Genomic DNA, 72,089 nt, shown 5'->3' with positions numbered 1-72,089 from the left:
CTTGACTGCCCATTCGTATTCGTATTCATTTGCATTCGAATGGGAAACCCGACGAATGTGAATATGTCAATGTATGTATGTATGTATGTATGTATGTATGTATGTACTCTCTGTGTGCTTCCTCGACCTCCAATTTCGCACACACTTGGGTAGAAAGGCAAGGCGGATCTAGGGTTATTGGCGAGTTCAAGAAATTTTACAGGTATTTTGCGTTGACATTTGCACAAATGCACCACTGAATCATGTTTTATTATATTATGTATAACATTTTCTTTTCTAATTTACTTCATGGAGGGAAGCGAAATTTTTGGGTTTCTGAGTTATGTGATTGTTGCAACTAGAAGATGAACGTGTGTGGTACATGCTCTGCCCCAAATAGATCACATCGTTTCTTAGTTTTTTTTTTATCTTTTGCAATGTTTCGATTATCACCAGATGGTGTACCATGGAGTTAACAATAAACAAATCCATGACGAGTTTCTATATGAGGAACTCGCATAAACCATTTACTTCTCTTAAGCTAGAGAAGAAAAGTCATTCGCGATAATGACCTAAAATGAATAAAATGTTGGCTTTGTTATAACGTTGGTTGTAGCTTCGGCTCACATACATATATCCATGTCGAAGTTTTGAAGACTCCCAATGAAACAGATTCAATCCATAGCTATAGTTGCTATATATAGGTCATAATTGCAACTTTTGGTATAGCCATAACCATATCTAATATTTATGCTGTGGGAGAACGATGGATGGTTCACAATAAGAAGTAACGATGGAGTATCTATCATTAATATTTATGCTTCTAAAGTTAGAATTCTTGCTACATAGATTTAATGCTTCAACATATCTGTTCAGGTGAAGGTGTCATTTAGTTTTGCCAGGTTTCATTCTCATTCCTAAATCCTTATTTTTTACTCATTCCTATATTCATATTTTTACATTGTTGAATGGTAACCTTGTTTGGTGCCTTTTGTAGGGTCCATGGACATGAGAAGAGGCTGATGCCAATTTTGCAACTGATGTGGTCGAGATTCTTCTTATCTAATTTTTGTCTAAAGCTATGTAAGATGGTTCACAATAATAAATAGTGTTGGGAACAATGTACTATCTTCACTTTTCAACATCTGTAAAAACTTGAGTTCCATTTGAATATATGAAACTTGAGTTCCATTTGATTATGTGTGTCTCTTGTTGATTATGGTGTTATTTCATAAAGTGTAATATATACTACCTTTTTCATTACGTGTGTTTCAGGTTTTGTTCTAGTAAAACCTTGTCTCTTTGTATCATGCCATATGTACTACCTTGATTGTTATAATTGGATTATGTATGCCATTCGTATTCTAACTTAAAGGCGAAGAGGAAAGGTACTCGCAAGTGATGTTGTGGCCAAAGAACAATAGCCTAAATATGTGAGTTTTTATGGTTAAATATTTACTTCATGGGTTTGCTAGAGCAAGAGGATGGACTCATAAAGAGACCAAGGTACATGTTCAAGACACTAGACCTAGGCACCTTTCATATTAAGGTATGAATTTACTTTCCTTTTGATGAATCGAACAACATTTCCAAAACATGGCATGGTTGCAAGAACTTAGAATCAATCTGAGGGAGTTTTTTTGAGGAATATTTACTCCTCAAGTGTTATATGATATACTCATGATTTGGAAATATGTCAATGTATACAGTATATCCATTTTGGGCATACGATGTCCACAAGAGAGGAGGAAGAACGCAAGATAGAGCAGCGGGAGACAAAGGGAAATAAGAGAGAGAGAGAGAAAGAGAGAGAGAGAGCCCAAATGGATGTAGCTCAGTTGGTAAGGTTGCCCAATGGAGATTAGGTGGTCATGGGTTCAATCCCTACATTCCACAATGGCATCTAGTGAAATAGAGATATGTATGAAGTATATAATAGAGAGGTGAGGAAATTGGGTTTTGAACCCAAGACATAATGCTTGTAGTGTTATCAACTTACCACTAGGGTAAGTTACTTACAATAAAAAAGAGAGAGACATTTAAATTTTCCCCCAAAATTTTCCCCCAAAAAAGGGATTGCTCTTTTGAGTCTCTTCTTCTTTTCCTTTATTTTAGTTTTTCTTTTTTCATTTTTCTCTATTTACTTTTCGATTTATTAGTACATACATATATCTAAATAAATATAATTATGTGGACGACCCTGATCGTCTGTCTGAGATTCCCCAAAAGCCCTACTTCATCAGAGTCGTCCAAAAGCCCTACATTCACGGAAGGGGACGAGCTCTCACTACATATTTAATGTTTATGTTTTTGTATGTATCAAATATGTACATACATATGTATATATGTATATGTACGTAGTGAGGAGCGAGTGATAATGGCTCAGGTTGCCTTGGTATACTTCGTTGGGCCAAAAAAAAGAGCCCGTCTGTCTGCTTGTCTCCCTTCTCTACCAACACAGATCTCTGTCTCCCTTTTTCTCAGATATTTATATTTTCGATGGTTAACAATGACAGCTCTTGAACACAGCCTGGTAGTGGTGCCTTTAGGAGTACATACATACATACATACATACGCCAAGGGCATGCATTATTGCATATACTGTATACATACTAAAATAAGGGAAAACATTATATATACATATATGTATTAAGTCACTTGAAATATGTACATGTACTTTGGCATGCATGTAATACATATATGATATATGTATTGCGTAAGTGGTTGATTGGTTAGATCTTGATGAACATTGTACACAAACTTTTCTATGGGTAATCGTGCGCATGTGTGCTTAAACATTAGCCCAATGCTCGTCACTATTTCTCAATGAGAGTGAATCTAGGGCTTGGATGGCCCTGAACTTGTTTTGAGAATCCCAAACGATCAGGGCCATCCACATTATTATACCTACATATAATAAAAAACCAAAATGTAAACATAGAGAAGAAGAAGAGAGAGAAAAGCTTATTTTTCTATAGGCAATTTGTAATCTCTTTTGTGCCTCTTTGTTGAAATCTCATTCTCTCTCTCTCCATTCCCCTCTCTCCATGGTTTTGTATTTTTGTTTTCTCTCTCTCTCTCTCTCTCTCACACACACACACACACACACACACACACACACACATGTATCACGTGAAATATAATATTTTTGGTCTCATAGGTCATATTTGACAGCTGAAGACGATACTAGAATCTATCTCTCTATGTGCGTGCTTCTTGTTGTAGAAATTGGCAACTATACAAATAAAGAATGATTGCTAGAGAGAGATGACACATACACAAAATTGTTCTATATTGATTGTAATGTGTTACATTAGCGGAATGGCTTGTTTGTAGAGACAATGCTCTAAGAGTTATAACTCTTCAATGAAGAACTTTTACAAAAAGACTTTCCTAATAAAAATAACTCTTCGTAAATGAATAGTTGTTTTTAATCTAATAAATTAATTTAATATTTAGGTTAAATATTTCCACACTCCCCCTTATGCTAAATATTATTTTATTCCAAAGTATTGTCATTTGAAGAATAGTTTGGCATTGTTAGACCAATCTTTCGGCAACAAGCTATATGCTTTGTTTCAAGTACTAGCTTTTGTTAGAAAATCGGCCCACATTAGTGTTGTGGTTGCGGCAACAAGCGATATTCTTTGTTTCAGGTACTAGCTTTTGTTAGAAAATTGGCCCACATTAGTATTGTGGTTGCATACTTCAAATCTAGCTTCTTCTCTTCGATTAAGTCTCGTAGAAAGTGATGCTTGAAAGAGACATGTCAAATATTATCACTCATTTTCGGATTACAAGCTAACTTTATACATGATTGATTATCGCTTTGAAGTTTTAAACAAGCTAAGTTCTTCAAGTATGAAATGAATCCATATTCTTTCTTTAGGAGCGAGTGCAGCATATTGGGTTGAATCCATATTCTTTCTTTAGGAACGAGTGCAACATATTGGGCTACCGTTGTTTGCTTCTTAAACCTCCATGCTACTCCAACAAGACATTATACAAAGCCACTTGTTGACTTATGACAATCAACATCTCCCCCCCAATTTGAGTCCGTCCATCTATCAAATATAGTATGATATGGCTCCAAAGGGATTCGAACCCATGACCTTGTGTTACATGGGCTGAACCCTTGCCATTAAACCATGAATTGTAATACGAAAGATATTAGTTTCATTTATTATTTCTATAGGAAATTCATGTATATTCTAGATTACTCTACTAAGAACATTCAAGAAACTTCAAGAGTAATCTTGACAACACTATAAATAGAGGCATAAAGCATTATTTTTAACCAATTCGGTTCAACACCAGTCTTAAGCCTTCTAGCTATTCTTGTATATTCTCTTCATATAATATAATATATCGTTTGTTATCATCATTCTCTCTCTCACATTCTACACCCTCTTTCCTCTTAGTACTAATCGTCATCTTTAGTACTAATTCCCTCTTTGTCTTAGCATTATTCCTGATAGTTTGAACTGAATTGCTTCATTCTCATCTTCATATCCCTCATTCCCTTCATACAAATCTTTTTATCCTTCCTTCCTCCAATACTATGGCAATTGTTAGCGCTCAAGAATACCAATTTGTCCTCTCGGAGCTGAAGTGCTTGAAAAAAAAATTCATAGCTCTAGAACATGAAAATCAACGGTTGTTGGGGGATCTTCAACAAATCTCTTTAGAGAGAGCAACAAACGCAACAACAACACGGAGAGTTGGCGTTACGTGTACAACAGCTTGAAGCAACCATTGTGTCCTTGCAACAACAGGGACCAAGTATTCAAGGAATTCATAAAGAACCCAAGATCGTTCTTCCTACAAAATTCGACGGAACACGATCACAATTTAGAGGATTCCTTAATTAGGTACGTCTTGTGGTTCAAATGCATCCTTCCCGATATCCCACCGATGCATCATGAGTGGGATTAGTAGGCATGTTGCTTAATTGCTCAGCTTTGGCATGGTTCACACCTGTATTAGAACAAAGATCTCCATTGTTAAATAAATTTGAGGAATTTATTAATGAGTTTAACAATGGAGATCGCGCTCCTCGACCTGTTCGATTCTACATGCCTCGACCCTTACGGTCGCCTTGTCTACTCGTGTGGCCTTTTCTAGCTCCCTTGTTGTCACGGTGTTGGCGCCTCTTCTGCTGCCCTTTATTCCGCTTGGCCTTCAGTTGATTCGGCCGATCCGTTGAAACATACTGAAGTTCAACTTTGTAAAGGATTACTTGCGGAAGAGTTAGAAAATAGAGAAAGTAGGGAATACACAGAGTACATAGGAGAGACAAAGAGAGCAGAACGTAAAATCTATATTCAAAACGATATATTCACTCTGCATTTACAATTGTGCTCAGTAGCACTATTTATACAAGTCCTCGTGGGACTGATAGAAGTATCGCGTACTTCAATTATTATCACTTCTATGTGCTTCGTGTGAGCGTGGAACACATGGTTCTTGGCGAGCTGCATGCTGCTGATGTTATCACAATAAATCGGGATCGGGGTTGGTACCTCGATCTGCAAGTCTTGCAGCAGTCGCCGAAGCCAAATGGCTTCACAGGTGGCAAGGGTAGCGCCACGATACTCAACCTCAGTGCTCGACAGAGCAACTGTTGGCTGCTTTTTGCTGCTCCACGCAACAGCCGCACTACCTAGGGAAAACATGTAACCGGAGGTTGATCGGCGATCTGATGCATCGCCGGCCCAGTCGGCATCCGTGTAATCGACGAGCTCTTCAGGTATACCTCGCTGGTATAACAGTCCCCGGTCCTTCGTGCCGCTGACATACCGCAATATCCTTTGTGCGCACTAAAGGTGCTCCACGGTTGGCTGCTGCATGAACTAACTTATCATTCCGACCGGATAGCTGATGTCGGGTCGCGTGATAGTCAAGTAAATAAGGCTTTTGACAATTTGTTGGAACCGTTGCTCGTTGCAAGCCAGTCCGGAGTTGGGACAAAGCTTCTGGTTCCGGTCCAAGGGTGTGGATACAGGTCGGCATTCTGTCATGCCAAACTTGTACAACATATTCAAGAAGTAATGTCATTGTGAGAGAAATATGCCGTCCGGGGTTCGGATCACCTCGATCCCTAGAAAATAATGAAGGTCCCCCAGATCCTTCATCTCAAATGCGTCCGACAACTGGGACTTGACGCGGTTGATTTCTGGAACACCCGGTCCGGTGATGACTAGATCATCAACATACAACAGTATACATACCAGACCAGCTGAGCCTTGCCGGATGAACAATGAAGAGTCTGATTTGGAGGCCACAAACCCCATCTTATGCAACCAGTGCGTGATCTTCGCATTCCAAGCTCGAGGGGCTTGCTTCAGGCCGTACAACGACTTCTTCAGCCGACGTACCACCGACTTGTTCATCTCCGATTGAAAATCGAGAGACTGAGTCATAAAGACTTCTTCTTCAAGATCACCTTGAAGAAATGCATTCTTCACATCCATCTGATGAAGATGCCACCCCCTTGCCGCAACAACCGCCAACACCACTCGAACCGTCGTCATCTTCGCTACAGGAGCGAATGTCTCATCGTAGTCGATTCCGTGGGTCTGCGCGTACCCCTTTGCGACTAACCGGGCTTTATACTGGTTAACAGAACCGTCGGCGTTGTACTTTACCTTGTATATCCACTTGCATCTGATCGGTTTACAGTGACGAGGAGGGTCAACCAGGTCCCATGTCTTGTTGACATCAAGTGCCCGCATTTCTTCCTCCATAATGGCACGCCAATTTGCGTCCTTGGCCGCTTTTGCGTAGCTCTCCAGCTCACACACTTCCACCACCTTAGTCATGTACACATAGTGATGCGCCATGTACTCATTGTCCCCGTACCGCTTGACGGGATCCTTCTGGCGGGTGGACCGACGTAACTCACCGTTATCCGGTTTGAGGCCCTTCTTGGCCGGTTTGGTCTTCGTTGCCAAAGATTCGGCTTTCTCCTTGTCGGAGTTGGATGCACACCGATCCGACTCATCGTTGCCGGTTTCGAATTCCGGCATCTTCTTCTTCCCCTTCTCTTTGCGTGTGAACAGTCGCCTCGGTTCCTTGCGCGGGGAGTGCACGACAGAGTCTCCACTACTCACCGGTTCCTCATCGGAATGGTAAGATTGACTCAGTCTCTCATTCGGCCCGCTCAACCGGAACGATTCCGGACTCTCATCCTGAGTCCACGCTTCATCATCCTCTACCTGGGCCGGTTTAGGCTCACTAGCCTCATCCTCCGACATCGGGTCAGATTCGGAAGTCGGAGTCGGTAAGGAGTACCACGATGCCGATTCATCAAACTCGACATCTCGACTAACTCGGACTTGCCTTGTCCGGGGGTTATAACACTTATAACCCTTTTGTTCTTGAGCATAGCCGACTAGGATGCATTTTTTTGATTTTGCATCCAGCTTCCTTCGCTTCTCATCCGGTACATGCACATATGCAATGCTACCGAAGATCTTAAGGTGTCTCAAATTCGGCTTCTGCCCGAAATATAGCTTGTGAGCTGACACCTTGTCACCGATCCGGTTCTGGATGTAGACAATTGTTTGGACTGCCTCCACCCAATAGAATTTGGGCATGCTCTTCTCCTCCAGCATTGCCCTTGCCGCATCGATAAGCGACCGGTTCTTCCTCTCGGCAACATCATTCTGTTGCGGTGTGTATCTGTAGTTGAACTCTCGCCGAATTCCCGTTTGCTACAGATAACTATTGAATTGGTTGGAAAAGTATTCTTTCCCGCCATCCGACTGTAGGCATTTGATCTTCCACTCCGATTCCCTTTCCACCATGCTTTGGAGACTCCGGAAACACTCAAAGACTTCACTCTTCCGCTCAATGAGGTAGATCCATGTGTGCCGCGTATAGTCGTCGATGAAGTAGACGAAATATTGACTCCTGCCAAGACTAACATTTTGTGCCGGTCCCTGTTGGGATTACGGTCCCTCCGGATGGGATGGTCAGATGTCCGGGAATCGGGAATGAAGACCCGAATGAGGAGTACCCGGTATCGGAACCGGATGATGAAGACCCGGTTACGGAGCCGGATGACGAATGTAACCGGAGAGAGATCCGGATGCGGGGACATATTTGTGAATATGTTTGCCAAGGGCCCTCGAGGCTATACTTGTAAATAGCCCGAAAGTCATATGTGTATAAATATGACTTAGGGCAATTAGTTTTGTTGGTTGTTGCTCAATTTTTCTGTTTTCCACTTAGAGGGAGCGAAGTGAGAGCAGCCGAGAGAGAGAGTGAGAGAGAGAGAAAGGAAGAGGTCGACGCCTCTGTGTAATACCACCGCATGTGGCGAGGACAGCGAGCTCAAGGTCGTCGCCTTGCAGCTCGCCATTGTACATTCCCTGCGTATAGTGATAGTTGGAGTCTTGCACTCCCGTGGTTTTTCCCGTCTAGGGTTTTCCACGCTAAACCCTGTGCATTCGAGTCTCTCTCTGTGTTTTCGATTTACTGCTGCAGAGGTGAAGGTTTTGAAAGCGTCAATTTCTATCAATCTGGTATCAGAGCGACTGCAATGCAGAAAATGGAAGGCGGCAGCAGCGGGCAGCCGGGGATGATGGTGCTGAATGCGCAGAACTACGCCGACTGGAAGATAAAGATGGAGGATCTGCTCATTGTTCGGGACCTGTATGAACCGATCGACAGGTCGGAAATACCCAAGGGGGTACTTGAGACAGAATGGAGGCTTCTGAACCGGAAAGCCGTTGCAACCATTCGGCAATACGTCGACGTGAGCGTTCTACAACATGTGGCGAACGACACCAACGCATATGAGATGTGGCAGAAGCTGTCGGGCCTCTACGAGAGGAAGAATGCGTTGAACCGGACCTCCCTGATGAGGAAGATAATGAACCTCAAGTACCGGGACGACGAGAGTATGGTGGAACACGTAAGCACGTTCATGGGATTTGTGAACCAGCTTGCAGCAATCAAGTTCCCGTTGGAGGATGCAATGCAAGCCATCATGCTGATGTGTACATTGCCGGAAAGCTGGGAGAACTTGGTGGTGACTCTCAGCACCTCCTGCACCGAAGATAACTTGTCCCTACAAACGGTAAAGACAAGCATTTTGAACGAAGAAGCGCGTCGGAGAGATAAAGAACTGGCCTCCGATCCAAAGATGCTGCTTACCGAATCGGATCGGGGAAGACAACGGAACCGGAGTCCGCAAAGACGGGAGAAGTCGGGGACCCGATCGCAGTCAAGAGGAAGGCCCACATGCTTCCACTGTGGGAAGCCGGGGCACTTCCGAAAGAATTGTCGGCATTACCGAAAAGACAACAGAGCCGACGACACCGATTCGAAGAAGTCTTCGGAACGGAACGATGCTTACCGGGGAGCCACGGACCGGAATGGTTCGGATCGGCGAGGGCAGGACCGGAAAGGAACGACGGCACTCGCGGCAAGTGAAGAGGAGATCATGCTCATCACCGAAGAAGGTGAACTAAACATTGCCGGCGATGAGACTACCTGGGTGGTCGATTCCGGAGCGTCGTTCCACCTGACCCCGGAAAGAAGATACTTCTCATCCTACACAACCGGTGAGCATGGCTGTGTTTGGATGGGAAATGAAGGTACGTGCCGGATTGCCGGCATAGGAGACGTGTGGTTGACAACCTCGACCGGATGCAAAATGTTGCTGAAGGATGTCCGACACGTTCCGGAGGTTCGATTGAACCTGATTTCGGCCGGGAGGCTAGACGATGAAGGCTACACAGGTAGCATCCGGAACTGCGTAATGAAGTTCAGCAAGGGGAGCCTGATAGTGGCTCGGGCCCGGAAAGTCAACACACTGTACCTTATGAATGCCTGGTTGTGTCCGGAGGAGTTGAACGTGGCAGCCGACACTGCCGGTGAGCTGTGGCACAAGAGACTGTGCCACATGAGTGAGAAGGGGATGAAGAGGCTTGCAGAAGACAACCTTATTCCAGTGAAGCATGTGCACCTGGAGAAGTGCACCGATTGCCTGGCCGGTAAGCAGAACCGAACCTCCTTCCACTCAAGGCCACCGACGAGACGTAGCGCACCATTGGAGTTGGTGCACACTGACGTGTGTCAAGCAGAAACGAAGTCACATGGCGGAGCCCAGTACTTCGTGACATTCATTGATGACCACAGCCGGAAGCTGTGGACGGCACCGTTGAAGAAAAAGGACCAAGTGTTGTGTGTCTTCAAAGAACTCCACGCGAGAGTGGAAAGTGAATCCGGCAAGAAGCTGAAAGCGATACGAGCGGATAACGGAGGGGAATACCAGGGGCAGTTCGAGGAGTACTGTCGCTCGAAGGGAATCCGGCTCGAGTTTACTGTGCCGAAGACGCCGGAACTGAACGGGCTGGCCGAGAGGATGAACCGGACCATAATGGAGAGGGTCTGGAGTATGTTGGCGCATGCGAAATTACCCAAGGGGTTTTGGGCTGAGGCAATGTCGACAGCGACATACGTGATAAACAGATCACCCTCAGTACCTTTGGACGGAGACACGCCGCAGAGAGTGTGGACCGGTAGGGAAGTATCCTACCGGCATCTGAAGGTGTTCGGGTGTCTCGCATATGTGCATGTGGCAAAGGACCGGAGAGGAAAGCTAGATCCAAAGACCCGGCCATGCATATTCCTCGGTTACGGCGATGACGAGTTCGGCTACCGAGTATGGGACCCGGTCGACAAAAAGATATTCCGGAGTCGTGATATCATCTTCATGGAGGACAAGACACTCGCCGACTGGGAGTCGGAGAAGAAGATGAAGAGCTCCAAGTCGACCGGTGAGGATCAACTCTACGAGGAGCAGTCCCGACCGGCAAGGGACCGGTTAGCACTCGAGGATCAGGCCGAAGACGGTGAAGAAACAGAACCGGCCGAGGAAGATGACACTGATACCGGAACCGGCCCCGATCCCGAAATGGATTCGGATGAAGAGGAAACGGAGGAGCCGGTTACCGAAGCTCCGGAACGAAGATATCCTCTAAGAGAGAGAAGGGCCCCCCGGAGATTTCCGGAACCAGAGCACGTGCTGCTAACCGACGAGGGGGAGCCGGAGAGTTTTGAAGAAGCAAAGCTTGACACCCATAGCCGCAGGTGGTTAAGTGCCATGCAGGAGGAGATTGATTCCCTGCATGAGAACCACACATATGAACTTGTGGAGTTGCCGAAAGGAAAGCGGGCACTTCGAAACAAGTGGGTGTTCAAGCTGAAACCGGGAGATGCCGGAAACCCCCCGAGATACAAAGCCAGGATCGTGGTGAAGGGGTTCCAGCAGAAGAAGGGCGTCGACTTCGACGAGATATTTGCCCCGGTAGTGAAGATGACCTCCATCCGGACAGTGCTGAGCATAGCGGCAAGCATGGACCTCGAGGTAGAACAAATGGACGTGAAGACGGCATTCCTTCACGGTGACCTCGAAGAAGAGATCTACATGAAGCAACCGGAAGGATTCGAGAAGAAAGGGAAGGAGCACCTGGTATGCCGGTTGAAGAAGAGCCTTTACGGACTGAAGCAGGCTCCCCGGCAATGGTACCGGAAGTTCGACTCTTTCATGACCGACGAAGGGTACCACAAAACGCAGTCCGATCACTGCGTGTTTGTGAAGAAGTTCGAAGGAGGAGACTTTCTAATACTCCTCCTGTACGTGGACGACATGTTGATCGTCGGACGGGACCAGGTCAAGATACGGATGCTGAAGAAAGCGCTTCACCGAACCTTCTCAATGAAAGACCTGGGTCCGGCGAGGCAAATACTAGGGATGCACATCATCCGGGACCGGAAGAAGAAGCAGTTGTGGCTGTCACAGGAGAAGTACGTGACAAAGGTGCTTCACCGGTTCAACATGTCGGAAGCAAGACCGGTCGGGTCAACCCTCCCGGCAAACTGCAAGTTGTCCAGCAAGCAAAGCCCCAAGACAAAGGCTGAGAAGGAGGACATGATGAAAGTACCATATGCCTCTGCCGTCGGAAGCTTGATGTACGCAATGGTGTGTACAAGACCGGACATAGGATATGCAGTCGGAGTGGTGAGCCGGTACATGAGCAATCCCGGCAAAGAGCACTGGAACGCGGCCAAGTGGATACTCCGATACCTGAAGGGCACGGCAAACGTGTGCCTCCGATTCGGCTCCGGTAAGCTCGAACTCGACGGCTTTACCGATTCGGATATGTCGGCTGATGCAGATACCAGCCGGTCCACATCAGGGTATGTGATGACGTATGCAGGGGGAGCTGTTTCGTGGCAGTCGAGGCTGCAGAAGACGGTTGCGTTGTCAACCACGGAGGCGGAGTACATGGCGGCTGTTGAAGCCGGCAAGGAAATAATATGGATGAAGGACTTCATTAGAGAGCTCGGTATCCGGCAGGAGGAGTACCGACTCTACTGCGACAGTCAGAGTGCCATCCACCTTGCGAAGAACGCGGCCTATCACTCCCGGACGAAGCACATCCAGCGAAGATATCACTGGATCCGGGAAAGGATAGAAGACCAGGAGTTCGTGCTGACGAAGATCCACACGGACGAAAACGGGTCAGATATGCTGACCAAAGTGCTCACACCCGACAAGTTGGAAGCGTGCTGGAAGAGGGTCGGACTGGAAAGACATCCCATGCCGAAGTGAAGGGGGAGTTTGTTGGGATTACGGTCCCTCCGGATGGGATGGTCAGATGTCCGGGAATCGGGAATGAAGACCCAAATGAGGAGTACCCGGTATCGGAACCGGATGATGAAGACCCGGTTACGGAGCCGGATGACGAATGTACCCGGAGAGAGATCCGGATGCGGGGACATATTTGTGAATATGTTTGCCAAGGGCCCTCGAGGCTATACTTGTAAATAGCCCGAAAGTCATATGTGTATAAATATGACTTAGGGCAATTAGTTTTGTTGGTTGTTGCTCAATTTTTCTGTTTTCCACTTAGAGGGAGCGAAGTGAGAGCAGCCGAGAGAGAGAGTGAGAGAGAGAGAAAGGAAGAGGTCGACGCCTCTGTGTAATACCGCTGCTTGTGGCGAGGACAACGAGCTCAAGGTCGTCGCCTTGCAGCTCGCCATTGTACATTCCCTGCGTATAGTGATAGTTGGAGTCTTGCACTCCCGTGGTTTTTCCCGTCTAGGGTTTTCCACGCTAAACCCTGTGCATTCGAGTCTCTCTCTGTGTTTTCGATTTACTGCTGCATTGATTCGTGTTTCCTCGGTTGTGGCCGAGAGGTGAAGGTTTTGAAAGCGTCAATTTCTATCAGTCCCCACACATCCGAATGGATTAGGTCAAGCTTGTTACGGCTCCGGTTACGTTTGGTAGGGAATGGAAGCCGGTGTTGCTTCCTGAGTTGGCAGGCTTCACATACTTGGGCCTTCCGGCCGCTGAACTTCGGCAAACTGAAAACAACTTGTTTTGTTTGCAGGTCTTGAAGCCATCGGTAATTGACGTGGCCTATCCGCTTGTGCCATAGGTCGATGTCCGATTCGACCTTCTGTCCTTTTGCAAAAAGAGCGGTGCCAACGTCATTGGTGTCGAGGATAAACATCCTCCCGTATCTGCGCCCTTGTGCAATAATCTGGCCCTCTTCCTCGATGAAGCACCCAAGGTGCGTAAACCGCACCTGCATTCCCTGGTCGACGATCTGTCCGACTGACACCAGGTTCTTCGTGATTGTCGGAACGTGTAATACGTTCATCAACTTCCCCTTTTGTCTGACGTGGCTCAAAGGGACTTCTCCGACGTGCATGATTGGGAGAGGAGTGTCGTCTCCGGTTTCGACTACTCCTGGTTGATCTGGTTTCTCCAAAAAGGAGAACCACTCTTTGTGGCTTGTCATGTGGTTCGACGCACTGGAATCAACATACCACACTTCCTCCGATTTGGAAGTGGTCTTCTTCATCGAGTTCGCCTCGTGCTTCATCACCAAGGCTGGCATGTTACCGTTCTTGGATCCTCCTGATCCCTTCGCGTAGTGCGAGCTTTGCCGACCATCCTTGCCGGCCTTGCCGGATCCGGATTTGTCCGAATCGACGCGCTTTCTCCAACACTCGCTTTCTCTGTGGCCCTTCTTGCCATAGTACCAACATTCCGTTGCAGATTTGTCTTGCCGGCCTCCGGCACTGCCTTGACTCCCCCTGCCTGTGGAAGTCCCGGATCTGCTGTCGGCACGTTCTTTGTGCCTTCGTTCTTACTCTTGCCGGCCGCCTCCATTGCGTGCCGACCTGCCTCGTACACCACGCCCACGGGACCGATCCGCTTCCGTGTACAACATCCGGCTATTAGTGGGTGCGCTAGTTGACGCACCGGCGTGGTTCTCCTCTATAAGGAGCATCGACTGTAAGTTGAAAAATGACGACGTATTCTCCCTTGTTCACACCGCCGTTCGGAACGCTCTGAACTTCGACGCCAGGCCCCAAGACAGACCTGTACCATCTCGTCTTCCTCTACGGTAATGTTGATAGATGCAAGCGAGTCACAGATCTCTTTGATCCGGGCCGTGTAATCCGCCATCGACATGTCCTTCCCTTCTGTCGGACATTGCTCAACTCTTGTCAGAGTTGCAGCTTCCGGGCTGTAGTGCTCGTGGCGAAAACCTTCTTCAGGTTCCCCAAGCCTCCTTCGTCGTCTTGGCGTCTCGGATGTGGCTTAACAGCTGGTCTCTGACACTGGACGCGAAGTAGTACATCACTCTGCTTGCCGATTGTTCCCACGCTGGGAACTCCTTATGTGCCGCATCAGGTGCTGTTTTGTTGGCTCCTTCGACGAAACTCCAGTAGCCATGCCCAAGCACGTACTGGTGCATCTTATACGACCAAGATGCATAGTTGGATCTGTCGAGTTTCTCCACAGGGAGCGAGCTAGCCATTCCTCTATCCATCGATTCTCTGTCTACTGTTCTTACGACCTGTTAGAGTTTGCTTTCAAACGTTTGTCGGCTGCAGAGGTTCTCAACCCTCGCGCTCTAATACCATGTAAAGGATTACTTGCGGAAGCGTTACAAAACAGAGAAAGTAGGGAATACACAGAGTACACGGGAGAGACAGAGAGAGCAGAACGTAAAAGCTATATTCAAAACGATATATTCACTCTGTATTTACAACTGTGCTCAGTAGCACTATTTATACAAGTCCTCGTGGGACTGAAAGAAGTACCACGTACTTCAATGGTCACACGAGCTTTTGACACTTACTACGAGACTATAATTGCCTAATAGACTACACTAATACTAGGCTTCCGGTTACTGATTGGATTCGGCTAACCGGCTCCCCAGCTCCCCAGCTTTGTTGCTTGCCAGCTCGGTTGCTCACGACTTACCAATCCGTCTCGCTTGCCGGCTCAGGCTTATTTAGCCGATCCGGCTCCAGTTGAGTTTGCCGCTCAACAAACTTCACCACAGAGGACACGCTCATGGAAAAAGTGGTAGTGCACCTCAATGTGCTTAGTCCAGGCGTGGAAGACGGGGTTCTTCGCAAGTTGGATGCTGCTGAGGTTGTCACAGTAGATCGTCGTCGGATCGGACACCTCCACCTGCAGATCCTTAAGTAGTCGCTTCAGCCATATGGCTTCGCATGTTGCGACAGCCTCTCCTCGATACTCAGCCTCTGTGCTGGACAGTGCAACTATCGGTTGCTTCTTGCTACTCCACGCGTTCGCGACGCTCCCAACGGAGAACGTGAATCCGGATGTGGATCGGTGATCACCGACATTTCCGGTCTGATATAGTAGCCCCCAGTCCTCAGTGCCATTGATGTACCTGAGTAGGCATTGCGCGCACTGAAGGTGCTCCTCGGTTGGCCACGCCATGTACTGACTAATCAAGCCGACCGAGTAGCTGAGGTTCGGCCGGGTGATAGTCAAGTATATGAGGCTTTCGACAATTTTTCAGAACCTTTTCGGGTCGCAGACCTTTCCGGAGTTAGGGTGAAGCTCCATGGTTCTGTCTAGAGGAGTTGAGGCGGACTTACAGTCTGCCATCCCGAACTTGAAGATCATACTCAACACGTAATGCCATTGGTTGATCAGTATGCCTTTGGGGGTTCGGATGACTTTGATCCCAAGAAAGTAATGAAGGTCCCCTAGGTCCTTCATATCAAATGATGCTGCAAGTTGGAGCTTTACGCGGTCAATTTCACCTAGTTCAACGTCGGCGATGACCAAGTCATCAATATAAAGTAAAATACTAACCGATCCAAGTCGACCCTGCCAGACAAACAATGAAGAGTCCGCTTTGGATGTCGCAAATCCCATCCGACGCAATCGTTGCATGATCTTCGTGTTCCAGGCATGCAGGGCTTGCTTTAGTATGCAAAGGGACTTCTTCAACCGGCATACCGTCGAAATGTTCGTTCCAAAGTGAAATCCAGGGGGCTGTACCATGTACACTTGTTCCTCAAGCTCGCCTTGCAGGAACTCATTCTTTACATCCATCTGATGTAAGTGCCACCCCTTCGCCGTAGCTAACGCAAGCAAAACACGGAAGGTCGTCATCTTCGCGATCGGTGCAAACGTCTCATCATAATCGATGCCGTGTTGCTACGCGTAGCCTTTTGCTACTAATCGGGCCTTGTATCGGTTGACCAAGCCATCAATGTCGTTCTTGATCTTGTACACCCACCTGCATCCAATCGGCTTTACACCCTTGGGGGCATCAACCAGGTCCCAGGTTTCATTCTCCGCAAGTGTGTTCATCTCTTCCTCCACGGCGGCATGCTAATTTGCGTCCTTTGCCGCTTCTGCGTAGATCTCCAGTTCACGCACTTCCGCTACACGTGTCATGTACGCATAGTGATGCGCCATGTACTCGTATCCGAACCACATAACATGGTTCTTCTGGCGGGTAGACCGGCGTAATTGCTCATTAGTCGATGTTGAGGCCGTTTTGGCCAACACAGACTTCGCTCTTGAAGGACCTTCATCGCTATTCTCGAAGTCGGATTCGCGTCGATATGACTCATCCCTATCCATGCCGTATTCCGGCATCTTCTTCTTTCCCTTTTCTTTGTGTGTAAGCCGTCTCCTCGGCTTCCGGCGCAGGGAATGCAGAACCGAGTCTCCACTACTCGTTGGCTCTTCATCTGACTGGTCAAACCGACTCAGTCGCTCATTCGATCCACTTAGTCGAAATGAGATCGGACTCTCTTCAAGAGTTCTGACTTCGCGTTCATCAGGAGGCATCTCAGCCTCGCTGACCTCATCTTAAGAACTTGGATTGGAGTTGATGTCCGTAGTCGGAGGCAAATATCAAGACGCGGACTCATCGAACACAACATCGCGACTTACGCGAGCTTGTTTGGTTCGGGTAGCTGACCAAGATACACTTCGCGGCTTTCGCGTCCAACTTCCTCCGCTTCTCCTTCGGCACATGCACATACGCAATGCTACCGAAATCCCTTAAGTGTCGTAGATTCAGTATGCTTCCAAAATACAGCTCATGTACCGACACTTTTTCTCCGATCTGATTTTGGATGTAGATCGTGGTTCGGACCCCTTCGTTCCAATAGAATTTGGGCATGCTCTTTTCTTCCAACATTGCCCGCACTGCTTCAACAATCGACCCATTCTTCCTTTTGGCTACGCCATTTTGATCCGGCGTATACCTACAATTGAATTCACGCCGAATTCCCATTTGTTGCAAATAATTGTTGAATTGGCTAGAAAAGTACTCTTTTCCGCCATCCGACCGTAGGCACTTGATCTTCGTCCCTGTTTCCCTTTCGACAAGATTTTTGAGGTTCCGGAAACAGCCGAAGACTTCACTCTTCTTTTCGATGAGGTAGATCCGTGTGTGTTGGGTGTAGTCGTCAATGAAGGAGACGAAATATCGACTCCCACCAAGACTCACGTTTTGTGTCGGTCCCCATACATCTGAATGTATCAAGTTGAGCTTATTTCGGCTTTGATTATGCTCATTGGGGAAAGGAAGTTGGTGTTGCTTCCCTAGCTGGCAAGCTTCAGAAATTTGGGCCTTTCGCCCACAGAATTTCGGCAATCCGAACACAACTTGTTTCGATTGCAGGTCCTGAAGCCTTCGGTAGTTGACGTGACCTATCCGCTTATACCACAAGTCGATATCCGACTCGACTTTTTGCCGTTTCGCGAACATGGTGGTGCCTACATCATTGGTGTCGAGGATGAACATCCTCCCATGTCTGTGCCCTTGCACAATAACTTGGCCTTCTTCCTCGATGAAGCACCCAAGATGCGTGAACCACACTTGCATGCCCTGGTCGACGATCTGTCAGATCGACACCAGATTCTTTGTAATTGTCGGGACGTGTAACATGTTCATTAACTTCCCTTATTGCCCGACGTGGTTGAGGGGAACTTCATCGACATGTACGATCGGATGCGGAGTGTCGTCTCCTATTGTGACTACTCTCGGTTGTTCCGGTTTTTCTAGATATGAGAGCCACTCTTTATGGTTTGTCATATGGTTTGACGCTCCAGATTCAACGTACCACACTTCGTCTAATTTCGGGGTGGTCTTCTTCATCGGGTTCGCTTCGTCTCTTGTCACGAAGGCTGTCCCCTTTCCGACTTTTTTGGATCCTTCGGCGTAGTGCGTATTGTTGTCCGCCGGAATAGTAACCGACGGACAAGAGCGTAGGAATAAGAAATAATATAAATCATAACGCATGTAACGGTTCACGTAGGAAGCGTGAACGACTAAATAGACCCTGCGTATATAAACGGCAGGAAACCTCTGATAGAGGGAGCGTGTAATTTTGGGAATGTAAAGAAACGTCTCATAATAGAATTCTATCTTCTCTAATTTTCTGTGTATAGCTACGGCTAATCCACAGTGTGTGTCTTGAATACCTGAGCGTGTAAGAACGTTGTCGTGGGAATCTTCACACACTATGTAAAAAAATAATGAAATAATTATTATAGATTAGATTAGTAGCTTATTATAGAAAGATGGATATACTCAAGAGCTTCAAAATGTATTTTACTATATACAAAATGGAGAAATACATATCAAGTTATGAGAAAATAAAGTTTGATTAGATAGGGAAATTAGAACTATCCCACATAGATAGGAAAGTTAAGGCCCTGGCTATATAAACACCTTGAGCTCCCTCATTTTTCATTTGTGCTAAGAGCACTTTGGCCACTTTGTCTTGATGGATGATGGTGGCCAAATTCCCTAAAACCGGAAACCGGTCGGTAAGCAAATCCGGAAAACGGGTCCGGTAAGCAAATCCGAAAACTAACCGGTATGCAATCCGTAAACCGGCCAGCAAGCAAACCGGAACCGGAACCGGCCGGCAAGCAAACCGGAACTAGAACCGGCCGGCAAGCAAAATCGGAACTAGAACGGATATGCAAACCGGAAACCGGCCGGCAAGCAAAACCGGAACCGGCTGGCAAGCAAAACCGGAACCGGAACCGGAACCGGCAAGCAAACGGGAACCGGCCGGTAAGCAAAACCGGAACTGAAACCGAAACCGGCAAGCAAATCGGAACCGGTCGGCAAGCAAAACCGGAACCGGAACCGGCAAGCAAATCGTTACCGGCCGGCAAGCAAAATCGGAACCGGAACCGACCGGCAAGCAAAATGGAACCGGCTACCGGACGAGTTTGGACGCGGACGGACGAAAGATTGGATCATGCAACAAACTAAAGTAAAGTGAAGAGAACTAAAGTAAAGGCCATGTGGATGCAAGCAACTAAAGAAGGAGTGCATGGAAAAAGTGAAGGTCATGTGGACAGTCACATGCAACAAAAAGAAAAAGCTAGGCAACTAAAAGTAGAGGCCATGCAACAAAAAGTGGAAAGGCTATGATCAAGGGAGAACTCCATATTTCTTCCATTTTTTTTCCTACACTAGGACTCACTCTCCATATTATCTAATGTTTTTTTCTTTTGTTGGGGAGCTCTCTTATCTTATCGAAGCCAATAACCCCAATCTTCCCTACGGAAGCTATCTCTCAAGTAAACCATAATTTCCATACGGAAGCAATCTCTCAAAATCCAAAATTCCTTGTCAAAGCCATATCACTCAAGAATCATAATCTCTTATTTCCCCTAATCTATTATTCTAATCATCTCCATAAGATAAAACTTTTGTAATCCCAATCTTGGGATTGATTGTAATCTTTCTTTCCCTTTTATTAATGAAATTTGTTAATCTTTCTTATTTCGGTTAATTCTTAGTATATAAATACACGAATTTGATATCCTCTAGACAAAGGCCCCGGGGTCTTGCCTCAACGTTCACGTATCCTCGTCGTATTTTCGCGACAACGTAAGTGAACCCGACGTGAAACGAGGTAGTAGGAGGATATCAAGTACGAAGATGGCTTCGACAAGTGGAACTCAAGGAGAAGAATTGACGAAAGGCATGGTGTCCGTCGTTGAATTCATGCTGAAAGAGAGAGATCGGGAGGCTTTAGTCGACAAAGCTATTGACCGAACTGTGGAGACAGTTGGAAGATTCGGTGGGAAGAACATCACAAATTTCCTTGCTACCTACCGGAATGAGATGCAACAAAGAGATGTCCATGATCCAAAACAAATTTCAAGCTTTAAGCGTGTGGTAGAACCCGGGATCCGTGAGCGCGTGATGGAGATCCAAAACGAGCATGCAACTTGGGCGGAGTTGGAAAGGGCTCTTCTCACTGAATACATGCTTGAAGACGCATCGCGGATGACTCGCCATACGTTAATGAATTGGATCGAGAAGAAAGGGAAGAATCTGTGTGCATCGGGAATTTATGCCGAATTCGACCAGAAGTACAACCGACTTCCGAGTGTCGAGCAACGAGTTCTCGACGGAGATAAAGTCTTACTATTCCTAAAGGCAATGGATGCGAAAGATCGGCGAGAATTGGGTAGTTTCTTGGAGGACGAAACACAACCAAATGGTTTGGTAGCGGACTGGGCGGCGGTGAAGAAGGCTTGCAGCCGTTTTGATAAGCGACGACAATGGCAAGAGGAAGCTGAGGTCGAGAATCCACAATTGTGGAAGAAGGCACCTACGACGATTGAGCCTAGTAAGCCGATCAACAATTTCGACAAGAAAGCAATGGAGGAGTCTATAATCGAAGAGCTCTCCAAGAAGTTTGAAGCGGTATCGCTAGCCAACTTAGGTCGACGCGGGCCCAAGGGAAAAGAAGCGTATAGATGTGTGTGGTGCGATAGCTTTGAACACTCATGAAGGGAATGTGCTGACTTGCAAGATGCGATCCGCAAGAATGTCGTCTATTTGGACGGCAACATGATTCACTCAAGCGAGACCCGGAAGCCACTACGAGTGAACTTCGGAAGAGGTGGGCTGAAAAAGATTGTAGAAGAAGAAGATGCAAGGCATGTGGAGCTATCTCTCAAGTAAACCATAATTTCCATACGGAAGCAATCTCTCAAAATCCAAAATTCCTTGTCAAAGCCATATCACTCAAGAATCATAATCTCTTATTTCCCCTAATCTATTATTCTAATCATCTCCATAAGATAAAACTTTTGTAATCCCAATCTTGGGATTGATTGTAATCTTTCTTTCCCTTTTATTAATGAAATTTGTTAATCTTTCTTATTTCGGTTAATTCTTAGTATATAAATACACGAATTTGATATCCTCTAGACAAAGGCCCCGGGGTCTTGCCTCAACGTTCACGTATCCTCGTCGTATTTTCGCGACAACGTAAGTGAACCCGACGTGAAACGAGGTAGTAGGAGGATATCAAGTACGAAGATGGCTTCGACAAGTGGAACTCAAGGAGAAGAATTGACGAAAGGCATGGTGTCCGTCGTTGAATTCATGCTGAAAGAGAGAGATCGGGAGGCTTTAGTCGACAAAGCTATTGACCGAACTGTGGAGACAGTTGGAAGATTCGGTGGGAAGAACATCACAAATTTCCTTGCTACCTACCGGAATGAGATGCAACAAAGAGATGTCCATGATCCAAAACAAATTTCAAGCTTTAAGCGTGTGGTAGAACCCGGGATCCGTGAGCGCGTGATGGAGATCCAAAACGAGCATGCAACTTGGGCGGAGTTGGAAAGGGCTCTTCTCACTGAATACATGCTTGAAGACGCATCGCGGATGACTCGCCATACGTTAATGAATTGGATCGAGAAGAAAGGGAAGAATCTGTGTGCATCGGGAATTTATGCCGAATTCGACCAGAAGTACAACCGACTTCCGAGTGTCGAGCAACGAGTTCTCGACGGAGATAAAGTCTTACTATTCCTAAAGGCAATGGATGCGAAAGATCGGCGAGAATTGGGTAGTTTCTTGGAGGACGAAACACAACCAAATGGTTTGGTAGCGGACTGGGCGGCGGTGAAGAAGGCTTGCAGCCGTTTTGATAAGCGACGACAATGGCAAGAGGAAGCTGAGGTCGAGAATCCACAATTGTGGAAGAAGGCACCTACGACGATTGAGCCTAGTAAGCCGATCAACAATTTCGACAAGAAAGCAATGGAGGAGTCTATAATCGAAGAGCTCTCCAAGAAGTTTGAAGCGGTATCGCTAGCCAACTTAGGTCGACGCGGGCCCAAGGGAAAAGAAGCGTATAGATGTGTGTGGTGCGATAGCTTTGAACACTCATGAAGGGAATGTGCTGACTTGCAAGATGCGATCCGCAAGAATGTCGTCTATTTGGACGGCAACATGATTCACTCAAGCGAGACCCGGAAGCCACTACGAGTGAACTTCGGAAGAGGTGGGCTGAAAAAGATTGTAGAAGAAGAAGATGCAAGGCATGTGGAGGCTATGCACTATGCCACTTCGGTTGGGATACGAGTTGGAAAAGAGAATCTGAAAATGATCAAGCCAGGAGCTGGGTTTTGGCCAACGGTCTTCGAGTGCGAAGAAAAAGGCAAAATCAATTCGGAGGATCTAAAACTTGCTGACCGAAACGTGCGACGAGCAACCGGATGGTCAGATCCAATCGACGAAAACACAAGCTTTGCGGAGGTTGTGTGTGACACCTATGAAGCCCTTGTCGAAGAGAAGAGGAAGAGAACCGGTGAAGAAGATGGCACATCAAAGCGACCTAACACGAGGAACGGAGGGAAAGAAGGGCCACCCCAACCTATCCCAAGAAAAGAGATTGGTGAAACAAACATGAAGCCCGGTGGATCGAGCCAACCTGCTCGGATGGAAGTCGAAGAATCAACGAAGAAAGGAAAAGAACGAGCGGCACCGACTTACAAGCTAAGGTTGGACATAGAACAAACAACAAACTTGCGGAAGGTCCTTGAGGAGAAGGTTTTAGATAGTCATGTCGACCTTACCTTGAGAGAGCTACTTGGGATCGCGAAGGAGTTCCATGATACTATCGTGGACCTTATTAAGAGGAAGCGGCAACAATCTGATGAAGAGGAGGTGAAAACAAGTGCCATAACCATGGCAAGATCGGAAGAGGAGGAGGAAGAAGAAGTGGTGGCGGATAGCCATTACTCGCGGCCTCATTGGGCAAGAGCGACAACGGAGACACCGGTGAAGATCGGGGAGAAGAAAGAGACCGTGGTCGCTTTGATTGACCATGGCTCTGAGATCAACCTCATGTCGACCGAGTTCTACAAGAAAGGAAGATGGCCGATTAATACAAACCACGGATGGAAGATTCGAGCGACGACGAAGGCTACGGAGGACTTGTACGGAGCTTGCCCCAACGTTAAAGTCACGATTGGGGATGTAGAGATTGATCAACACTTCTTCGTGCTATTACCGGCCGGCAAGGAGTCCAAAATACGGAGTGAAGGAATTAATTAAGTATGGTTGTAATAAGCATAGTGTGGACGGACGGACTGGAAACGGTATGCCGTTCCAGATCCGGACGGATCCCGAATAGGTGCGAGAGGCACCGTTTTGTACTACGGGCCGGAAACTTATTTAAAGGCCCGGACCCCATTGTAATCACAGCGGATAATTAATATAGCTTATGATGTTTATACTTCTGTGTTGATTTCCGTTCTGTAATTACTGTTATATCTTACGCGTGTAATTAACCAAAGCATTCTAATCGTGTAACCTACGTAAGTCGGTGTAATCGTTGAATCTTAATCCTATGCCGTAATCACCCTTTGGTGAAGTGTCTCCGTGACACCTTGTGTTAGGCCTTGTCCGGCTAGAGAATAACACGTGCAAGACTCGGCTTCACATCCCGTCATCCTAGGACAACCATATATAACATCGTCCCAGATGGAGACCAAGGTGTTCGATAATGGAGCGGTCTTCGCACGCGTCAAGAGTCTTGATAGTAAAAGATCCGTTCAATTCCTGACGGTTCGAGCTAATCATGAAAGGAACCGAGATAGCCTTGGAGGTGAATCCTCGGATTTTTAAAGCGGACTATTGAAGCATGGGGCACAAATAGTCCAAGCAATCATAAGTCCCCATAAGGAAGCAAAGTGCGTGGATTGCAAGGAGAAGCAACATGCGTCACACCTGGCGGCGCATGCAAACTTAGACTACTCAACAAGAAGGAAAAGTGTCAGATACAAGACTTCGAGGAGGTGCTAAAAGAAGAAAGCATAATCGAAGAAGAAGAATTCGTGTCATATATTCTGGAGGAAGCCTCATTTAACGACACCATCGGCGAAATCGAGGAAGTCGTGGATTTGAGCTATCCTCACCATCAACATGTGATTTCGGTTAACTCCGTCAACATGTATACTATCATCGATGAATACCATTGAGGCATCTTGATAGAGGAAGTCGAAGTCAACACAAAATATAAAACCGTGGATAGGAAGATCAAGCCAGTTGCAGTTCCGCTACCGGAAGATAGCTGGCAAAAGATGAAGGAAGTTGCAAAAGATCCAAGCTTAAGGAACCCAAATACAATTGGTCACGTCTTCACTGAAGAGACGAAGGGAAAGCTACGAGTTGGAAGGGAGGATTTCCTCCTCCCTAAAGAGGAGCGGATGTTTCGTGGAATGCTTGAAAGACATGGGAAGGCTTTCGCGTTTTTCCCACAAGAAATCGGGTGTGCTAATCCAAGGACGGTAGAACCGATGGTGATCTTCACGGTGCCGCATGTGCCTTGGAATTTGAAACCGATACCGGTTCCGAGAGCACACCTACCGAAGCTGATCGAGCTCTTAAAGGAGAAGGTGAGGATGGGAATTCTAGAACCGTCGAATGCTCCTTATTCTAATAGGTGGTTCACGGTGCCAAAGAAGAATGGATCGTTACGATTCATTCAAGATCTTCAACCCGTCAACAAGGTGACAATTCAGAATGCTGGAATTGGTCCGAGTGTGGATGAATTTGCCGAGGCGTTTGCGGGCCGGTCCATCTACTCCATCGGCGATCTTTACTCTGGCTACGATCAATTCCAGTTGGCGGTCGACAGTCGTGACATTACAACCATGAAAACTCCAATCGGGTTGGTGCGGATGTGTACCTTACCTCAAAGCGCAACGAACTCGGTGGCTCATATGGTGAATGCCATGAACAAGGTCTTGAAGGATTGCATCCCGGATATCACGATGCCATTCTTAGATGATATTCCGATAAAAGGATGTTCGGATGAAGAGAAGGATGAATCAAAAGATAAGGATGGATGTAGAAAGTTCGTCATGGATCATATGAAAAATTGTGAGAAGGTGCTCCAAAGGCTCGAAGATGCGAATTTGACATTTTCGGGAGAAAAATCCGCATTCGGGCAACCGGAGATCCTGGTGGTAGGTCACTTGTGTGGAGCATACGGTCGGAAGCCTTCGCCATCCAAGGTGAATGCAATTCAAGACATGAAAGAAGAATGTGTAACCCAAACAGAGGTTCGAAGGTTCCTTGGAGCATGCGTGTTTTATCATATTTGGATTCCACACTACGCCCACATTGCTGAGCCATTATATGGTCTACTAAAGAAGAAGCGGATGTTCGAATGGACGAGCGAGCATACAATCGCCATCCGAAGGCTGAAGAAATTATTGATGGAGGCACCTGCATTACGGAAAGCGGACTATTCATACGGCAAGCCCATTTTCATGATTGTGGATACTAGTCCAATCGGAATTGGATGGGTTATCAACCAAGAAGATGAAGATTGCAACCGATATGCAATTCGGTTTGGCGCGAAAGTGTTAAGTGACAGGCAAAGAAGGTATGCCCAAGTGAAGAGGGAGCTATGGGGGATCGTCTCGGCAATCAAATCTGATCGTGATTACCTTATTGGAGCAGAAGTCATAATTGAGACAGATTGCCTACCAATTTTGGGTATGATATCTGGTTGTAATACACCGGATATTTCCATGTTGCGTTGGATTGCATATATCAAATCACTCAACCCGGAGATCCGTCATGTAGCTGGGAAGCGTAATGTCGTTGCAGACATGCTATCACGAGCGAGATATGACGGAGACGAAGATCGACATTCTAATGAAGATGATGTTGGCCTGTATTTCTTTGCAAGTTCCTATGCTCGGGTGTTGATTACTTTCATAGAAGAGGACTACGAAGGCAAATTCGTGGAGATCGGGAAATACTTGAGTTCTCTCCAAAAAAATGAATCATGGTCGACGGAAGACTTCCATCGAATTCGGAAGAAAGCATACAAGTATTTCCTTAAGAATGGAGCTCTTTGGAAGCATGCAAAAAAGAAGAATGGGACTCCGATGAGAGTTGTCTGCAAGCTAGAAGACCAACAAAAACTAATGTCTGAATTTCATGATAGTGTTTTTGTAGGCCATCGAGGAATATGGGCTACGTTTGCGAAGCTTAAGGAGAAATATTGGTGGCCGGGCATCTACAAAGATGTAGCAGCTTATGTGGAAACATGTAAGGAATGTCAAATGTTTTCGAATATTCGCCATCGAGATGGACTTCATCCGACTTACCCGTTGGCTATGCATTACAAGTGGATGGTGGACATAGTGATGATGCCAATGGGACGATGGAAGATGAAGTATCTTGTGCTCGCAAGAGAGGATCTTACCAATCAAGTTGAAGGGCGAGCATTAAGAACTAAGGAGACATCATCAGTATGCCGATTCCTTCTTGAAGATGTTATTTGCAGATATGGATGCGTCGGCAAGATAGTGGCTGATAGAGGCGAGTTGGACGCCAATGAAGCTAGAGAATTCTTCTCGAGGATGGGAATCAAATTATCTCTTACCATGGCGTATAATCCGGAAGCAAATGGGAAGGTGGAACATGGACATGGACCGATTGTGAAGGCTCTAGTGAAAGCTTGCCATGGGAAAATAGGAGAATGGCCACGTCTATTGCCATTTGCATTATGGGCTGACAGGACTACTCATAGCACGGTGACGGGATACATGCCGGCAGAGCTCATATTCGGACAAAAGCCAATAATGCCGATAGAACAAAGTATTATTTCATGGTTTGTATTGCCATGGCAAGATGAGATAAGTAGAGAAGATCTTCTAGCATTGAGGATTCGACAATTAGAGCGGAATTTGGAAGATGTAGAGGTGGCTAAAGCGCGGCTAAAGAATGCAAGGCTAAAGAACAAGAAAGACTTCGATAAACGACATCGACTTCGGCCGAGGAAAATCGTTGAAGGAGATTGGGTGCTAGTCTATGACAGTAGCCTAGATAACCAACATAGTACGGCTCGAAAATTCTCACAACGATGGTTTGGGCCATATGTGGTGAAGAAAGTGGAAGATAATGCAACATATCATTTAGTAGAACTGGATGGTACACCACTTGCCTTGCCAATTGCCGGTAAAAGAATCAAGATCTTCAAGAGAAGAGATAGAATAGAAATTGGATTTGAAGCTTTTGACGATTCAGTCTTAAGCATCGATGAAAAAGTATAGTAAACAAAAATGACTCCTCACCAAAATTGGCACATACCGGTGGATGTGCAAGTTTGGCGGGGGTGAATGTCGTGTGAATCTTCACACACTATGTAAAAAAATAATGAAATAATTATTATAGATTAGATTAGTAGCTTATTATAGAAAGATGGATATACTCAAGAGCTTCAAAATGTATTTTACTATATACAAAATGGAGAAATACATATCAAGTTATGAGAAAATAAAGTTTGATTAGATAGGGAAATTAGAACTATCCCACATAAATAGGAAAGTTAAGGCCCTGGCTATATAAACACCTTGAGCTCCCTCATTTTTCATTTGTGCTAAGAGCACTTTGGCCACTTTGTCTTGATGGATGATGGTGGCCAAATTCCCTAAAACCGGAAACCGGCCGGTAAGCAAATCCGGAAAACGGGTCCGGTAAGCAAATCCGAAAACCGACCGATATGCAATCCGTAAACCGGCCGATATGTAAAATCGGAACCGGCCAGCAAGCAAACCGGAACCGGCCGGCAAGCAAACTGGAACTGGAACCGGCCAGCAAGCAAAACCGGAATTGAAACCGGCAAGCAAAACCGGAACTGAAACCGGCAAGCAAATGGGAACCGGCCGGCAAGCAAAACCGGAACCGGAACCGGCAAGCAAATCGTTACCGGCCGGCAAGCAAAATCGGAACTGGAACCGACCGGCAAGCAAAATGGAACCGGCTACCGGACGAGTTTGGACGCGGACGGACGAAAGATTGGATCATGCAACAAACTAAAGTAAAGTGAAGAGAACTAAAGTAAAGGCCATGTGGACGCAAGCAACTAAAGGAGTGCATGGAAAAAGTAAAGGTCATGTGGACAGTCACATGCAACAAAAAGAAAAAGCTAGGCAACTAAAAGTAGAGGCCATGCCACAAAAAGTGGAAAGGCTATGATCAAAGGAGAACTCCATATTTCTTCCATTTTTTTTCCTACACTAGGACTCACTCTCCATATTATCTAAATTTTTTTTCTTTTGTTGGGGAGCTCTCTTATCTTATCAAAGCCAATAACCCCAATCGTCCCTACGGAAGCTATCTCTCAAGTAAACCATAATTTCCATACGGAAGCAATCTCTCAAAATCCAAAATTCCTTGTCAAAGCCATATCACTCAAGAATCATAATCTCTTATTTCCTCTAATATATTATTCTAATCATCTCCATAAGATAAAACTTTTGTATTCCAATCTTGGGATTGATTGTAATCTTTCTTTCCCTTTTATTAATGAAATTTGTTAATCTTTCTTATTTCGGTTAATTCTTAGTATATAAATACACGAATTTGATATCCTCTAGACAAAGGCCCCGGGGTCTTGCCTCAACGTTCACGTATCCTCGTCGTATTTTCGCGACAACGTAAGTGTATCCCTTGCTAAGGATTCGGTTGTAGCCTTCTCCCTTATACGCTGGTAGGTTACAGGGAACATTCCCCTACGCATTACGCTTAGACGCCTATTCGTTGTTCCACACCCACTTGGAGGTCTAGGTTGAAGGACTGTCCGTGGACCTTGTTCCTAATCGGCAACACTTTTGGCACGCTTGGTGATTTGTGTCTTCTCACAGACGAGCAACGACGAATGGATGTTTAGCCGCAGACATCCCAGAGAACCAACACGACAAGACCGGCCAATAACAAGGTCCGTCACACGCGAGGTAGAAGAACGCGCACGACAAAAGCCTCACTTCAGCAACCTCAGTAGTACCTGCCGTGAGTACAAAGGTGATTCTTTGCTCTCCAAATACCTCGACGAGACGCGGGGACTACGCTCACCACAACCACCTTGTGGTCCTTCCTGACCCGCCGTAGCCCCCACCATGGCCTTTGCCTACGCTCGCTTTAACGGCGAAACCAACGCCGCAACTCATATTCGCATGTTCCTGAATGTTTGGAATGTGAACCACATGGCGCAGAGCCTTTCGGAGGCGGCAACACACCAGTCGAAAATGATGGAGTTCGGGTTAACATTGGATGGGCAAGCGGCGTTTTGGCATTCACAGATGGATTTACCAGCAATTACAACCTTTGATCAGTTGCAGTCCACTTTCTTGCAGTTCTTCCATCGGAGGGTTCCACAATGCGAAATCCTCGGACAGGTTTACACGATTAAGCATTTGCCAACCGAGACGATAACAAACTTCGGCTTACGTTTCCAAAATTTACGACGGAAATTGGAACGGAGCCCTGCGGAGGACGAGGCTCGAGAAACATTTCTGGCAGCTTTACGCCGACCCATCCGGGCAACGCTCAACAACAATAGCGTGAAAGGGGAAACAATGGATATGGTAATTGAACGAGTATTACAGCTCGAGTTGGATGACGAGGAGGAAAGGTTTTCTATGTCCTCCTTACGACAAGCATTACCTCAGGACGAGGAACGCTAGTTTCGTCAAGCAATCTAGTGCACGATTTGCTTGAACTCGGGGCATTCCGCAGTGTAGTGCAATATGCGAATCCACTGCCCAATCTACCACTCGAAGGCTCACACGGTCGACCAATGTGAATACAATATGTTGAACAGAGCCACTCCCGTAGTCGGCAGCATGGACACGCAGCGTCCACCACACCGGACTGAACAAAGGAGGCAAGAAGACCGACCACGGTATAGGGATCGCAACCCACGGGATGACCGGCACCACCAGAATCGCCAAAATCACAACGATTCCAAGGAGGACAAACCAGAGGACGAGGATTATCGTGGACATCCGAGTTATGCCAAAGGGGGTCGGCACTACGAGAATCACCGATCGACAAACAAATGGGGCGGCTTCAATGGTTATCGTGGTAAGCCACGGCAATATCGAGATCACCGGCGTTACCACGAAAGCTCGGGAGATGAGCGGCACCAGGAACAACGATGAGACCAACAACAGCCACTGCGTACGTTCCAATAAACAAGGCCGGACTGCGAGGAGCAAGTAGCACTAGGGGAGCGGCACACACCACCAGGAGCCGAGAAGGGTGAATCAAGCATCCATTGTTTTATTTGTCAGCAACCCGGACATTATGCCACGCAATGCCCAACACGCAAGGGAAAGGGGCCCACCGTCAATACGATTACGGCGGAAGTGCAGCAAGTCACGACACGCCAGCAAACAAAAACGGCTGATTGGGCTGCGCAAGACGAGGTACGCCGACAAGCCCAAGCGTGGGTGGAAATTCCTGGATGCGTAATCGACGGCGGCTCAGGCGTCAATGTAATTAGCGCGAAAACTTGCGAGCAGTTAGGCATTTCAGAATGGGAGGCTTGCCCATTCTGGCTCCGAATGGCAGATACCCACCGAGTACGACCATTGGGGTTAATTCGCAAAATAGGCATTATCGTGGGCGGACACCGCTTCGACATCTCGGTGGTCGTCCTCGCTTTGGACGCCCCAGGGGCGTACCCAGTGCTTCTGGGCAGACCATGGCTTCGGGCAACAAATATCAAGCAGAGCTAGCAACACGAGTGTATTCGTTTCCAACACGGACGCACCAAGGTTCGCGTACCTACGGAAGGAAGCATGCCACAACCCAAGGGTATAACACCATTATACGCGGAGGATATAAATATGTTGGCTGGGGTGGAGGATGCAGAATTAGAGGCATACCTCGACGAGCACCCTCGGATTATTCCGCTATTTTAAATAGACGTCATCGCAACCGCGGTAGAATATGCCACGGCCACTGTTCTCCACGACGAGCCTTACGAACCAAACCCAGAGTCCATATTAGAACTCAGTAGAGCACAGGCGGTATTTGAAAGGGAAATGGAGATTTCACGACGAGTCACCGCTTCCGCCCTCGAAGAAGTAAATGTGGGTACGGAATCGGAGCCCCATTTTGTCTCCATCGCAAAGGAATTAAGTCTGGACTAGAGAAACACGATGATATAAGGATGTGTTCGCTTGGGCTCACGAGGACATGAAGGGGTTAGATCCCAAGTTCTATTAACATAAGATCAATTTAGCAACCGATGCGAAACCCGTCTAGCAGCGCCGCTATCGCATGAACCTGAACTATGCGACCCGCGTGAAAGAAGAAATTGACAAGCTCCTGAAGGCGGGGTTCATACAACCAGTTAAACAAGCGACATGGTTAAGCCCGATAGTGGTCGTTCCAAAGAAAAACGGTAAAATAAAGGTATGCGTAGATTACCGAAAATTAAACGCCGTAACCATTACAGACGCATTTCCCTTACCCTTCACCGATAGCGTACTGGACGCCGTCGCAAGCCATGAGATGTACAATTTTTTAGATGGCTTCAGTGGTTATAACTAGGTACGCATGCATCCCGAGGACCAAGAAAAGACGACATTTGTCACGAACTGGGGAGTATATGTGGCAGTCGTCATGATGTTCGGGCTAAAGATGGCGCCGACAACATTTCAACGGACAATTACAGAGATCTTTGGGGAATACATTCCGGCGTTCATGCAAGTTTTTTTAGACGACTTTGCGGTATATGGGAGAACAATAGACCATTTTACGCACTTACAATTGTGCTTGGAACGTTGCCGCACCGCACACTTAAGCCTGAATCCCGTGAAATGTGCTTTCGGCGTGACCAACGGGACTCTCCTGGGCCATATAGTCAGCAAGGAGGGAATAGCCGCCGACCTGAACAAAATCTCCGCGATTACGCAAGCCAAAACTCCGACAAACGCCAAATCGCTCAGCCGGTTTTTAGGACAAATACGGTGGCATAGTCGGATGATACGGTATTTGGCGGACTTCGGCACGCCGTTACACGCTGGCGTACATCAGACTCCTTTCCAATGGACTGCAACGGAGGATAAGAACTATGAGGCACTTAAGATAATGCTCACACAGGCTCCCGTTGTACAACCACCAGTTTGGGCGAAGCCATTCCACGTGTTCGTCGATGACTCAGACATAGCAATAGGAAATGCACTAATGCAGCTTACCGAACCAAACTGGTACCGGCCAGTATACTATGCTAGTCGCAAATTATCAATAGCAGAGCGTAACTACTCCACAACGGAGCGAGAGGCACTAGGGATGATCTATAGCATCAATAAATTCCGGCACTATTTATTAGGAAGGAAATTCACGTTCCACGTGGATCATTCGGCGCTACTGTATTTGGTGGAGAAACAAGCCCTGACAGGGAAATTGGCGCGGTGGATGCTGCTGCTCCAGGAATTTGATTTCGTAATCCAACACCGACCAGGAACGCAACACGTAGTGGCGGATTTTTTGAGCAGATTCGAGAATGGAGAAACAGTACAAAAAGATGATGACGATTTTCCGGACGCCGATATCTTGCGGGTAGTGACACTAGCAGAAAGAACGGAATCGACCTTTCCGGACCGGTGGCTTATGGAAATGACGTACTTTTTGACTACGGGATTGCCTCCACCACAATTACGCACGGACGAGAAGAAATGACTAGCCGTCCGAAGCCGTCACTTCTGCCTCGTCGAAGGCGTTTTATATCACAAAGGAAGTGACGGCATTTGGCAACGTGGGGTACGCCAGGATGAGAAGGAAGCAGTTTTACGGGAGGCACACTGCGGCACAGCAGGCGGCCATTACGTGGGTGACGTTACAACCCGGAAAGTATGGTAGGCGGGCTTATGGTGGCCAACAACGCAGAAGGACGCATCCGAGTATTGTAGAAAGTGTGATTTGTGTCAACGGATGGGACAACCCGTGGAGGGCACAAGGATGCCACACCAGCCCGTAGTACCGCTAGACCCCTTCCAAAAGTGGGGATTGGATTTTGTGGGGCCCTTCACACCGGCGGCAACCGTACGGGCAATAAATACATATTGGTAGCCACGGATTATTGCACCAAATGGGTAGAAGCAAAGGCACTACGTGAAAATACAGCGGTCGTCACAGACAGATTCCTTTACGAGCACATCTGGTGCCGGTTCGGTTGTCCGATTGAGCTTATTAGTGACCAGGGGAGCTACTTTCTCAATATGGTTGTTTGAGAACTAACACATCATTACGCCGTAGTCCATAAGAAGAGTATGGCATATTATCTGCAGGCGAATTGATTAGCAGAATCCACCAACAAGATGTTGCTGACCATTTTGAAGAAAATCATCAATGAAAATAGAACGGAATGGGATACCAAACTATAGAGTGCATTATGGGCATACAGAACCAACTACAAAACAAGAATACAGTCAACACCGTTTCGACTAGCGTTTGGGCTGGAGGCTATGAGGCCGGTCGAATTTCAGGTACCTAGTTTGCGAATTCAGGTACGGAACCGACTATCAGAAGCCAAGTCGGAGGAGGTACGGCTCCACCAACTCCTTGAACTAGGGGAGAAACTGTGTTGGAGCAGGAACAACGACGGCGTAAAGCGTTTGTGGATCGACATCGAAACGCAAGGGAAAAGGAGTTCGCCGTGGGTCGAGTGGTGTTGGTTTTCCAAACTCGCATGGGCCATATGCCGGGGAAGTTACGATTCCGCTGGACCGGCCCATACTGGATAATTGGAGCGGAACAAGGCACTTTCCAACTAGGTACACTGGCCGGGGAAGTAGTTTGGCAAAAGGTGAATGGGTTTCGGCTCAAACCTTACCTGGGCCCTACGCCACCTAACCCATTCACCGCCGAACGGGACAGAGCCGAAGAACCCGCAACGTAAATGGACGACCCCACTTGTACCATAATGTAAAAATAGGTTGTAGATAACCATTACGGAAAAAAAAGAAAAAAAAAAAGAGAGGAGAAGATAGCGACTATTCAAACGACTAAAGGCATGCACAAACTCCTAGTTCAAGAACACGCGGCACCACAATGGCTCACCGCCCAATGAACCCTAAGCCACAAAAAGAAGGAAACAGAAGATTTTCTGCACAAAATAGAAATTCATCTTCTAGCTATTAGCGATCCCATTGCTCCTCCCCCTCACCTTCTCCTCCATCCTACATGTCAACGCATATGGGATGCCCAAGCAGAAGGCGGGCATCATTATCGATACCTTTGAAGGGCGTGCGGTCGATTGGGGGGTCATCACATGGCCGGCGTTAAGGGAAGGCCTGCACGCGTATCAGGCAGGCAAAAAGCTCAGGCCGATCATACAACAATACCTTACGGTACTATTCCCACCCCGAGGCCTGCTGGCACCGAAGCCCAGCCGACCCACGCCCCCGCCTTGATCCGCGAAATGCAGGTTAGTGGAGTTAGCGGCCCCAAAGTGGGAAGAGAAACCCCAACCCGCCTAGCTAGACCCGAGGACAACAACTACCGACCGGCAGGACACACAGATAACACAGGAGGAATAGCCGGCACGTTTCGGGGAAACAACCCCAGAGCCAGACACCGAAACACGGCAGGATAACCCTAGACCAAAACGGCGTAGATTGGACAGGAAAGATGGGTGGGGGTTGGTCAAAGACGTCCCCACGACGACAGAGACACTGACTGAAGGCGATGGCTCCGCAACTACGGAACCCAATACCACCTTCAAAATCATCCGGGAGCCATGGCCGATCATTACGACCCAGTCCTAACGAGGGAAAGCCGTATTGACGGCGGAAAGCGAGGTGTTGGCATATCCGGATATCCCGGATACGGCCCATGAGTTCAGCGCCCTCTTACAGTTCGACACTTCTTTTGAGCTCATGGAGTTCCTGGCAACACAACAAGTAAAAGCCGCCCAACGAATGGCCGAAGACCATGCGGAACGCCAGATGATCGAGCGCGCCCTAACACACACGACGGAGAGCAATGATGAGGACCGGTTAGCCAGGGTCGGTAGACAGAGGAACGCCGGGGTACGCCGAGTGGGGATGGAGATACCCCCATTAAACACGACCCTAGTCGAAGTTCATCGGGAACTGGCAAAGGTCAGCATGGGCGCCAAGGAAATGGCCATAAAAAATAAGAATGTCTGGAAGAAGGTAAAACTGACCCAAGTCGAACTACAAAAAGCCAACGAACGCATCGCGGAGTTGGAAGCTCACGCGACTACAACGCAACACTCAATTCTGCCACCAAACCACGCCATCGACGCTTTAAAAGAAGAAATTGAGGCTCAGACCGCCATCGCCTCAAAAGCGAAAAGGGCCGTGCAACTAGCGGAATCAGAAATTGACCGCCTTCGAGCGGAACTACACCAATCCTCAGACAGAGAAAAGGAGATATGGGCGAACAGCTAGAAGGCAGTAAAAACCCTTGAAGAGAAACTCGCTACAGAGGTAGCTCAACACATCCGGACAAAGGACGACAACGCCCAATTACGGGAGGACGCGAAGAAATCGGAGGCGGCAATCACGGGACTCCGAGCCTTATTAGAGAAAAAGAAGGTATGGTTCGATGAGCAGTTGGTGGTCGAACAAGAAAGAAGGCATCAGCTCGAGATTTGCCTAAACAATGAAATGGGGAAATTAGAAGAGCAACATGCAAAGGAATCCTAGCTGTGGGCGGGCCTGAAGGCCATGTACAAAGAAGCAGCGGTGGTTAAACAACAAGAAATTGCAAACCTCCAGAAGTCGATGGAGGACACACGCAACCGTTGCTAGGCCATCACAGATAATGTGCGTATCCTTCTCCAAACAAATCGGGAGAGGTTCACAGTGCAATTGAAAACAGCGTTGGACAAAGGATGGATGGCGTGGGCAACCCACGCAGCGGAATTGCACGCGTATCGTGCGGATTGGGAGAACTGGCGAAAAGACGGTCGAGGTTTCTATAAACTAAATGAGGAGAGCATTGCGGCCATACGAGAGGACCTAGCGCAAGAATATTGTGCGCTAGCGGACCAACACTCCGAAGAACTCGCACAACTCTTAGATGATTTTGGTGAAAGCCAGGAGGAGCTATTTCATCAGATCACACAAGCCGGCAATACGCGAACAAACGAGGAATCCAGCGCGTTGCCAATTCCGGGCACAACCGAAGAAGAGGAACCTCAGGCCCGATCACCAGAAATGACGACGATGGAGAACAACGCGGACCAACGAGCGGAGTCCCCCACAGTACCAGACATCGAAACCACTGCACACGAGGAGGTTCATCCGCACGAACCCACGCTATCATCGGACCGCATGGAGAATGGTGCGGGCCAGGCGGAATCACCGCCCCACTCCCCGGAACGTACAAAAACTGCCGACACCATGGAGGAAGTAACGATGGAGGCAGAGCCGCAACCGACTACAAGCACGACAACGGCGGAGCCCAACCCACTAGGTCAAGAAGAGCTCACCGTACCCGGACCGCCCACACACGGCGACTGCGACACCGGGAGAAACCACCCCGACCAAACAGGGAAGCCACACCACGATGCACCTACGGGCCCTACGTCACCTCCGGACGCGAACACCGCAGCAGAGCCAAACATCCGGGCCATTTTGGAAGAGGATTAATGGGATGGGTTCGACATGCCAGGGCACTGTCCCACAGGCATGCCAGGTGTTGTCCGCCGGAATAGTAACCGACGGACAAGAGTGTAGGAATAAGAAATAATATAAGATCATAACGCATGTAACGGTTCACGCAGGAAGCGTGAACGGCTAAATAGACCCTGCGTATATAAAGGGCAGGAAACCTCTGATAGAGGGAGCGTGTAATTTTGGGAATGTAAAGAAACATCTCATAATAGAATTCTATCTTCTCTGATTTTCTGTGTATAGCTACGGCTAATCCACTGTGTGTGTCTTGAATACCTGAGCGTGTAAGAACGTAAGTGTAACCCTTGCCAAGGATTCGGTTGTAGCCGTCTCCCTTATACGCTGGTAGGTTACAGGGAACATTCCCCTACGCATTATGCTTAGATGCCTATTCGTTGTTCCACACCCACTTGGAGGTCTAGGTCGAAGGACTGACCGCAGACCGTGTTCCTAATCGACAACACGTATGCTGCCGATTTCCTTGTTCGGTCATCCGGATCTGGATCTGGTTTTCTCCGAATCGACGCCCTTCTTCCAACACTTGCTCTCCTTGTGGCCTTTCTTGCCACAATACAAACATTCCGTGATGTGTTTCCCTTGTCGGTTCTCGTCGCCTCGTCGACTCCCCCTACTTCCGGAGGGTCCGGAATTGCGGTCGGCATCACCACGATGCCTTCTTCCTTGCTCCCGTCGACCGCCTCCATTGCACGCCGACTCGCATCGTCCGCCACGACCACGGGGCCTATCTCCCTCCGTGTACAACATCTTGTCGTCGACGTGCGTACTCGTCGATGCACCCGCGTGATTCTCCTTTACAAGGAGCATCGACTGCAAGTCGAAAAACAACGACGTATTCTCCCTTGTACATATAGCAGTTCAGAATGCTCCGAACTTCGACGCCAATCCTTCGAGGCAGATCTGCACCATTTCGCCCTCCTCAATGTTTCCATCAATGGAGGCGAGGGAGTCACAAATATCCTTTATCTTGGAGGTGTAGTCAGCCACCGTCATGTTGTGTTGACGCACATTGCTCAACTCCTGTCGGAGTTGGAGCTTCTTGCTTGTGGTGCTTACGACGAAAATCTTTTTCAGATTTCCCCAAGCATCCTTCGGCATTCGTGCATCCCGAATGTAGTTCAAGAGCTGTTCGCTCACACAGGACGCGAAGCAGTTGAGAACTCTGCTCGTCGACTGTTCCTAGGCCGAGAAGTCTCTGTGTGTCGATTCGGGTGCTGCATCATTCACTCCATCGACATAGCTCCAATATCCATGTCCGAGCAGGTACTAGTGCATCTTGTACGACCAAGATGCATAGTTTCTTCTGTCGAGCTTCTCAGTTGGAAGCGAACTAGCCATACCTCTATCCATTTTTTTTCCTTTCTGTTCTTCACCAAGATTAGGTTTTTCTTTTGTGTGTTTCAAGCTGAAGTCGGTTGCAGAGGTTCTCAACCCTTGCTCTCTGATACCATGTAAAACATGACGTGTGGAAGCTATATGACACACAAAATACCAACGGGAGAAAAAACAGGTTTAATGGAGAGCTTAAGACACGATGTACGCGGGAGGGACAGAGAGGGAATTAACGCACAAAAAAACTAAATTCAAAATAACGTGTAAAACTCTGTACATAGGATGTGCTCAGAGATTGACAAAAGTATTGACACGTACTTCAATGCTCATAATTGAGCTCCTACACTAACTCCCAAATATATTCCCTCGTGGAATATCTGTTCAACGGTCTCCAGGTTTCCCCACCGATCCGGCCTCTTGTTGCGCACCGGTTTGCGCATTGATCCGGCCTATGTTGAGCTTGTATCTCAACAATGTATGTATGTGTTACGTGTAAATGTGTATGTATGTGAGTGTATACAGGTATGTGTGTATGTATGTACATATTGTATTGTATTGTATTAATTTCATTTATTGTATATATTGTATGTATGGCATGTGTATATGATTGTATATGTTATGTGAGTGTATGTATGTCTAAGAATTTATGTGTTGGTTTATGTATGTATGATGTTTGTACTTATGTGTACCAAAAAATATTTGTAGAGTAGTTGTGGCAGCCCCCACACAGAATAATGGTGAGCAAAAGTGGCATGACAAGGCAAGCGGCGATGACGGTGACATCAAAACGAGAACAGAGGCAACAAAATGAGGACAGATGAAACAAGGGGAGAAGAAGTGATAGCGGCAATGAGTAGAGAAGAGGAGGTAGAGCAAAGGAGGAGGTGGCAAAAAGCAAATTAAAAAAACTTGAATGTTTGAATCTTATGTTTAGTATGAATGAATGAATGAATGAATGAATGAATGTATGTATGTATGTATGTATGTGCACGTAATGTATGCATGTATGAATGAATGGATATTTATACGTAATTTTGTAGGATCTATGTATCGATGGAGTTAACTCCTCGATGTCGTTTGCGGAGTTCGGACCGATGTATTTTGATGGCGAATCGGGCGAAGATGGTTGTTGGACACCTTCGAGCCTCACACTCACTTAATGATTAATAGATGATTAAGCACAATATCTCTCTCACTCTCTCAAGCTCACTCTCATAGACAATAGGGTAATGAATATAGACAATAAGAGTAATGAATATGTTATTAACCCTCTTTGCTAAGAGGTGTAGCACCAACAAGGAAGAGAGATTAGTGTTCTCTAACTAAACACTTCACTAATATCTACTAAGCTTAAAGGTTACAAGGAGGAGGAGAGGAAGCTCTAGCTCTTAATCAATCCAGAGATCTTTACAAATAGAAGAACCCTTACAAAGCCACTACTATGTGGTTTATATAGCATTCACGTTTAGGGTATGGGCCTTTCACACTTGGACGTCCCTTTGCCTCTTTTCCTCTTGCCGTTTCCTCTTTGTAGGTCTTTCAACACATACTACGTCCTTGTTGATGTGCTCTTATTCATGACTGGTTGTGTTGCAATACAAGCGCTTAACATCTCCCCCAACCTAATGAGTGCACACTCCCGGCTGCACTGTGGGAGGGGGAGTTGCGAGCGTCGGGGGCGAGAAGGATCGAGTAGGGGGGTTCCCCGAGGGGGTGGGTGGCGGCGGAGATGATGGCGAAGACGTCGGATGTTCAGTGGTGGCAGCCGGATTTCCTGCATTTGGTTGGTCGTCGTGAAGAAGTCCTTCTTGGGGCCGGTGAGCCATGTGTAGGTGTTGTGGCCGGTGAAGGGAGAGGGGGGGTTTCTACTAAAACTTATGTAAGTGGGAAAAAAACTTGTGTCGATCATGGTTTCAAAATCCTGTTTGTAGGTGGCGGTGGAGCACGTTGACGCGGGTCCAAAGGCTAACCAGTTGACGACGGTTAGGGCCTTTATTCAAATCAAAGACAAGGCCCCACGCCGGGTGGTTGTGTTGTTTGTAGGGGAGGGATTCATACGGGCTAGAGTCAAGGAGTATGAGTAGTAGTTGCAGAAATCGAAGCTTGACTTGAATGTTGGGGCCAGGGACGTCAAGGTATGTATGTAGGAATCGTTGCATGACCTGGATCATGCCCGCTTCGGTCGGATATGTGCGCGGGGGTCGGGGAAACACAGACCAGTTGAACTGGAGGGTGGGTAGGCATGCCTGGGAAGCTTGGAAGTCGCGCCATGGCCAACAGCGAGCGAGGGGGAAAAAGGTGGGCTTGGTGCGCATCTCGGGGGGTGGAGGGCAAACCATTCTCGGAAAGACGTGTGCTCGAACCAAGGGAGACGCCACGAGGGTTGGATGCCAGGTGGTTCGAGGAGGGGGTCGGCCACGGGGTGGTGCCATCCTCGAGTTGATTGTTGGCGGCCGCCCAATTAGACATCTTATCGCGGTAAACATGGGGGTAAAGGAAGATGTTGACTTCGGGGTAATAGGTGTAGAGGCGGGTGAGGAGTAGGGGGGTCTCACAGAAATCAAACTCCCAGGGGATGGGTGCGGCAGATTGGTTATCGAGGCGGGTGTCCCAACCGGTACCGCGTTCGATGTAATCAAGGGTTGTTTGGAGGCCGTGGGTGAGTAGGTAACGGTCAACCAAATCAGTGTAGAAGGCCGCAACATTGAATCGGGCACTCGGGTCGTGTAGTAGCGGAGGTGTAGTGAAGATGGGGGGGTGTCATGAAGACAACATTTTGGCTTATCAAGAATCGAACCCACGACTTCTCGGTCTATGTGTTGAACCCTTAATCATTGAAATAACACATATGTTGTGTGATTATAATAATTATATTTTTAGTTATTATGAGATATTAGAATATTTTAGAACATTCTAGATTATTCTAGAACATCCTTTAATATTTCATGATTATATTTCTTATCATAAAAATCTAAAATATTCTAGAACATTCTAGAATAATCCATAAGGATCTATAAATAAGTGTCCATACATTCATTTCAACGCATTCGGTTCAAACTGTCGAGACTTGTGGGTAGGAGATAGAGTGAGAGCGAGAGCGATAGCGAAAGAGAGGGTGTGTGTGTGTGCGTGAGAGAGAGAGAGAGATATATATATAAGACTTGAAATAGAAATGAGATTATATTATGATGAAACAAGATTACAAGATTATATTTTGAACCGAATATTTCTGTTTCCTTTTCCAATAACCCTAGCAAGCTTTCTTCTTTTCCCTTCTTTCTTTTTCCCCCTCAGTTATGGAATCCTTCAGCAAGCAGGAGTATATGCGTGTCCTTTCTGAGCTTGACATGCTCACGACTAAGTTTGTGGCATTAGAGCAAGAAAATCATAGGCTACTCGGGGATTTACAACAAGTGAGTACCGAGAAAGCTCATCAATATGAGGAGTTATCACAACGGGTTCATCAACTCGAGGCTACTATATTAACATTACGAGAAAAAGCGGCGGGGGTTCAAAACTCCCCAAGGGAACCAAAGATTAGCCTCCCTACCAAGTTTGATGGTACCTGATCTTTGTTTCGAAGTTTCCTAAATCAAGTCCGTTTGGTGATTCTGTTACATCCCAATCGGTACCCAATTGATGCTGCTCGTGTGGGATTAATAGGAACCTTGCTAAGCGGTACAACATTAGCATGGTTTGCACCACTTCTAGAGAAGAAATCACCATTGTTGGAGGACTTCGAGGCATTCGTTAAAGAGTTTCAAGCTAGTTTTGGAGACATTGATAGCACTAGAATGGCAATAAACAAGATTCGAAGACTCAGACAAGGGGATCGTCCTACTTCAGCCTACGCAACAGATTTCCGTCTCTTGGCATGTGACATCCCTTGGGATGAGGCAACCTTAATGGATCAATTTCGTCAGGGTTTGCATAACGATGTCAAAGATCTTCTTCTTACTTTCCACGAAGATCCAAAGTCTCTTACAAAGGCCATTAGTTGAGCTGTGCGATGTGATAATTGCTTGTTTGAGCGATGTTCTGAACGTCAAACAAATGCTACGCTGCCAACCGGAACAGACGTATGCTTCAGTAGTCGCAACACCACCACAAGTTCCCAGACCCATTACGAGGGATGGTCCCACTTCGATGGAAATAGAGTCAACATAACGTCGCGTGCCTTTATCAGATGCTGAGAAACAATGACGTCGGGCGCGTTGCCTATGCCTATATTGTGGTGGTCCAGGACATATTGATGTGAATTGTCCACATAAACCCAGACGTCAAGTTTACCAAGTAAGTGCATATTACAACCTTACCTCGAGTTCTATCATCATTTCTAATAAGAGGATGTGTTAAACGAATTAGAGGATGTGTTAAATGAATGAGTCCGGCCAAAATAGGAGCCATTTGGTTGGGCCATCCTAGATATGTAGAGTCAATACCTAGTTGTGGTTCCATTTCATCAAATTAAGTTAGTAGAGTTTTCTTTTGCACAAGTTGAGCTTAGCACATCTACAGGTCATCGAGTCCTAGCCTCTGCCCTCCTAGATTATGGAGCCAATTCTTGTTTCATGGATCACGAGTTTGCATTGACCCAAAACATTATCTTGAACAAGCTCCTGAACCTAGTAGCTATAGGAGTCATCGATGGTCGCCCTATAGCATCAGGTGATATAGTCGAAGAGTCTGAACCAATTCGTGCAGTCCTAGGTAATTTGGCTAGTATCATTTCATTCAACATCATTAGTAGTCTAGACCACTCTCTAGTTCTTGGTCTTCCTTGGTTTGAGTTACATAACCCAACTATTGATTGGAGAAAGAGAACTATTGAAAAGGTCACAATACAATCCGAGTCTCTTAAAACTCCAACAAAGGATCTAGGATTGCACACGATTTCAACAATCTCTATACATCTGTTACGAAAGGATGGAAGGAAGACATTGTTGGCCGGTCAGAAGAGCAAGGACAAGTGGGAAGGTGGAGTCGGATCGGATAATAGGAAGTAAATAATAGTATATTTATTATTCGGAGGGACGGATCCGGTACAGTTGTACCGATCCGGATCCGGACCGATTCGGATGCCGGTTGCCTAAGCGCACCGATTGTAACCTTGCCGGATGCCTATAAAAGGATCCGATGATTTGTAAATGCTTTACGGAAGTAATACAATTATACTTATTGCATGTTTATCTTTGTCTTTGTATTGTTTTACCGTCTGTGCTTAGTGTAATCATCTTACGCGTGTAACTTAGCATCCAATCCTTACCACCCCTTTGGAGAAGTGTCGGATAGATACCTGTGTTGAGGCTAGTCCGGCCAAGCATTCAACACTATTTTGGCGACCACGATTCCTGCAAAGTGCAGAGGACAACCGGGGGATGGATGTCTAGACCAAACGACGACCACATCACTGAACGAGGGAGACGATACACCGAACGAGAGCAACGACGGGAAGCCCTGCAGCAAGCCGTCGACGAGATCCGGCGAGACCGGTCATTCTCCAGAACTCTTCGGAGAGTCACAGAAGAAGCACTGCAGTTCCGGGTTCTGCAAGTCCCCGACGAAGGCAGTAGCATAACAAGCCTGCAAGAGGCGGAAACGATACTACAGACGCTCGCCGGTGGCGACGGGGACTCGGAAGCATTCGCAACACTCGAGGCGGAGTCGGAAAGCGACGGAAGCGTTGCGTCCTGGTATAAAAGCAGCCACGACACACCAAACGACCCGGGGGAAGAGGAGTCGGAAGACTCAGTAACACCGGAGCTAGAGGAAGAAATAACCTTGGAGTTCGGTGACCGGCAATCGCCGAGGGAGGCTGACCGGATACCGACAACACCCGCGAAGGAACCGAAGGACCGGACACCGGCAACACCCGCGGAGGAACTGAAGGAGCAGATACCGACACCAACCGTGGAGGAACCGAAGGTTCTCACACTGACGCCAACAGCGGACAGAGCAGGAGAGTCAATTGGACGACACGATGCTGTACCCATACCCAAAGTACCGGGATGAGCTCGACGCAGAGGCACACATGTACGCATTCCTCCAAACATGGGAAACCAACCATGTTTCCCAAAGACTGACGGAGCCCGAAGCTGAACTATCCAAAGTCGCCGAATTCGGCATGACCTTAGAAGTACCGGTGGCCCGATGGCACGCAAAGCACTTACCGGGCAGCTTTGCCACATTCGATGCCTTGAAGGCCAAATTCCTCAGGCTTTTTCACAGACAAGTTGAGCCCATACAACGGATCGATGCGAATATAACCTGTTAAATCGGCAGGCGGCACCGGTTCAACACATAGAACCGCGCAATCAGCACCCGGATGAGGATCGATTCCGGAGAGACAACCGCTACCAACGCGAACGCGATGACAGATACGCTGATAGAAGACGCGATAACTATGACCGAGAGGAGAAACGCAGAGATAGCTACCCCCGGGACCGGTACGACCGAGACGAATCCCCGGAATACGAACGACGCAGAGAAGAGAGGCGACAAGGGAACCGAAATTTCCGATGGAATCAGAAGCGTGGATTTTTCCGAAGAGAGGAAAGTTGGGAGGCAGCAAGGAATGACAACCCGGTATCGGTACTGGATAACCGAAAAACCGAAGACAACCGCCGAAGTATACCCACCCCCCAAACCGGGGACAAAGGAGAAACGAGCAACAGTCACAAGGTGTACTGTTATTACTGCCGTAAGGAGGGCCATTATAGTAACCAATGCCCAAGCAAAACCAATGACAAGCAGCCGGCAGTCAACATGGTTACAACCGAAATAACGGAAGTGCAGCAGGTCACAACCCGGTCAAAGGGGAAGGCCACCAAGTGGGAAGCCCAGGAGGCAATCAGAAAACAAGCGGCGCAATGGATCAAGAAGGCCAATGAACAGAATGCGGCAGAAATAAGAGACCAAAATATGCCAAAAGACGAAGAAATCATACAACCAGGAGAAAACCCGATGTGGCAAGCGCTCCAGGACTGTCAAATCGTGCTGCCGTTAGCACGGCTACTACAGTTGGTGCCACGGTTTACGGTAGACTTACAGGCATCCGTGAGCAAACCGAAGCCGACGCCAGCACCGGCATTCTTCTCCAACCCGGAGGAAGGACCAGCTGTGGTCGATACAAGTAGCCCGACGATCACTGGAATCGTGAAAGGAAAGGAAATTGCCGGAACAATTTTGGACGGAGGCTCCGGGGTAAATGTCATCAACCGACAGACATGCGACAACCTGGGCATCCGGGAATGGGAACCATGCCCCTTCTGGTTACGCATGGCGGATACCAGCTCAGTCCGACCGACCGGGCTTATCCGGGATTTGGAAGTAACGATCGGAGGCCATGTATTCCGGATATCGGCCGTGGTGCTGCAGCTGAATGTACAAGGCGCGTACCCCCTACTGCTAGGACGACCATGGCTGCGAACGGCGCATATCAAGCAGAATTGGCAAAAGAACATGATCACATTCCGGCGAGGGAAAACAAAGGTACGAGTAGCGACGCAACCACGGGTGATCGCCAGTAAGGAAGCAACTCCATTGTATGCGGAAAGCATCAACATGTTGGAGGGATTACCGGACGAGGAAGTCGATCGGTACCTCGAGGAACACCCACGAATCGTCCCACTATTTGAGGTGGATATCACGGCGGCAGTAGAACCGTACATCACGACGCCGGACGAACCGGACCAAGCGGCGATCCGGGAACTGCGACAAGCGTAGGAATCCCTAGAGAGGGAGATGATGATATCCCAGAGGGTAAAAGCATCCCAACTAGAGGAGGTGGACCTCGGCACAACAGACAAGCCCCGACCGGTAAATGTCGCAAAGGAATTGCCGAAGGAAGAAAAGAAGGCAATGGTAGCATTATTAACAGACTTCAAGGATGTGTTTGCGTGGTCATACGAAGACATGCGAGGGCTGGACCCCCAGCTCTATCAGCACCAAATTCACCTAACTACGGATGCGAAACCGATCGCTCAACACAGGTACCGGATGAATCCGAATTATGCGGCGAAGGTGAAGGAGGAGATTGATAAGCTCCTCCGGGTCGGATTTATCCGACCGGTCAAGCAGGCAACCTAGCTGAGTCCGATAGTGGTGGTCCCGAAAAAGAACGGCAAAATCCGGGTATGTGTGGACTACCGGAAACTAAATGCCGCAACGGTGACCGATGCGTTTCCACTACCATTTACGGACGGGGTGTTAGATGCGGTAGCCGGCCACGAAGTTTACAGCTTCCTGGATGGATTTAGCGGTTACAACCAAATACGAATGAACCCGGCCGACCAGGAGAAGACAACGTTCGTTACGGAATGGGGAGTGTTCGTCGCGGTCGTGATGATGTTCGGACTAAAGACGGCCCCAGTGACCTTTCAAAGGATAATAATGGAAATTTTCGGGGAATATATCCCCGGTTTTATGCAGGTCTTCCTTGACGATTTCGCGGTCTACAGCCGGCACAGAGAGCATCTCGATCACCTCTGGTTGTGCTTAGAGAAGTGCCGCAAGTACCGGTTGAGTCTGAACCCGGCCAAGTGCGTCTTTGGAGTGGCAAGCGGCAACTTGCTAGGGCACGTGGTGAGTAAGGAAGGAATCGCGGTAGATCCGGATAAAGTAAAGGCGATTCTCGAGGCACCGGCACCAAATAACGCAAAGGCTTTAAGTCGGTTCCTGGGCCAAATAAGGTGGCATAGCCAAATGATAAGGCACCTCGCAGACTTCGATACACCATTGCATGCCGCCGTACACAGGGTACCCTTCCTATGGGCGGAGATGGAGGAGAAAGCCTACCAAGCGCTGAAGGTTATGCTGTCGCAAGCTCCGGTGGTGCAACCGCCGGATTGGAGTAAAAGCTTTCACGTCTTCGTTGACGCATCGGACGTAGCAATCGGCAGCGTTCTGATGCAACTCACGGAGCCGAAATGGTACCGGCCGGTGTACTATGCAAGCCGGAAACTCTCAAAAGCCGAGCTGCAGACACTCCGAGCTGATGCTGAGAATCGGAGGAAGACCGGTGACAAGTTCTACAAGATGGATGAAGAAAGTATCGTCGCCATTCGGGAAGAGTTGTCGGAGGATTTCTACGCTTTAGCGGAAGAACATCTCAAAGAAATCCGAGGGTTGGTAGAGAGGTTGGATGACGGGCAGCTCGCAACTCAGTTGGAGTTGGAGAAATACGAGTAGGACCGGTTACGATAGGAAGCCGAGGGAAGAACGACGCCAATCACTATAAGTAAGGGAGAGCGACCGGCTGAAGCTGAACCAACCGACACCGAACAACCCCGACAAGGAATACCCGAAGAAGAACTTCCGGTCCAAGAAAATCAAGAAGAGCAGGTGCAGACCGATGCCGGGGAAGAGGAAGAGCTGAGACCGGAAAACACCGGAGCAGAGGAAGAAGGCGCACCGAACCGACCAGTCGAGACCGGAGAAAGCGACACTGGTAACAAAATAGAGCTGGAACGGAGGAAGAACAGGAAGAACCCGGACGGAGCGGTGAGGAAGCACCGACACCACAGAATCAAGCAGAGCCGGAGCAGCAAATTTTTACGGAACAGCCAACCCAACCGGAGGTCGGAGACCAGGCAGGCAAGGAACAGGAATTGGAGGAAGAGGCACCACTTGACACCTTCGAGCGGAGTTTGCTCGATATTTTGGAGGAAGACTGAGGCCGGGAGTGGGTTCGAAGTGCAAGGCACTTTCCCACGGGCGTGCCATGGGTTGGCCGGTCAGAAGAGCAAGGACAAGTGGGAAGGCGGAGTCGGATCGGATAATAGGAAGTAAATAATAGTATATTTATTATTCGGAGGGACGGATCCGGTACAGTTGTACCGATCCGGATCCGGACCGATTCGGATGTCGGTTGCCTAAGCGCACCGATTGTAACCTTGTCGGATGCCTATAAAAGGATCTGATGATTTGTAAATGCTTTACGAAAGTAATACAATTATACTTATTGCGTGTTTATCTTTGTCTTTGTATTGTTTTACCATCTGTGCTTAGTGTAATCATCTTACGCATGTAACTTAGCATCCAATCCTTACCACCCCTTTAGAGAAGTGTCGGATAGACACCTGTGTTGAGGCTAGTCCGGCCAGGCATACAACACTATTTAACTGTACCGGATCCGTCCCTCCGAATAATAAATATACTATTATTTACTTCCTATTATCCGATCCGACTCCGCCTTCCCACTTGTCCTTGCTCTTCTGACCGGCCAACAGACATGATGGTGTTTGCGGTTTTAGCAACTCCCTCATCTAGCTCACAAGAATTGGGGGTCCAATTACCAAAGAAGTACATAGAATTCTCCGATGTGTTCGATAAGGTGAAGGCTAATAGATTACCAGAGCATCGACCATATGATTACCCGATTGATTTGCTGCTAGGAAAAGAGCCTCCATGGGGGCCAATTTATAACCTTTTAGCCCACGAAGTTAGAGGTTCTTCGAGAATATATCGATGAGAACTTGGCAAATGGTTTTATCCTGTTGGGAAATAGGTCCCTTCGGATGGGAAGGGAGAAGAACAGTGCCGACAAACAATCTCGGCCGAGGCCGGAACCGGATGAGGAGTACCCGGCTACGGAGAGCCGGATGCTGTAGACCCGGTGAGAACCGGATGAGGAGTACCCGGCTACGGAGAGCCGGATGGTGCAAACCCGGTGAGAACCGGATGAGGAGTACCCGGCTACGGAGAGCCGCATGGTGCAGACCCGGTGAGAAGTGCTCACCGGATGAAGAGACATATTCGTAAATATGTTTCTAAGATCCCATCGTGGCTATATTTGTAAATAGCCGAAAAGTCATATTAGTATAAATATGACTTAGGGCAAACTATTGTTGTTGTTGTTATTCTTGTTGGTGCAAGAAGAGAGATAACGCATAACCGCCGCCTGTGGCGAGGATTGTGAGCACGAGGTCGTTGCCTCCGTGACCTCACTGTTGTACATTCTAACATAATGATAGTTTGCAGCCTGTGGGTTGCCGTGATTTTTTTTCCCTAGTTTGGGTTTTCCACGTAAACATCCTGTGTACTCTTCTCTTCACTGTGTCGTGCATTTATTTCCCGTTTTCTGTATATGATTCTAAGCTCGGTTGTGGCCGAGCGTTGCAGATAAGGAACGAGAAGTTCTCGTCATATCCAACATTCAAGATCTCCTGTTGGTGCACCCATCTTTTTTGTTAAGAAGAAAGATGGTACGGTTCGTATGGGCGTGGATTATTGGGGCTTGAATAAAGTGACTATTAGAAACCGATATGCTCTACCATTGATCTCAAGCCTTCTAGAACGCCTCAGTGGAGCAAAGTATTTCACGAAGTTAGATCTTCGAGGTGCCTACAACCTTGTTGTTGAGAGACAAGCTCAACATTCATGCGTAATACGATGTGTAATCCAGTGTGTAGACTAGGTGTGTAAATCAGTACGCATAACATGGCCTTATCGGTGCGTAAACTGGAAGGTCGTTAGCATGATATTCCTCTTAAGGAATAATTTTGGGAGTTAGTGTAGTAGGCTCATTTATGAGTGGTCCAGTACTATCAGTACTTGTGTCAGCCCTATTGTCAGGGCTTGTATAAAAGGTGCTCACTGGGCACGGTGTATGTATAGATTGAGTATTATTTTGAATTGAGTTTCTGTGTGTTCTCTCTCTCTGTCTCTCTCTCTCTCTCTCTCTCTCTCTCTCCCGCATATTGGGTATATTCAAGCTCTCCATTAAACCTACATATTTTCTGTGTTCATTTTTCTATTGCTTCCGCACATGTATTCTTCACATGGTATCAGAGCGAGAGGGTTGAGAACCTCTGTAGCCGACATAGCTTGAAAAGAAAACTAACCAAGAAGAACAGGAAAAACAAAATGGATAGAGGCATGGCTAGCTCGCTTCCTACCGAGAAGCTCGACAGAAACAACTACGCGTCTTGGTCGTACAAGATGCACCTGTACCTGCTCGGGCACGGTTATTGGAGCTATGTCGACGGAGCAAATGACACAACACCCGAATTGACACACAAAGATTTCCCGGCGTGGGAACAGTCGGCGAGCAGAGTACTGTACTGCTTTGCGTCTTGTGTGGGCGAACAACTTCTGAGCTATATTCGGAATGTGAAAATGCCAAAGGATACTTGGGGAAATCTAAAGAAGATTTTCGCCGCAAGCACCACATCCAGGAAGCTTCAACTCCGACAGGACCTGAGCAACTTATGACAACGCGACTTGTCGATGGCTGATTACACCTCGAAGATCAAAGAGATATGCGACTCCTTAGCCTCTATCGATGTGAACGTCGAGGAAGGAGAGATGGTGCAGATCTGTCTCGGGGGACTAGCGTCGAAGTTCGGAGCCTTCCAAACTGCGGTGTGTACACGGGAGAATACGCCGTCGTTTTTCGACTTATAGTCGATGCTCCTTATAGAGAAGAACCACCCGAGCGCGTCGACGAGCACGCATGCCGACAACAAGATGTTGTACACGGAGGGAGATAGGCCCCGTGGTCATGGCAGATGAGGTGGGTCGGTGTGCAATGGAGGCGGCCGATGGGATCAAGGAAGAAGGCACCGAAGTGATGCCGACAGCAATTCTTCGGAAATATGGGGAGTTAAGACGATGAGAACTGGCAAGGGAAATCTTCCACGGAATGCTAGTATTGTGGCAAGAAAGGCCACAGAGAGAGCGAGCGTTGGAAAAAGCGCACCGATTCGGAGAGAACCAGGCCCGGATCATGCTTCAGACAGACCGACAAAGGAAATCGGCAGCGATCGCACTATGCCGAAGGATCCGGAAAAACCGAAAAAGGGTCAGTCTTCGTGATGAGAGACAAAGCAAACTCGATGAAGAAGATCACCCCGAAGTCGGACGAGGTGTGGTACGTCGACTCCGGCGCGTCAAACCACATGACGTGCCACAAGGAGTGGTTCTCGTACTTGGAAAAACCAATGCAACCGGGAGTAGTTGCAACCGGAGACGACACTCTGCATCCGATCGCGAATGTCGGTGAAGTTCCCCTAAGCCATGTCAGACAGAAAGGGAAACTCATGAACGTTTTGACGGGAACTACATGCTCCAATGAATGACGCTCGGCCACAACTGAGCCTAAAAACAAACACAGAAAAACAGGTAATGAACACACGACACAAAGGTGAGAGAAGAGTGCACAGGATGTTTAAGGATGCATCTCCCGGTTTCAACTTGTACACCCACTTGTTTCGGAGTGCCCGCTTTCCTTTCGGCAACTCCACCAATTCGTACGTATGGTTCTCATGCAAGGAATCCATCTCATCCTGCATGGCACTTAACCATTTGCGGCTGTGGGTGTCATCCTTCGCTTCTTCGAAGCTTTCTGGCTTCCCCTCATCGGTTAGTAGCACATGCTCTGCCTCCGGAAATCTCCGGGGGGCCCTTCTCTCTCTAAGAGGATATCTCCGTCTTTGGGCTTTGGTGACCGGCTCCTCCATCTGCTCTTCATTCGAATTCGATTCGGGGTCTTGGCTGGTTCCGGTTTCAGCTTCCTCTACTTCTTCTACTGTCGGTTCAGTATCCTCACCATAACCGGTTGGTTCCTCGAGTGCTAACCGGTCTGTTGCGAGTTGGGTCTGTTCATCATAGAATCGATCCTTACCGGTCGACTCGGAGTTCATTATCTTCTTCTCCGACTCCCAGTCGACGAGCGTCTTGTCCTCCATGAAGATAATATCTCGACTCCGGAATACCTTCTTGTCCACCAGGTCCTACACTCGGTAGCCGAACTCATCGTCGCCGTAACCGAGGAATATGCATGGCCGGGTCTTTGGATCTAACTTACCTCTCCGGCCCTTAGCTACATGCACATACACGAGACACCCGAATACCTTCAAATGCCGGTAGGACACTTCGTTACCTGTCCAGACTCTCTGTGGCGTGTCTCCGTCCGGGGTACTGAGAGTGATCTGTTTATCACATATGTTGCCGTCGACAGTGCCTCAGCCCAAAACTTCTTGGGTAGTTTTGCATGCGCCAACATACTCTGGACCCTCTCCATTATGGTCCGGTTCATCCTCTCGGCCAACCCGTTTAGTTCCGGCGTCTTCGGCATGATAAATTCGAGCCGGATTCCCTTCGAGCGACAATACTCCTCGAACTGCCTCCGATATTCACCTCCGTTATCTGCTCGAACCGCCTTCAGTTTCCGGCTGGTTTCTCTTTCCACTCTCGCATGGAGCTCTTTGACGACGGATGGCACCTGATCCTTCGTCTTCAATGGTGTGGCCCACAACTTCCGGCTGTGGTCATCTATGAACGTCACGAAGTATTGCGATCCTGCATGTGACTTCGTTCCACTTGACACACATCAGTATGCACCAACTCACCGGCAGTGTCGGATGCCACAACTCACCGGTAGTGTCGGGTGCCATGTTCAATTCCTCCGGACATAACCGGGCATTCATCAGGTACAGAGTGTTGACCTTCCGGGCCCGAGCCACAATCAGGCTCCCTTTGCTGAACTTCATAACACCGTTCTGGATGCTACCCATGTAGCTTTCATCATCTAGCCGACCGGCTGATATCAGGTTCAAACGAACCTCCGGAACTTGTCAGACATCCTTCAGTAGCAGCTTGCATCTGGTTGGTGTTGTCAACCACATGTCTCCTATGCCGACAATTCGGCATGTACCTTCATTCCCCATCTGGACACAACCGTGATCACCGGCTGTGTAGGATGAGAAGCATTTATGGTCCGGGGTAAGGTGGAACGACGCTCCGGAGTCGACCACCTAGGTCATCTCGTTGCCGGCAAGGTTTATCTCACTCTCCTTGGTGATGAGCATCAAATCTTCTTCACTCGTCGCGATTGCAGTCGTTTCCTTTCGGTCCGTTCCCCTCCAGTCTTTACCGTTCCGGTCTGGTGTCCGCTTCGAATCGGTACTGTTGGTTTCCTTGTCTTTCCGGAAATGCCGACAGTTCTTCTGGAAGTGTCCCGGCTTTCCGCAATAGAAGCAAGTAGGTCTCCCCCTTGAATTTGACCGTGTCCCCGACTTTTCCCGGTTCTGGGGACTACGGTTTCTTTGTCTTCCGCGTTCTGATTCGGTAAGGAGCGCTTTGGAGTCGAAGCTCGTATCTTTATCTTTCCGACGCGCCTCCTCATCTAGCAAGCTCGACTTTACTCTTGCTAGGGATAACCGTTTCCCTTCCGGCCCGGCGTTGCCCAAAGTGACAACCAACGTCTCCCAGCTATCCGGGAGGGAACCAAGCAGGAGTAGCGCTAGTACCTCGTCAGCGAGAGGTACTTCCAATGATGTTGCCTGGTGTATCAGCCCTTGGAAGGCATTCATGTGCTCCGCCATGCTGGAGCCATCTTGGTACTGGAGTCTTACTAGTTTCCGGAATACCGAAACTTGGTTAACAACATTTTTGTTCTGAAACATAATGTCGATCTTCTCCCAGAGCTCATGAGCCTTGCTCTCTTCATTGAAGTTGTTGTATAGGCTCATGTCGATGAAGCACCGTATGTACGCCGTTGTCTTCATGTGCATCACCTCCCATATCGTGGCGTCGATTTTGTCTGGTCTCTTGTCCTCGAACTGAACTGGCAACCAAAGATCTTTAACCACTAGCATGTCCCTCATCTTCGACTTCCACACTGAATAGTGGGAGCCAGTGAGCTTGAACATACCTCCCAACGAATCGTCCATTTTCTGTGTCGTTTTGCTCTGATACCACTTTAACGGGAACTACACGCTCCGATGAATGACGCTCGGCCACAACCGAGCCTAAAAACAAACACAGAAAAACAGGTAATGAATGCACGACACAAAGGTGAGAGAAGAGTGCACAAGATGTTTAACGTGGAAAACCCTGAGAGGGAAAAAAAACCACGGAAGTCCACCGACTTCAAACTATCACTATATCACAATGATCACAACAGTGAATTCACGGAGGCAGCAACCTCGTGCTCACGATCTTCGCCACAAGCGGCGGTTACAACAGAGGCAACGACCTCTTCCTCTCTCTCTCTCTCTCTCTGTACACTGTTACGCGCTCTTTAGTCTTGTGCCAACAAGAATGACAACACTACTCAGAAGTTTTCCCTAAGTTATATTTATACTAATATGACTTTTCGGCTATTTACAAATATAGCCACGATGGACTCTCAAAAACATATTTACGAATATGTCTCTTCATCCGGAGAGCGCTCCTCACCGGGTCTGCACCATCCGGCTCTCCGTAGGCGGGTTCTCCTCATCCGGTTCTCACCGGGTCTGCACCATCCGGCTCTCCATAGCTGGGTACTCGTTATCCGGTTTCCCATCCGGAGGGACCTGTCTCCCAACAAACTCCCCCTTCACTTCGGCATGGAGTTTGCTCATCAGCATTGTTCTTCTCCCTTCCCATCCGGAGGGACCTATCTCCCAACACGTGTTACACATCCCGACAATCACAAAGAATCTGGTGTCGGTCGGGTAGATCGTCGACCAGGGGATGCAAGTCCGGTTCACGCATCTCGGGTGCTTCATCGAGGAAGAAGGCTGAGTTATTGCGCAAGGACGTAGAGACGGGAGGATGTTTATCCTCGACTCTAGTGACGGTGGCACCGCAATGTTCGTGAAAGGACAAAAAGTCGAGTCAGATATCGACTTATGGCACAAGCGGATAGGCCACGTCAACTATCAACGGCTTCAGGACCTGAAATCGAAACTGGTGGTGTTCGGATTGCCCAAATTTAGTGGCCGGAAGGCACAAATTTGTGAAGCCTGCTAGCTAGGGAAGCAACAACGACTTCCCTTCCCTAACGAGTGTAAACGGAGCCGGAACAAGCTCGACTTAATACATTCCGGTGTATGGGGGGCAACACAGAACATTAGTCTTGGCGGGAGTCGATATTTCGTCTCCTTCATTGACGACTATACGCAGCACACGTGGATCTACCTCATTGAGAAGAAGAGTGAAGTCTTCGACTATTTCCGGGATCTCAAGAGTTTCGTCGAAAGGGAAACAGGAAGAAAGATCAAGTGCTTGCGGTCGGATGGTGGAAACGATCACTTTTCCGGTCAATTCAATGGGTATCTACAACAGATGGGAATTTGATGCGAATTCAATTGCAGATATATGCCGGAGCAAAACGGCGTGGCCAAAAGGAAAAATCGGTCGGTTGTGGAAGCGGCAATGCTAGAGGAGAAGAGGTTGCCCAAGTTCTATTGGGCCGAGGCCGTACGAACCGCGGTGTACATTCAGAATCAGATAAGAGAAAAAGTGTCAGCACATGAGTTGTATTTCGGAAGGAAGCCGAATCTGTGACACTTGAGAGTTTTTGGTAGCATTGCGTATGTGCATGTGCTGAAGGAGAAACAGAGGAAGTTGGACGCGAAAACTGAGAAGTGTATATTGGTCGGCTATTCGGACGAGCAGAAGGGTTAAGTATTATAACCCTCGCACCAAACAAGCACGCGTGAGCCACGACGTTGTGTTTGAAAAGTCTGCATCTTGGTACTTGCCTCCGATTCCGGACCTCACCTCTAATCCGAGTTCTGACAATGAGGTCAGCAAGGCCGAGATGCCTCCAGATAAACCTGAAATCGGGACCCGTGAAGAGAGTCCGATTTTGTTTCGGTTAAACGGACCAAATGGACAACTGAGTCGGTTCAACCAGTCCGATGAAGAGCCGGCGAGTAGTGGAGAATCGGTCGTGCATTCTCCGCGTAGGGAGCCGAGGAGACGGCTTACGCGTAAGGAAAAAGGGAAGAACAAGGTATCAGATTACGGCACAGATAGAAACGAGTTGGATCAAAGTGAGTTTGACTCCGAGGGAAGTGATGATGGGCCTTCGAGAGCGAAGTCCGCATCGGCTAAGAAAGCCTCAACATCGGCTAATGAGCAATTACGCCGATCTACTTGCCAGAAGAACCCTGTTCTGCGGTTCGGATACAACGAGTACATGGCGCATCACTATGCGTACATGACCCGTGTAGCGGAAGTGCATGAGCCGGAGAGCTACGCAGAAGCAACGAAGGAAGCGAATTGGCGTGCCGCAATGGAGGAAGAGATGCACGCATTGGCGGAGAATGAAACCTGGGACCTGGTTGATGCACCGAAAGGTGCAAAGCCGATTGGATGTAGGTGGGTGGGTGTACAGGGTCAAGTACAACACTGATGGCTCGGTCAACCGATACAAGGACCGGTTAGTAGCGAAAGGCTACGTGCAGAAACACAGCATCGATGACGACCGTTCATGTTTTGCTTGCAGTAGCTGCAGCAAACGGGTGGCACTTACATTAGATGGATGTAAAGAATGCGTTCCTACAAGGTGATCTTGCGGAGCAGGTGTACATGGTACATGCCAATTGAAGAAGTCCCTTTACGGACTAAAGCAAGCCCCGCGTACCTGGAATGCGAAGATCATGCAACGATTGCATCGGATGGGCTTTGCGACGTCAAAATCAGACTCCTCATTGTTCATCCGGAAAGGTTGACTTGGGCCGGTTAACATTTTACTTTATGTTGATGACTTGGTCATCACCGGCGCCGACCTAGTTGAGATTGATCACGTGAAGCTCTAGCTTGCGACATCATTCGACATGAAGGATCTGGGGGACCTTCATTACTTCCTCGGGATCGAAGTGATCCATACCCCCGAAGGCATATTGATCAGCCAATGTCATTATGCGTTGAATATGCTCTTCAAATTCGGGATGGCCGAATGTAAGTCCATCTCGACTCCTCTGGATAGAATTGTCAAGCTTCACCCCGATTTCGGGAAGGTATGCGACCCGACGAGGTTCTGACAGATAGTCGGATGCCTTATACACTTGACCATCACCCGACTAGATCTCAGCTACCCGATCGGGGTGATTAGTCAATTCATGGCGCGATTGACCGAGGAGCACCTTCTGTGCGCACAACACGTACTATGGTACCTCAGTGGCACTAAGGACCGGGGGCTACTACATCGGACCGATACTGCCACGCAGTTGGTCGGTTACACCTATGTTGATTGGATCGAAAACGCCGACGATCGCCGATCCACGTCCGGTTTCGTGTTCTCTCTTGGGAGTGCCGTGATCGCGTGGAGTAGCAAGAAGCAGCCGACAGTTGCGCTATCGAGCACTGAAGCCGAGTATAGAGGAGCGGTTGCCGCGACATGCGAACCACGATGGTTGAAGCAGCTACTTAAGGATCTGGATCACTTCGTCTTGTTGTAGATTACTGTGGCTTGAATAAGGTGACAATCAGAAATAGGTATGCACTTCCCCTTATCTCAAGTCTTTTAGAACGGATCAATGGTGCCAAGTTCTTCACGAAGATCGACTTACGGCTAGCCTATAACCTCGTATGGATCCAACCAGGAGATGAATGGAAGACCGTGTTTCGCACCAGATATGTGTTAGGAAACAAGTCCCTCCAGATGGGAAGTGAGAAGAACAGTGTCGATGAGGAGTACTCGGTGAGAACCGGACGAGGAGTACCCAGCTACGGAAGACCCGGTGAGAGCCGGATGAGGAGTACCCGGCTAGAGCCAGATGTTGAAGGCCCGGTGAGAAATGCTCACTGGATGAAGGGACATATTCGTAAATATGTTTCCTGAGAGGCCATCGGGGCTATATTTGTAAATAGCTGAAAATTCATATTAGTATAAATATGACTTAGGGCCAACTTAGTGGAAGGTGTTGTTGTTGTCATTCTTGTTGGTGCAAGAAGAGAGAGTGTGTAACAGTGTACAGAGAGAGAGAGAGAGAAAGAGGTCGTTGCCTCTATTGTAACCGCCGCCTGTGGCGAAGATCGTGAGCACGAGGTCGTTGCCTCCGTGAGCTCACTGTTGTAATCATTGTAACATAGTGATAGTTTGCAGCCTGTGGGCTGCCGTGGTTTTTCCCTAGTTTGGGTTTTCCATGTAAACATCCTGTGTACTCTTCTCTCACTGTGTCGTGCATTCAATTCCCGTTTTTTCTGTGTATGATTCTAAGCTCGGTTGTGGCTGAGTGTTGCGCATAGGGAGCAAGTAGTTCCTGTCAAAGTGGTATCAGAGCAAAACGACACAGAAAATGGACAAATCGTTGGGCGGCATGTTCAAGCTCACCGGCTCCAACTATTCGGTGTGGAAGTCGAAGATGAGGGGCATGCTCGTGGTTAAAGATCTTTGGTTGCCGGTCCAGTTCGGGGACAAGAGACCGGACAAAATCGACGCCACGATATGGGAGGTGATGCACATGAAGACAACGGCGTACATACGGTGCTTCATCAACATGAGCCTATACAATAACTTCAATGAAGAGAGCAAGGCTCATGAGCTCTGGGAGAAGATCGGCATTATGTTTCAAAACAAAAATGTTGTTAATCAGGTTTCGGTATTCCGGAAACTAGTAAGACTCTGGTACCAAGATGGCTCCAGCATGGCGGAGCACATGAATACCTTCTAGGGGCTAATACACGGGACTAAACCAAAATACGGATGCTAAAGAAGGCTCTCAACCGAACCTTCGCAATGAAAGACTTGGGTCCAGCAAAACAGATGTTGGGGATGCATATCATCCAGAACCGGCCAACGAAGCAGTTGTGGCTGTCACAGGAGAAGTACGTGACAAAGGTGCTTCAGCGGTTCAACATGTCAGATGCGAAACCGGTCAAATCGACACTTCCGGCAAACTGCAGGTTATCCGGTAAGCAAAGCCCGAAGACGAAAGCAGAGAAGGCTGATATGATGAAGGTTCCATATGCCTCTGCAGTCGGGAGCTTAATGTACGCAATGGTGTGTACCCGACCGGATATAGGATACGCAGTCGGAGTGGTGAGCCGGTTTATGAGCAATCCCGACAAGGAGCACTAGAACACGGTCAAATGGATAGTCCGGTACTTGAAGGGCACTTCGAATATGTGTCTCCGATTCGGCTCCGGTAAACCTCAATTTGAAGGTTTTACCGATTCGGACATGTCGGCTGATGTGGATACCAGCCGGTCTACATCCGGGTATGTAATGACATATGCAGGGGGAGCTGTTTCGTGGTAGTCGAGGCTATAGAAGACGGTTGCGTTGTCAACCACGGAGGCGGAGTACATGGCGGCTGTGGAAGCCAGCAAGGAAATATTATGGATGAAGGACTTCATCAGAGAGCTCAGTATCCGGCAAGATGAATACCGGCTCTATTGCGACAATCAAAGTGCCATCCACCTTGCTAAGAATGCGGCCTACCATTCAAGGATGAAGCACATCCAGCGTAGGTATCACTAGATTCGGGAAAGAGTGGAGAACCAGGAGTTCGCGCTGACGAAGATCCGCACGGCCGAGAACGGGTCAGATATGCTAACCAAAGTGCTGATACCCGACAAGTTGGAAGCATGCCGGAAGCGGATCGGACTGGTAAGACATCCCATGCCGGAGTGAAGGGGGAGTTTGTTAGGAAACAAGTCCCTCCGGATGGGAGTGAGAAGAACAGTGTCGATGAGGAGTACCCGGTGAGAACCGGACGAGGAATACCTAGCTACAGAAGACCCAGTGAAAGCCAGATGAGTACCCGGCTAGAGCCGGATGCTGAAGGCCCGATGAGAAATGCTCACCGGATGGAGGGACATATTCGTAAATATGTTTCCTGAGAGGCCATCGGGGCTATATTTGTAAATAGCCGAAAATTCATATTAGTATAAATATGACTTAGGGCCAACTTAGTGGAAGGTGTTGTTGTTGTCATTCTTGTTGGTGCAAGAAGAGAGAGCGCGTAACAGTGTACAGAGAGAGAGAGAAAGAGAGAAAGAGGTCGTTGCCTCTATTGTAACCGCCGCCTGTGGCGAAGATCGTGAGCACGAGGTCGTTGCCTCCGTGAGCTCACTATTGTAATCATTGTAACATAGTGATAGTTTGCAGCCTGTGGGCTGTCGTGGTTTTTCCCTAGTTTGGGTTTTCCACGTAAACATCCTGTGTACTCTTCTCTCACTATGTCGTGCATTCAATTCTCGTTTTTTCTGTGTATGATTCTAAGCTCGGTTGTGGCTGAGTGTTGCGCATAGGGAGCGAGCAGTTCCTGTCAATATGGGCACTTCGTTGTTCGGTCTCACTAATGCGCCAGCAGTCTTCCAGCACATGGCAAATGATATATTCTAAGATCTCTTTGATGTTTGTTTGATCATCTATTTGGATGATCTACTGGTTTATTCAAAGACCTAAGAAGAGCATGATTCTCATGTACTATTAGTACTAAAACGACTTCGAGAACATGGTCTTTATGCAAAGCTGGAAAAATGTAGTTTTTGGTGCAATCAAGTGGAATTTCTAGGCTATGTCATTTCCTCAGAAGGCATCGCCATGGACCAAGCTAAGGTCAAAACTATGGTAGAGTGGCAGACTCCGCGTTCGGTGCGAGATGTGCAATGCTTTTTAGGCTTTGCCAATTTTTAATGGAAGTTCATATAGGATTACTCAAAACTCATTCTGCCTCTCACACATCTTACCAAGAAGGGACAATCTTTCGTTTGGTCTGAAGAAGAGGACATGGCTTTCGAGAGTCTTAAAAAGGCATTTACATCGGCTCCAATTCTAGCTCATGTTGATCCGGAAAAACCATTCATTATCGAAGCAGACGCATCGGATTTCGCATTGGGGAGCATTCTGTCACAACGAGGTAATGGCGAGAAGCTACATCCTGTGGCTTTTCACTCACGCAAGTTTGACGCCGCCGAAATCAACTACGAAATTCATGATAAGGATCTATTGGCAATATTGGACCTTTTTACGCAATGGAGGCATTTTCTAGACGGATCCTCTCATCAAGTCACTATATTCAGTGACCACAAAAACCTTGCCTACTTTCAGGATGCTCGTGTGTTAAATCGACGTCAAGCTCGGTGAGCCCACTTCCTCACACGTTTCGACTTCAAAATTACATATCGTCCATGGAAGCACCAAGGGAAGGCAGATGCATTATCACGTCGTTCGTACCTAGCACCGCGTTCCAGCGAGCCAGCTTTTGATAACCAAAAGCAAGTAATCTTGGGACCGACATGACTGCAAGTAACACAAGTCTTTGGCATGCCAATGGATTCCCACGTTATCGATACTATACGTGAGGACGTGAAGACCGATGCTTTCGCCCAAGCCATTCTAGCACAAATTGATCCCTCTCGAGCATCTTGTTCATGGTCGCAATCGGCAATTCAAATACCATGATGGATTACTATTCTTTAATGAACTCTTGTATGTTCCTAATGGTTCTTGCCGCCTTCAAGCAATCCAAAACTATCATGACACATATACATCTGGGCATTTTGGTAGTACTAAAACATTAGATTTAGTACAACGATCATTTTGGTGGCCCCGTATGCGACAATTTGTCGAAGATTTTGTTCGGACTTGTGATACATGTTGCAGGGCGAAAATACCAAGGCATCATCCATATGGTTTATTAGAACCATTACCCATTCCAAGCAAGTCGTGGCAATCCATTGCTCTAGACTTCATCACAGATCTTCCAGTCTCTAAGGGGTTCAATGCGATTCTAACAATTGTAGATCGATATACGAAGATGGCTCATTTCTTGCCATGTACTAAGGAAATATCCAGTGAAGAAACCGCTGAAATTGTCATGCGTGAAGTATGTCGACATCATGGCCTTCCCGATAATATCATCAGCGACCGTGGACCCCAGTTCGTATCGAAATTCTAGAAGCACCTTTTTAAAATGCTCAAGGTCACGTGTAACCTCTCCTCCGGCTACCACCCACAAACGGATGGCCAAGCAGAACGAACAAATCAAACACTCGAGCAGTATCTTCGGTGCTTTCTAAGCTATCATCAGGATGACTAGGTAGATATTCTCCACTTCGCCGAATTTGCCTACAATAACTCTGTCCACGCATCGACTAAAGTTACGCCATTTTATGCTTATACGGGTTCTCACCCCCGGTGGTGTGTATTTGAAACCCCAGCGTTGTCCACAAATCCTTGCGCAGAGGATCGTTTAGAGCAGTTACGCAAGATACAAGCCGATTTATCTACTCATCTCCAACAAGCTCAACAAACACACAAGGTTTATGCGGATCGTCATCGACTTCCATCCAGTTTTAACATTGGAGATCGGGTATGGCTACTACGACGACACATCAAGACTACTCGCCCATGCGAGAAGTTGGATTATCGGCGATTAGGTCCTTTCCGTATTATACAAAAGATTAATGATGTCGCTTTACGTCTCGATCTACCTCCGCAACTTCGGATACATCCGGTGTTTCATAGTTATCTCCTCGAACCCTATCAAGAGAACACCATCCCAAGACGTATTACATAGCCTCCACCCCCGTTCGAGCTTGAAGATGGACCTGAGTATGAGGTTGCCGCCATCCTTGATTCCAAGATTCTTCGCAACAACCTCTACTATCTAGTCGATTGGCTAGGATATAGTCCCAGCGAGCATACTTTGGAACCGATAGAGAATGTGACCAATGCTCATGCTCTTCTTGAAGACTTCCATCATCAATATCCAGACAAACCGGGTCCTCAATCCAAAACGACTCGTGACACTCGTCGTTTTAAAGGGGGGATAGTGTCATGATATGGCAAGACTCGAACCCATGACCTTATGCTACATGGGTCAAGCTCTTGACCATTAAACCATACATTGTAATACGTAGAATATTATTTTCATCTATGTTTTATTATAGAAAATTGATGTATATTCCAGATTTCTCTGGAACATTCTAGAAACTTCAGGAGTATTCCTCAAAACACTATAAAAGGAGGCACAAGGCATTATTTCAAACCAAATCGGTTCAACGCCAGTCTTAAGCCTCCTAGCTACTACTGTACATTCTCTTCACATAATATATATCTTTTCTTATCATCACTCACTCTCTCTCTCTCTCTCTCTCTCTCTCTCTCTCTCTCTCTCTCTCTCTCGATCTCTCTCTCTCTCTCTCGATCTCTCTCTCCCTCCCTCTCACTCACTCTTTCCTTCTCTCAAGAGTTCTTCACCTCTCTTAGTACTAATACTTCTTTTAGTACTAATTGCTTCTCTATCTTAGTATTGTTCCTGACACTTGGACGCTAGCCCTCCAAGGCAAACCTACGCCATTTCATCTTCCTTGATGTTCACGTTGACAGAGGTGAGAGAATCGCAAATTTCCTTGATTCGGGCCGTGTAATCGGCCACAAACAGATCTTTCTATCAGACATTGCTAAGCGCCTGTGTGAGAGGAAGTTTCCTGGCCGTTGTGCTGGCGGCGAAAATCCTCTTGAGATTCGCCCACGCATCCTTTGGCATCTTGGCATCTAGAATGTAGCTCAAGAGCTGGTCACTCACACAGGATGCAAGGCAATATAGGACTCTACTCGCCGCCTATTCCCAGGTCGGGAAGTCTCTATGTGTCGATTCGGGTGCTGTGTCGCTAGCTCCATCGACATAACTCCAATAGCCATGCCAAGCAGGTACTGGTGCATCTTGTATGACCAAGATGCATAGTTGCTTCTGTTCAGCTTCTTTGTAGGAAGCGAGGTACCCATCTCTCTATCCATTCTTATATCTCTTCAATTCTTCACGGTGATGTTGTTTGTTTGTTGGCCGTAGAGGATTTCAACCCTCACGCTCTGATACCATGTAAAAGAATAGCGTGTGTGGAAGCGCAACAAACACAACCATGTAACATAGATGACAAAGAGAAGGTTTAATGGAAAGCTTTGAACACGACACAACGTATGCAGGAGAGACAGAGAATGAGAGAGAGAGTGAGCAGAACACACAAAACTTAGATTCAAAAATAACTCTCAGTCACTCTATACAAGATGCGCTCAATCGAGGCTTTTTATACAAGTCCTTATGGACAGATAGAAGTACTGTAAGAGTACTGACACATACTTAAATGCTCATTAATGAGCCTCCTACACTAACTCCCAAAATTATTCCTTACGAGGAATAACCCTCTAATGGCCTCTCGGCTTACGCACCGTTACGGCCTTTGTGCGTACGGTTTTACACACCCAGTCTACGCACTAGGTTACGCACCCGTTTACGCACCCAATGTTGAGCTTGTATCTCAACAATATAGTAGGAGAACAAGGAAGTCTCCTCCGTCAAACTTCTTCACAAACACTTAATGGTCGGCCTGCATTTTATAGTAGCCTTGATCGGCCATGAAGGATTCAAACTTTCGGTACCATTGCCGGGGAGCCTGTTTGAGTCCGTAAAGGCTTTTCCTCAATCAATATACCAGGTTCTCCTTGCCCTTTTCGATGAATCCTTTCGGTTGCTGCATATATATCTCCTCTTCGAGATCACCATGCAAGAACGTCATCTTGATATCCAACTGCTCGACTTCAGGGTCCATACTTGCCGTTATGCTCAACATTATCTGGATGGATGTCATCTTCACTACCGGGGCAAATATTTCTTCGAAATCCACTCCTTTCTTCTGTTGGAAGCCCTTCACCATAATGCATGCCTTATATCTTGGTGGATTTCCACCATCTCCTAGTTTTAGTTTATACACCCACTTCTTTTGGAGTGCCCTCTTTCCTTTCGGCAACTCCGTCCGCTCATACGTGTGGTTCTCATGTAGGGAATCCATCTTATCCTGCATTGCACTTAGCCACTCTCTATTGTGGGTGACCCTATTCACTTCCTCGAAGCTTTTCGGCTCCCCCTCATCGGTTAGTAACATGTACTCTTTATTTGGAAATTTGTTTTCCTCAGTTGGCTCGCAAGGTCCTTCATCTTCTCCTTCGGTTGGTTCATCGTTCGATTCGGAGTCGACTACTTCTTCCTCTTTGGATATGACTGAATGTTTTCTAGTCAATCCGGCTCTAGATCCGACCCCATGTTCATATCCCTGTTTGGATTTCGCTCCCGACTAGCCTTCGACCGATCTAACTCCCTGTCTGTATCTGGTAGGCTTGTTCTTTAATCGCTATTCGACTTCCAACTGGCCAGGAGAGAGCACTCGTCTTCTCCTTCTCCTAGTCGGCAATAATCTTCTCCTCCATGAAGACTATGTCCCAGCTTTGGATGACCTTCTTCTCGGCTATGTCCTATAGCCGGTAGTCAAACTCGTAATCACGGTATCCTAGAAATATGCATGGCCGAATGTTAGAGCTTAGCTACTAATGTAAGCATATGATAAGGATAAAAGATAAATAAATAAGAAAGGAGAGAGAGAAAGAAAGGTGCCAATCCACCCGACCACCCTCGAACGAAGGGATCGAGACAGACTCGAGCTTCGATCGGCGTCCCATACCACTGTCGTGGCGTCAAGTCGTACCTGGTGCTAGCGTGCTCGCTACAAGAGTTGACCAACCACAATGTCAGAGTCTCAACGTAGTCGATCATGTGTCAAATGAGGGTAGCTAGGCCTCATATTTAAAGCCAGACCTAAGTCCCCCGTACATGTTTACACTCAACCTTGCGCCAATCGACCCACCAAACGAACCTTGTAAAAGGTACGTATATAACGAGTACATGGTGCAGCACTATGCGTACTTGACGAAGGTGGCGGAAGTGCATGAGTGGGAGAGCTACGCAGAAGCGGCCAAAGACACACAATGGTGTGCCACTATAGAGGAAGAAATGTGGGCACCTTATGCCAATGACACATGGGACCTGGTTGACCCTCCCTGACATTGCAAACCGATCGGTTGCAAGTGGGTGTACAAGGTGAAGTATAATGTTGACGGTTCAGTCAACCGGTACAAGGCCCGATTAGTGGCAAAGGGATATGCGCAGACCCACAGAATTGACTACGATGAGACCTTCGCCCCGGTAGCTAAAATGACAATGGTTTGTGTGGTGCTGGCAGTTGCCACGGCAAGGGGGTGGCATCTTCACCAAATGGACATGAAGAATGTGTTTCTTCAATGTGACCTTGAAGAACAGGTCTACATGATCCAACCCCCCCAGTTTTCAGTCGGAGATGAACAAGTCGATTGTGTGCTGACTCAAAAAGTCCCTTTACGGCTTGAAGCAAGCCCCCTGTGCTTGGAATTTGAAGATCATGCACTGGTTCCGTAAGATGGGGTTTGCGGCTTCGAAGTCGGACTCTTCCCTGTTCATCCGGAAAGGTCTGGAAGGTCTGGTATGTATCTTGTTATATGTAGATGATCTAGTCATCACCAGACCCGGCCTTGTTGAAATTAATTGAGTGAAGACCCAGTTGTTAGATGCATTCAAAATGAAGGACCTGGGGGGAGCTTCATTACTTCCTCGGGATCGAAGTGATCCATACCCCGGACGATATATTGTTATCTCAGCGACATTATGTGCTGAATATGTTGTACAAGTTCAGCATGACGAATTTCCGACCAGTCTCCACACCCCTTGACCAAAACTTGAAGCTTCGTCCCGACTCCGGATCGGCCTGCGATGCGAAATGGTTCCGACAAATTATCCGAAGCCTTATTTATTTGACGATGACGCAACCCGACATTAGCTATCCGGTCAGAGCGATAAGTCAGTTCATGCAGAGGCCGACTATGGAGCACCTTCAATGCGTGCACTGAATACTGTGGTATGTTAGCGACACTAAGGACCGGGGATTGTTATACCGATGTGGTATAACCAAGAAGCTAGTCAGATATACAAATGCCGACTGGGCCGGAGACATGTCGGATTGACGGTCCACTTACGGATTCATGTTCTCTCTAGGTAGCACGGTTGTTGCCTGGAGCAGCAAAAACCAGCCGACTGTGGCTCTTTCGAGCATTGAGGCTGAGTATCGGGGCACTACCGTTGCCACCTGTGAAGCCATCTAGCTTCAGTGGCTACTGCAAGATGTCCGGATCGAAGTCCCGACTCTAATCCCGATCTACTGCGACAACATGAGCAACATGCAAGTAGCCAAGAACCCTGTGTTCCATGCTCAGACGAAGCACATCGAAGTGCATTATCACTTTGTGCACGAGCGGGTCCTCAGCGGTGAAGTAGAACTCTAGTATGTCCAGACGAATCGGCAAGTTGCCAACATCTTCACCAAACCTCTTGGCCTAGAAAAGTTGCAGCATTTTTCTGAGATGCTTGGTATTCAGCATCTCCACATGCCGCACTTTAAGGGGGGAGAGGAGGAAACCGAGAAAACAGGTAATGGTGAACAAGGAGCTGAAGAGAAGGAAACCGAAATAGGGGGAGACAAGAAGTAAAAGGAAGTTGAGTCGACTAAAGAAGTTGGCACATCCAATAAAGTCGGAACAAGCAGCGACAACAGCAGAGTCAAGAAGGATTGAGCTGACTGAAAGAAGAACGTCAAGACCCAGACATGGTCTGATCTAGTAAAGGGCCTGAAGATAGAGGACAAATTGGAGACAACCAATTCAAACAAGAGCTAGAATGAATCAGATGCAGCCGATTCTAAAGAGGAGTTCGATTCAGAGGAGCCAAATCAACCGAAGGCCAAACAAACAAGAAGGAACGGGAGCCGACACTGACACAGAGGAACCGATGGGTCGAGACGCGCCGGAGTCGCAACAGCAAAGGAGCTAAGATGGGCCTTCTGAGTAGAAGGTCAAGGAACACGGAACCGGACGGGTCGAGGAATGAAAGACTGGACCGGACGAGGAGCGCGAGCTAAGCATGAGGACGCCAGGAAGAGCCGGAGGAGAGGACTGGCTACCGTAGATACTGACACCGCGAGCCAACCTCAAGTTGAGCTTGAGGTGAAGTGTTGAGCGGACAAGCTCAACCAGATTCGGATCAGCTGAATAAGCCAGAGCCGGATCGGTATCAAGGAAGGACAACCGGATCAGTGTCTGGATGGTATTCGAAACTAGGAGCCGGATCGGATTGTAACGGTAGGCCATTAGAGGCCTACGAATCTAGCCTAGTACATAGGCATATTTTTGGGAGTCAGTGTTAGTCGCTCATATGAGCATTGAAGTACTCAATGGGCACATTGTATGTATAGAGTGTTATTATTTTGAATTGATTTTATGCGTTCTGCTCGCACTATCGGTCTCTCTTGTTTATTCTCTGTTCTTAAGCTTCCATTAAACCTTCATTCTCTATTTTCTGTCACTATCCGTATAAACCGGTTTGTCAAAGCTTCCGCATATTAACTTTGACAAGAACTTATTAGTTATTAGCTATCCGTATAAACCGGTTTGTCAAAGCTTCTGCATATTAACTTTGACAGGAACTTATTAGTTATTAGAGTAGCTAATTAGCTAATGTCAATAGCTAATTAGCTACTCTTAATAGCTAATTAGCTACTGGCAATAGCTAGTTAGCTATGTTAAGAGCTAATCAGCTACCACACTATATCTAACTAGCTACATCAAGGCACATTTTTTATACTCACTGGACTCCCTTTTTATTACAAAGGTTGATTTATTTACTAGGTTTAAGAGAATGCATCCAAATATCAAAGTTTAACTACGAACATTCGAGTCTCTTAAGCCACACTTTGTGAGATGCTTAAAGGATTGATACACATGTTGTTGCATTTACCATGTACAAATGGGTTTTTTCAAGGACTCTGTTAATCTACTACGTCACCATAGCTCCTCCCTAGGGGATGTAGTCTGCACTTGTCACTGTCCAATTTGTCAATCTAGCTTGCAAGAGCACTGTAATCATCAGACCATGTTATCTCTTCCACGAGTGGTCTTTTAGATTCAGTATTGTGTCCAAGAGAATCTGAGGTTATCTTCCACGGTCATAAATGTGCCATGGGTTTATGTCAAGATTGTGGCCCTAGTAGATTTAGGTGGTGTCCAAAAGAGTTTAATAGTGAAATATTAATATCTGTCAAGTTATTTAAGTCTGTGGACACCAATTTCGAAGTCGCTTAAACCAAGGGACTTGGCGTCTCTATTTGTAGTATCTCTAGGAAAGTTCATTAAACACAACTTCATTTATTCATGGCAAGCCCATCAATTTAAGACTTGCATATCTGATTTTCCAAATGTAGTATAGTCTCAGTAGGAGATTTCGAAGAGAATTATACTTTCAAGCAGTAGAATGAAATTCAATCCATGCATTGGTGTTCAATGCAAGTAACCATTTTTGTGCACATAACATATTTTCGAGTTTCAGGTGATGTTAAAAAAGTAATTCATTTTTTTATTTCTGATGATAAGAAGCATGATACCTTGTTTGTCCAACACTGTTTTAAGTTACATTGGCAATGGTTATTATGTCAACGTTTGGAGCTTACTCAACATTAGGTATGGTCTAACGGAGCTACGTCACAATTCAAGACTAGACGTCCATTTTATTTTGTTGGGAGGTATTCTTCTGTAATAGGTTTGGAGATGAGATGGAATTTTTTGGGGTCTGGCCATGGTAAAGGTGAACATAATGGAGCAAGTGCAGTTATAAAGCGGGCACTTACCCATGAACAGCTAAAGGCAAATGATGTGCATATGAATTGTGCAACACATGTAGTCGAATTTTTAAGAGTATATTTCTATAATAAATATAAAAATATTCGTTTTTTAAAATTAATTAATTAAAAAAAAGGTTCATAAGCTCTCCCATTTTTCATTTGTCACTATAAAGGAGAGTTAATACTAATCATATTTTTATAATTTATTAATGAATGATTATTAATTTTTTTAATGAATTAAATTTATTTATTTTTAAAAATTTAATTAATTAATTTTTTGTATATTTATTTTGCAAAACAAATGGTTTTATAATATTCTTAGGGCCATTTCGTATTCTCGAATATTGAGAATATCACAAATATCGTGCATGTGTCAATCTATGTGCACGATTATATGAGAAGTAAGATGCCAACTAAAAACTGAGAATGGATTCTCAAAATACCTTTTAAGCAACACGGGGTTTAAGCAAGGATGTCCTCTATCACCTATATACTTTTGTTTATGTGTTGATAAATCAGAAGAAGTGGTGAATAATGTTGCAAGAGAAGAGTGAGTAGATGCACCAAAAAGTATGCAACAAGTTACCTTATTGCGTCTATATGGGGACAATGTGGTTATCTTTTCATATGATTTTGATGGTATGGAATGTTTACATGGAGCATTAGAAACATTTTTCTAGTAGTAAATTAATTGTAAATGTAAATAAAACAAAAATAATGGTAATGCAAACCACCCATCCAACCTCATCACACCCTATGCTTACATAAAGGGAGAACATGTACGATTTCTATAGAGCTTTAAGTATCTTGATATTGATGTACACTCCACAAATAAATGGAGTAAATGCCTTGAGTTTAGGCTTGACGCTACTTGGAAAAGTTATATATGTTGAAAATTAAATACAACCAAAGTGATACTCATGGATGGGAAGTGAAACTAATGTTATTTAATGTAATAGTAACTCAAGTTTTGCTTTATGGAGGCATTATCCCATTTAATGTTTGGAACATAGTATGAACCATGTGTACCATTCGTGCATTCGTGTTCGAGAATGATTCAATCATTTGAGAAGGGTAAACACCCTCGAAAAATGTTAAATACCATACTTTTGGATAAATTATTTACTATAAGGTAAATATTTTTTCAAGGTAAATTTATTTTTTTAAATTGCAAAAAAAACATTACCTTCTTAATAACAGAAATTACAAAAATTACAACGAAATTACAACGAAATTACAAAAATTACAACAAAATTACAAAAATTAGTGAAAAATTACAGAAAATAATGGCCGGGAGAAGATGTGGGTACTGACTCACTATTGACTAATGTACACGATGCAAGCAGCAGATCGTTCAAGCAGCAAATCATTCAAGGAAAAAGGGGAAAAAGGGGAGGAGAGTAGAGCGTAGCGTTGATGTGTAGAGGAAAAGGGGGGAAAAGAGGTAAAACCCCAAAAAACAAGGTAAAAAATGGGAAAAAAGGAAAACAAAAACATGCGAATATTTGAATATCATTCGTGTTCGTTTTCCAACGTAGAAAAACGAATGATATAGTAGATGAACACGAATTTTACGTACTATGGTTTGGAATGAGATAAAAAGATTCAAAAGGTGTTTTTAATGCAATAATTGGGAATTAAAGTGAACACCTTCTAATAGGTTATGCTCTCGAAAACAAGAGTATGACTTATACAAATATTGACGCTACAAAGAGTACATAGTTTTATTCATAGTTCCTAATATTCGCATACATGACACGTCCAATTTGGTGGACGTATGCGAACGTTTGCATACGTTTGTTTGGATTATTTTTTTCCTTTTGGTTTTTTTAGTTTTTTTTCTTGATATTCATAATTCGTTGCGAACAGAAGTGACGTCTAACACACACACACCCTCTCTCTCTCTCACACGAGAACTGACAGATCTTCTCTCTCTACAGAATCCAATACACACTCAAGGACTATCAGAGCTTCTCTCTCCCTCACACAAACAAAACCCTTAGTTCCTCTCTCTCTCTCTCTCTCTCTCTCTCTCTCTCTCTCTCACACACACACACACAATGTAGTATGTACACCGTATGTATATATGATTATATCTATGTACCGCGTATGGATTTCAATCATACTCAGAGCCTTTTCACATATGAGTATGATACGAATATTCGCATGTGAGTATGGCACGAATGAGACGTACGGCTAGAACTATGGTTTTATTACATAAGTTAAGAATATGTCCAACCATAGACTATCACATCTTGCTTGGAATAATGGATACAAACTACAAATGAATTACAATAACAAAATTCTTTCACCTAGTTGGGTAGTTGACATCAAAGAATGGTTTGAAAGATGGGGTGTGTAAGATCTCTTAGAAGTTTTGAGTAAT

The 72,089-nt window shown here is 46.9% G+C and overlaps 1 pseudogene; it reads left to right on the top strand.

The window, feature by feature from the left end:
- Positions 1-35,491: 35,491 nt before the first annotated feature.
- On the top strand, positions 35,492-69,885 carry LOC147850849 (uncharacterized; annotated as a pseudogene).
- Positions 69,886-72,089: the final 2,204 nt, after the last annotated feature.

The sequence above is a fragment of the Azolla caroliniana genome, unplaced genomic scaffold (genome assembly GCF_043228905.1).
Source record: "Azolla caroliniana isolate FFs.n. ecotype wild unplaced genomic scaffold, voAzoCaro1.0.p SCAF_20, whole genome shotgun sequence".
Classification (NCBI taxonomy): Eukaryota; Viridiplantae; Streptophyta; class Polypodiopsida; order Salviniales; family Salviniaceae; genus Azolla; species Azolla caroliniana.
The sequence above is the reverse complement of the archived record's forward strand: the minus strand, read 5'-3'. Positions and strand labels throughout refer to the sequence as shown.